The sequence below is a fragment of the Taudactylus pleione genome, unplaced genomic scaffold (assembly GCF_031769625.1).
Source record: "Taudactylus pleione unplaced genomic scaffold, aTauple2 ptg003602l, whole genome shotgun sequence".
In the NCBI taxonomy this organism is placed as follows: domain Eukaryota; kingdom Metazoa; phylum Chordata; class Amphibia; order Anura; family Myobatrachidae; genus Taudactylus; species Taudactylus pleione.
The window spans coordinates 103-72,191 of NW_028287941.1; the positions used below are offsets into that span (position 1 = coordinate 103).

The 72,089-nt window shown below is 44.5% G+C and overlaps 1 protein-coding gene across 1 annotated transcript; it reads left to right on the plus strand.

Annotated features, from left to right (window-relative positions):
- Positions 1-2,355: 2,355 nt before the first annotated feature.
- Positions 2,356-36,857, plus strand: LOC148430586 (mucolipin-2-like). Its single transcript, XM_088466580.1, has 12 exons — positions 2,356-2,526; positions 4,583-4,733; positions 8,130-8,223; positions 8,307-8,403; positions 9,681-9,780; positions 15,092-15,204; positions 19,492-19,641; positions 21,752-21,853; positions 22,759-22,881; positions 26,229-26,435; positions 31,723-31,853; positions 36,199-36,857. Exons 1-12 carry the CDS (start codon positions 2,410-2,412, stop codon positions 36,257-36,259), a joined length of 1,446 nt encoding a protein of 481 aa, XP_088322706.1. The 5' UTR covers positions 2,356-2,409; the 3' UTR covers positions 36,260-36,857.
- Positions 36,858-72,089: the final 35,232 nt, after the last annotated feature.

Here is a 72,089-nt window from a genome sequence, read left to right on the forward strand (position 1 = left end):
CTGTCGTCACCCAGTGCTGTTACCCAGTGCTGTCGCCCTCTCCCTGTCGTCACCCAGTGCTGTCGCCCTCTCCCTGTCGTCACCCAGTGCTGTCGCCCTCTCCCTGTCGTCACCCAGTGCTGTCGCCCTCTCCCTGTCGTCACCCAGTGCTGTCGCCCTCTCCCTGTCGTCACCCAGTGCTGTCGCCCTCTCCCTGTCGTCACCCAGTGCTGTCGCCCTCTCCCTGTCGTCACCCAGTGCTGTCGCCCTCTCCCTGTCGTCACCCAGTGCTGTCGCCCTCTCCCTGTCGTCACCCAGTGCTGTCGCCCTCTCCCTGTCGTCACCCAGTGCTGTCGCCCAGTGCTGTCGCCCTCTCCCTGTCATCACCCAGTGCTGTCGCCCTCTCCCTGTCGTCGCCCAGTGCTGTCGCCCTCTCCCTGTCGTCGCCCAGTGCTGTCGCCCTCTCCCTGTATATGTATCTTTGGGTATAATAGTAGCTTAGCACCCAGGGTGGTCCTGCTCTGCTATATAAGAACTTTATACATATTCATGTGGGGCCTATGTGTGTTTTTTTTTTTTTATGCGCAGCCTATGGAGGTTACTCAATTAGCCGCAGGGTTTCCCCCGTGACTAATCATGGTCAATAATCCCTGCTGCGCAGGGAAAGGCTGTACAGTGACACAGACTTTTCTTGCGCCGAAAAATGGGGATTATTTCACTAGTGGGCGCCAAAATCTATATCCGCTTACCAAAAAAATGAGGTTCGGGCCGGCCCTACATGTGCTATATACTCTAGACTCCTGCAAGGCAGCCTAGGCTCTTGCTCCGCTTCCAGCTTCACGGTACAGTGTATCCAAGCCAGCCCGTAGTGTCCGATACTACTGCTCTCCGGGCTGACCATGCAGGGAGATGCGGCTGTTAGGGGTAATGGGCCCTCACACATGGTGATGGACATCTCTAGTACCCGCTTGCCGTGGCCGCTATATGTGCTCGTTGTTTCCAGGCTCTGATGCTTTTGAGATAAAGGAGAAATAAATGACATTACAAATTCTCCTAATATGGGGGTTATTTTCTTTGTGTGTGTGTATATGTGTGTATATGTGTATATATGTGTATATATATATATATATATATATATATATATATACACATAAGGACACTGAAACATGGGTAACCTAACCACTGCTGTGCTTCTTTATTCAGCCATTTGCAAACTATAGACCTACTGTACACCAGACTACACCCACTTCCCAGCATTCCCTATGGTCCTAGGAAACGTCACTGAAGATTCAGGCTATCGCATACAAGTTAGGGAGTGTCTACACACATTAAGCATATCTAATGCCATAACATCACGGGGGGTAATGCTTTTGTATTGGGACAAGGCACTGTAATGGGAGTGGAGGAGCCTTAGCTGGATGTACAGTAGCGGTGCCCGGTGCTCCAGCTGGGGAAGAGGGGGGTGCATTGCCAGCTTTGCCATGGAGGTAGTGCAGCTTTAAGGCTAATCCCGCCATTACCACTGTGGGGGTCCCTCCTCTAGTTCCCCCTCCTTCTATTTTGCCGAGCTCCATGGTGCGATCTGACTTCTGATAATGCCGCTGTAGAGCTTTTTGTTGGGGCTTGTTCTCGCTGTGTCACCATACTGCCTTAGGCCACCAACATTCAGAGTCCCAGCACCATTAATTACATTACTCAGGGACTTTGAAGCATGTCTACAGGTCCACCAACATGACCTCTTCCACCAGGTGCAAAGGGCCCTGCTCCTGGGCTTCCCTCTTCATTTGTGACTGCAGAGACCTGGGTTGGACTAATTAATTGACAAGAAGGGTGTTTTTAACATCGGTAACTTATTCTAAATCATGAGGAAGGCCCAGGAGTCTGCATTACATACCTGACAGAAGGGGCCATGTTGGCGGGTCTGCAGCCACGAAGCTGGAGGTGGTGGTCCAACACAGTACCTAGGCTGCAGAAGAAACCTATTTGTACAATCCTTTGTGGTAGATCACTTCCATTAGGGAGCCCAGCAGTGCAGAGGAATGGGTTCTCAGGAGAGGAGCCACCACGTCTTGGCTTAGCTGGGCAGCAGACGACATTGTAAAGATATAAAACCATTGTGCATTAATGGGTCCAGTATCAGGATGTAAACTGCTAGCTTCCACCGAATGACATCCATCGTTAAGAGCATTATTAATGCCGACCTTCCCATCCCATGAGTCCCAGTGGTAAAAAGGTTTTTGCAGTACATTTACTCCCTATAGAGGTGTGCTTACTGGCCGATGGAGAAATCCCTCATCCTCCCGTCTCGTATCTGGGACATGTGACCTGTAACAGCTGCAATCATCTGATCTTACTGCAATTCCAATATTTCAGCTCGTCCTGTTTGGGTTAAACAACCAACTAGTGGTCTCCTTTAAAGAAGAGAACGCGATGGCCTTCAAGCACTTGTTCCTTAAAGGATATACTGGCGTCGATGAGGATGACTATAGCCGCACTGTCTACACTCAGAAAGATCTCTACGACAGCATATTCTATGTGATCCATCAGGTAAACACATTGTACCTTAATTCTGACACACAGGCCCTCAATCCAGGGCATCTGTAACCCATATGTCCCAAGTGAGCAACTCTGGCATAGTCCTTTTCTTTACGTATTATTGGTTGCTCCATTGGATAACCCCTACATTGTAACCACTTTCATATTTGGTGACCAGTTTGAGGTCTGTCCCTCATACTTATTACTTATGCCAGTGGTTCCCAAACTTTTTTGAATCACGGCACCCTAGAGTATCGGCATTGTTTTCACGGCACCCCCTAAGCCAAAAGTTTGTTATTGAGAAATTCAGAAAAATAGTAAAGAAGTAAAGTGAAGTAAATTGTGCATATATGTCATCCTTGGGCTCAGTTATGTGGTGGGGACAGGGATGTGCTGACCTGTCATCCTTGGGGTGAGTTATGTGGTGAGGACAGGGATGTGCTGAGCTGTCATCCTTAGGGTTAGTTATGTGATGGGGACAGGGATGTGCTGACCTGTCACCCTTAGGGTTAGTTATGTGGTGAGAACGGGGATGTGCTGACCTGTCATCCTTGGGGTGAGTTATGTGGTGAGGACAGGGATGTGCTGAGCTGTCATCCTTAGGGTCAGTTATGTGGTGGGGACAGGGATGTGCTGAGCTGTCATCCTTAGGGTTAGTTATGTGATGGGGACAGGGATGTGCTGACCTGTCACCCTTAGGGTCAGTTATGTGGTCGGGGATGTGCTGACCTGTCACCCTTAGGGTCAGTTATGTGGTGAGGACAGGAATGTGCTGACCTGTCACCCTTAGGGTCAGTTATGTGGTGGGGACAGGGATGTGCTGACCTTTCATCCTTAGGGTCAGTTATGTGGTGAGGACGGGGATGTGCTGACCTGTCACCCTTAGGGTCAGTTATGTGGTGAGGACGGGGATGTGATGAGCTGTCATCCTTAGGGTCAGTTATGTGATGGGGACAGGGATGTGCTGACCTGTCATCCTTAGGGTCAGTTATGTGGTGAGAACAGGGATGTGCTGACCTGTCACCCTTAGGGTCAGTTATGTGGTGGGGACAGGGATGTGCTGACCTGTCATCCTTAGGGTCAGTTATGTGGTGAGGACGGGGATGTGCTGACCTGTCACCCTTAGGGTCAGTTATGTGGTGAGGACGGGGATGTGATGAGCTGTCATCCTTAGGGTCAGTTATGTGGTGGGGACAGGGATGTGCTGAGCTGTCATCCTTAGGGTCAGTTATGTGGTGAGAACAGGGATGTGCTGACCTGTCACCCTTAGGGTCAGTTATGTGGTGGGGACAGGGATGTGCTGACCTGTCATCCTTAGGGTCAGTTATGTGGTGAGAACAGGGATGTGCTGACCTGTCACCCTTAGGGTCAGTTATGTGGTGAGGACAGGGATGTGCTGACCTGTCACCCTTAGGGTCAGTTATGTGGTGAGGACAGGGATGTGCTGACCTGTCACCCTTAGGGTCAGTTATGTGGTGGGGAACAGGGATGTGCTGACCTGTCACCCTTAGGGTCAGTTATGTGGTGGGGAACAGGGATGTGCTGACCTGTCACCCTTAGGGTCAGTTATGTAGTGGGGGACAGGTTTGCGCTTCTGTTTGTCCACATATTTACATTACATTGACCATAAATAATTTGATTTGGTGCTAGACCACCAACCTGAGGCACCCCTGCAAGTGTCCCGAGGCCCCCCAGGGTGCCACAGTGCACAGTTTGGAAACCACTGACTTATGCATTAATATTGATTGCAAATCTGTGTCCATCACCTAGTTGATAGATGGATGTATTGCTCCAGTCCTCGTGGATCTGTCACAGGACACTTATTTTATTTAGTCACTTATTTTATTTTCTTTCAGTTTATCAAGGTGTTCGGTTATGTGTCTTCAAGGTCCTAGTTCTAGAGTAGGCAACTTGTGGTTCTCCTGAGGTTACCAAGACACTTTCTCACTTGTGGTTAAGAGACCAGAGGGACTGATTTTAGATCTTGTTCACAAATTAATTTGTTGAACTTTTTAATTAGATGAAGATCTCCTTATATTTTTGGTCTCCACCTCTCTTGTCTCTGTAGTATCATCAGATGGGAAACCTCTCGCTCGGTACAGTTGGCTACGACAATGATAAGAACAGGAAAGGACTGAAGATCTGTAAGCAGCACTACCACAGAAGATCAGTCCTCCCATACAATGACACGTTCTATATAGACCCCACTGTGGAAACAGGTACAGTTACATGGAATTTACCGGTGATACGTTTTGTTCTGCAAAGTCCTCTCCTCATTTTCCTGTTATTGGGCGCAGCAGTAAATGGATTGGAGTGGCCCAGCTTGGTGGTCTTTGCTCAAGCAGTCAGTTCTCTATCACTTGTAAGATTATAGAGGGTCCCACGGTGCTGATCGGCTTATATAATTATACCACACTTTTTTTTTTTTTTTTTTCTTTTTTTAACCTGTATTTCTATTTATCCAGACAGAACAAGGGTAAGGTTGGGGCAATGGAGGGAGAATGGGAAAGGAGTGTGACCCGGGGCCTTGCCAGGCAGATGATGGGAGGTTGCTGCTGTTATCGGTGTCTCTTCATTGCTATAGCCTGAAAAGTTATTTGGGCCTCTTAATCTGTGTGTTGTATAAGCAAAACCGTATGTAACCAGTAAGCACCTGATGGCCCATGGTTACATCATGCCGTTGAAGAAAATGAGGATGTAAGCGTCTGCAGATTATCCTATACTTTATACAGATGGAGAACAGACTACAAATGCCCTCCAGTGCCGGAACTCCCGGAGACAGTGGAGTCATTTGCCACCGGGCGCCAGCCCTGAAGGGGGCACCTGGCTCCATTGTCACCCGGAGCTGCAGGGGCCTTACTACAGGGGGCCTTACTACAGGGGGCCTTACTACAGGGGGCCTTACTACAGGGGGCCTTACTACAGGGGGCCTTACTACAGGGGGCCTTACTACAGGGGGCCTTACTACAGGGGGCCTTACTACAGGGGGCATCGTATGGGGGCCTTACTACTGGGGGCATCGTATGGGGGCCTTACTACTGGGGGCATCGTATGGGGGCCTTACCACTGGGGGCATCGTATGGGGGCCTTACCACTGGGGGCATCGTATGGGGGCCTTATTACTGGTGCACTACAGGGGTCATTACTACTGGGGGCACTACAGGGGGCACTACAGGGACCTTACTATTGGGGCACTGCATAGGGGGACCTCTTCTGAGGGCAGTGCATAGGGGGACCATTACTGGGGGGCACTGCATAGGGGGACCATTACTGGGGGGGCACTGCATAGGGGGACCACTACTGGGTGCATTGTATAAAAGGAACTGCATAGGGGGGCGACGGCAGCTGGGGCTGGCATAGGTGCAGGGGGGGTGGTACATTTTAATTTGGGGGGGGGCACCAACATTTATCTTGCCTTTGGGCACTTGGGATGAAGTTACGCCACTGATGCCCTCTATTCCCTGTATACACATAAGAGCAGATTAATTTACATTGTTTAATGAACTAACACATCTATACTGAATGACCCTCCTCTAACAACGTCACTGGTAATAACGATTCTTGTTGTGCGCTGTAGATCTGCGCATCGTTCTCAGATGTGACCTCTGTAATATGAAGTGGTGCTGGGAGACATCTGGGAGTATGGGGACCCCACAAACTTTGCCCTTGAGCCCAATAAATTCTAGTTGCACTTTTTCCTCTCTTACATAAATGCTTCCCGCACAGCTGATGAACTGGCGAGCCGCGAGCGTGATAACATTGGAAACGTGTTTCTTTCAATACAATAACTAATGGCCAGATTATTCTGTTCTCGCCCGATTTGGCTACACATCGAACTTCTATGGAAATTGCTACGGCCCTACCAGTGGTGAGGTTTCCGCCTCTTGCCAGTAATGACCCCCCCCCCCCTCCTCCCATGTCCTTAGTTGCACCACTTCCATTCTTTAGATGGCAATAAAAGATGGCAATGATTGGAGAATACTATTTTTTTCAATAAACGGTTTTTATTTTTTTTATATATTTAATGGTTTTTACATTTATATCTGTTTTTATAATTTTTCTTTTCTTTTTTCCTCAACCCCTGATGACCATTCATTTGCATGACCTATTGCAGACTACATAGTCACCCGTCCATGACCGGGGATTAAGGCGCCACCTGGTGATTTTAGCTTTAAATTACCACTACATGCAATGTACTGTAACAATTACACTTCACTAATCCACTATTTATACTAAAACATCTCCCCCTTGTGGGAAACCTATTTTTACTTGTTACTAGTAAGTAAACAAAGGAACGTCGTGGATGGGTGTGGATTGCAACATCTACAGTATTTAGATAGGTCGACAGGGTCAAAGCTTGACTGTGAAATGGTCGACATGGAATAAGGTCATCAGGGTCAAATGGTCAAAAAGTTGACACACACACACACATGGTCGATGCCTTTTTATTTTTTTTCCTTTGCTATTTTAACCCTAACTATCTTCTTAACCCTAACCATCTTCCTAACCCTAACCCCCACCCTAACCATCTTCCTAACCCTAACCCCCACCCTAGCCCTAACCATCTTCCTAACCCTAACCCCCACCCTAACCCTAAAAATCATGAAAAAAAATATGCCAACCATTTCTGTCCAACTTTTGACCCTGTCGGCCTTTTAACCCTGTTGACCATTTACTTTACATGTCAACCATCTGGTATCGACCTTTTGACTGTCTATCTAGACACTGTAGATCGTCCATCCATGTACCATCATAGATTCCCCCATTATCTCTTGTTTCATTGATTCATTACAAGCAGAACACAGCGATGTATTTTGGACATTCTAGAAAGTGAGAAATGCGGCACAAATAAACTAAACGCACTATTTCCTAGTAAATTGTCTGACAGTAGTGATCTGTATGTAGCAGTATTGTCACATTGCGGCATATCATTATAGCGTATATAGGAAAGGACTATGTCTGTGCCAAATTGTGAGTTTAATTACTTTTGTTTGTGTTGAACTGAAACCCCACCGTATTTATTATTTTTTTTTAAAAATCACCTTCTATATTTTTCTTGCACGTTATTCTTTCCCAGTGAGAGCGCCCCTGTGCAAAGTACAGTATTTGAACTTTATTCATTAATCCCTTAAGTCCTGTTCATGCCTCTGCTATCCCTACCATGTCTGCTCCCTATGTGAGCCTGTCCCTTCCCTCTTGGTTGTAAGCACTAACGAGCAGGGCCCTCATCCCTTGAGTTCTCCTTACTTAAACTACACCCCTGTTTCCTGGGAGCTGGCCTCACTCTGTCACTGTTGTTTTTGACTGATCTTTGTATAAATGTATTTATTGTGGAACGATGTATTATTTGTTGTTATCTGTGAATATTTTTGTACAGGTACATGTGTTCTCTGGTCACCCCCCTATGTACAGCGCTGCGGGCCATTTGTGGTGCCCTTACAAATCTAAAATAACTTTAGACGACTTCATTATGGAGGCCTTGCTCTAAGTCACATTGTCCCTAACCAGGTCCTGATCAGATATTTCTAAATGTTGTTGATGCACATATGTAATTGCCAGTGGCCCGGGTTGCCCCGCAGCGCTAATGTCCTGAAGGCCTGAAACTTTGTTTATAGAGTGTTTGCACATGGATCAGGAGCTGCAAGTGAACAGAAATCCCCGTGACGTCCTACAGACAAACTCTTCATTCTTCAGCCTGGAGTTTTACAGGTACTGTCTGCCTCGTCCGCTCTTCCCCTGCAGTCTGGCGCTGTTGTGCTGGCTTCTAAAATGTCTGATTTGTATTGTTTTAGGCTCATTAAAGTGGAGATCTCCTTTAGGCTGAAAGGCATTGATCTGCAAACCATCCGAGTCCGTGAGCTTCCAGACTGCTACTTGTTTCACGTCAGGGCAAGTACTGACCATAGATCTAGGGTAGATCACTTAGCGTTTGCCCTTTGCGCCTCTGTGCGTTCTAGTCATTCCCCGCTGACCGCTCTTAGCTGCATCTCTTACTCTGTTCAGAGAGGTTCCTCCCAATACGGAATTTTCTCAGGGCTCTACATGGGAACTTATACAGTATGGTCTGTGTTAGTCTACGCTTGTGTACTGTACCTTGTACGGAACAACGGAGACATGAAATGATGATGATACAACACCATGGCGCAGATTGTTCAGTGGTTACCACCGAGGTTCCCAAGCTCTGTCCTCATGGCACCCGAACAGTCCAGGTCCAGGCTCGGGCACAGGTGACTTAATTAGTACTATAAAATAATGGTTGCTCAGATCTACCTAATGGTCATTCTTATGTTCATGAAAGGGAGGGTTTTAATCTAGACTAGAAACAAATAAATAAATGCCCCCCCAGCACACTGCAATAGACCAGCAATAGGTATGAATACTACATGGTGATAGATATTCAGAGATCTTTGTTTGATGTATTTGGAGAGATGTATATAAGCACCGGGCTGCGCCATGGCGTCTCTGTATCGGTGTTCCTAACAGATGTCTGGATTTCTGTTATCATGTAGTTTTGAAATCTTATTCTAGACTTAATTAGTACCTCAGACAATTTAATTTAACCATCAGTGCTTAGCCCTGGATATCCATAAAACCTGGACTGTTGGTTTGCCTTGAGGACTGAGATTGGGAACCACTGGGTTAATCTTGATATGACCAATCTAGTGATCATGTGCATTTATTAAATCGGTAAGAAGTGGGCATTGTGATTTTACATCGGAATTAATATCCTCTGTCCCCCACATCTGAAGATAGCATGGTTCCCTCAGGTTCGGAGTTTGCTGAACGCTAGGTGGCCCCTAATAATGAATTGGCCGGTTATTAAAACATGTGGACACTAGCATGTTTGCGTGTGTAACGGGCTCATTAAGGATGATGAATAGGCCCCTTTGACACTAATATACAAAAAATAAGAATTCCTGAAATAGAGGAAATGGCTCTAAACTGGAGGATGTGGTCAAACCCAAAATCGATGAGGGCATGTTCTGTTCTTTTGCCTCTGTTGGGTCAGTGATGATGTTTACAATGGCAATGTAATTGCACCTGGGGGTCTGGGGACACAACCCCCCCCCTCCCCCTCAGTTATTGAAACTGCTCCGTGTGGTCAGAGAGACTCCTCTAATAAATCTTAATAAAGTCACATACTCCTGTTTTCTGGCCTTTTTCAGATCACTTTTAACAACCAGGCTCATAGCGGAAAAATCAAAATCTTCTTCAACAGCGACGCTACAATTCAAGACTGCAAGGACTGGCACATATCTGGGTCCAGTACGTTATTTCTCCTTGTCTTTTACTGGTTTGCATGTGTGTGTATGTGTATATATGTATAGTGTGATACTTGGGGTTAATTAGCTCGGTAGACTGGGGTCGGTGGTGCAGTGAGTAGGTGCAGAATTAGAGTCCACACGTAGCATTCCAGTTAAATAAACCTAAGTGGTGCTTTACTTCCAGCATGTAAAATAATAAACAAACCTAGCCCTCGTTTAGGGCACTAGCTCACTTCTTGAATCCTCTATACAGAAGCAGCTAATCTGCATGACAGTCTCTCAGTCTCTGAGATTTGTGGTCCTCCCTGCCACATGCAGGACTGGACACTGGCCTCCTGGTCTGGTGTAGCTTTCTCAGCTTGTTGGCTGCCGCCTCTCACAAGGACAGTGTCAGAGGTATAGGGATCTCCCTGCCTCCTTACAGGTATAATCCTGACCACCTGGTCTGCTTCACTCACACTGCAGACCCACCTGCACTGTCTGGCTGTGTCCACCAGCAGCCTCATCTGGGCTCTGGTCATACGGCAGCCATTATACATCTTCCCACAATGCTTTTCTACTCTGTGTGGGCGGATCTGACCTGCCCCACACAGAATCTGCTGCTCACCAGCGCCACCTCTGGTGATACTGCCTATATATATATATCACCCCCCTTGACTTTTTAGCTTTTTTGTTACATTACATCCTGTAATTTATTATTTTATCTGAGTTTTATGTGATGGATCTGCACAAAATAGTCTAATTTGGAGAAGTGAAATGGAAAAAAATATATCTAACAAAATGTTATAAATAAAATTCAGAAAATTGGCATGTGTAATCACCCATTTGGTATGAAACCCCTCAAAAGTTCTGGTGCAACCAATTACCTTCAAAAGTCACGTAATTAGTGAAATTAAGTCCCCCTGTGTGAAATCTAAGTGTCACATGATCTGTCAGTATAAACACAACTTTCCTGAGAGGCCCCGGGGGCTGAAACACCACTAAGCAGGAGGCATCACACCACCATGAGGACCAAGGAGCTCTCCAAACAAGTCAGGGACAAAGTTGTTGAGAAGTAAAATTCTGGGTTATAAAAAAAATAAATAAAAAAAAATATCCAAATCTTTGATGATCCCTGGAGCACCATCCAATCCATCATCAAATGTAAAGAACATGGTACCACAACAAACCTGCCAAGAGAGGGCTGCCCACCAAAACTCACAGACCGGGCAAGGAGGGCATTAATCAGAGAGGCAGCACAGAGACCAAAGGTAACCCTGAAGGAGCTGCAGAGACTGGTGTATCTGTGCCTGTGACCACAATAAGCCGTACACTCCATAGAGCTGGGCTTTATGGGAGAGTGGCCAGAAAAAAGCCATTACTTACTGATAAAAATAAGAAGACACGATTTGAGTTTGCCAAAAGGCATGTGGGCGACTCCCCAAATGTATGGAGGAAGGTGCTCTGGTCAGATGAGACTAAAATTTAACTTTTCGGCCACCAAGGAAAACGCTATGTCTGGCGCAAACCCAACACATCCCATCACCCCAAGACCACCATCCCCACAGTGACACATGGAGGTGGCAGCATCATGCTGGGGGGATGTATTCAGCAGCAGGGACTGGGAAACTGATTTGAGTCGAGGGAAAGATGGCTGGTGCTAAATACAGGGATATTCTTGAGCAAAACCTGTGTCAGTCTGCCTGTGATATGAGACTGGGACGGAGGTTCACCTTCCAGCAGGACAATGACCTGAAGCTTACTGCTAAAGCAACACTCCAGTGGTGTAAGGGGAAACATTTAATGTGTTGGAATGGCCGAGTCACAGCCCAGATCTCAATCCAATTGAGAATCTGTGGTCAGACTTGAAGATTGCTGTTCACAAGCGGAAACCATCCACCATGAAGGAGCTGGAGCAGTTTTGCCTTGAGGAATGGGCAAACATCCTAGGGGCAAGATGTGGCAAGTTCATAGAGACTTATACAAAGTGACTTGCAGCTGTAATTGCCGCAAAAGGTGGCTCGACAAAGTACTGACTTTAGGGGGGTGAATAGTTATGCACGCTGAAGTTTTCTGTTATGTTGTCCTAAATGTTGTTTGATTCACAATATAAATAAAAACACAACGTCACAGTTGTAGGCATGTTCTGTGAATGAAATGATGCACACCTTCACACAATCCATTGTAATTCCTGGTTGTGAGGCAACAAAACATGAAAAATGTAAAGGGGGGGAATAATTTTGCAAGGCACTGTGTGTGTGTGTGTGTGTGTGTGTATATATGTGTGTATATGTGTATATATATATATATATATATATATATATATATATATATATATATATATATATTATATAAATTTCTGTTTGTGGAAACAAGCTGGATAATTGATGACTCGGACAAGTAGATTACTAAATGTTGTTATTAACAAAGATATTTTAGCAGCGCTGGAATTGACCACTCTGGGACTCCTTGTAGTGCCGTGGTGAAAACTCGCTCCTTCCCTCCATCACCGGCCGCCTAACACTGCTGGCGGAGGATCACAGTACAATACACATACGCAGTGCAGGGGCTGGTCCGGTCCCTGGAGGCGGCCTAGACCAGCCCCTGCACCTTGTCACACCGGAGAAGAAATTGCTGTCTGAGCGATCAATCAATGCTCGCGATGAATATGGGGACGGTGATTTAGGCTCCACTAAAGATAATTGCAGCTCTGTTCACACCAAAAGATCTATCCCAGAGATGGCAGAAAAGACGCATTGTATTGGGATATGGGGTGTGTGATGGCGTTATTATCCATGTCATCTAGCTCCTAATGTCTACAATCTGATGATAGATGTATATATAGACAAAGCAAGTGTATACTGGGCTTAAATAAAGGATTCTGATTCCTTTGCTTTTATACTGTTGGAATAGCATCACCATTGAGGATTCCAACAGAATAAAAGTAAAGGAATCAGAATCCTTTATTTAAGCCCAGTATACACTTGCTTTGTCTATATACACATACATCATCACGGTGTAGATATCAGCAGCTAGATGACCTAGCACTATTGCCCACACCATGTCTCAATACTGGTTATCGATCAATGTTGTTGTAGATGTGGTGTAAAATGACTGAAGTGACGACGGTCATGTACTTACTCCGCATGACCAACATAACTAGACTGAGCTCCAGAAGAAGGAATCTCCCAGCATGCATAGCCCAAAAGACCACCCATCCTGCTCGCCTCTGTCAGGTCCTACATTTACAGATATAGATGATGAGCAATGTACAGCGTGGCAGTGGGGTGAGAAGAGGCAAAAGGTTAGTGGGATAGAGAAAAAAAAAGCAAGAGAGGGGGCCATGGAAGAATTACCACCAAGTTACGTAGTCCTGGAATTTGGGGTTGGGCTTGGATCACCGAGTCGACCTCGTAACAATAGGTAGTGTGTGTGTTCGATGATTTGCTAGAAGCCCACCTAAGCTTTCGGGTAGGTTAAGTGATTGTCTTGAGTCTGAAGGTATGGGCATGGGTCTCTCAGATGGGCATGGGTCTCTCAGATGGGCGTTGGTCTCTCAGGTTGGGTACAGGAGGAGATTCCGCAGTCACCCTCAGCAGGTGGGGACAGTTTTGCTCCTAGGTGGCCCTACAGCTTTTATAACCTAACTGTTGGGATGAGCAGATTCTCAGAGGACAGTAGAAGGTCTATCATATGCACAAGGAGGTTGCATTTGGACAGCTTGACCTGGAACGTGGTGGAAACTATGTGCTGCTCGGTCATAACTTCTTTTGTTAGGCAGCCGCTTTGGAGGAAATACTGTTTGTACGGGATGCGGTCAAAATGTAGATGGCCGGGAAGCCGTCTGACTAAATTCCGGCGTAGAAATCCCGACGCAGGACTAAAGACAGGCGTCGAAATCCTCGCGCCCGTCTTGATCCTGATGCCGGAATCTAGACAGATGACTTCCCGAACGAAGGTAAGCCGGGCAGTGTTGGCACTTAGCCACTGGAGGTGACTTAGGGTTCGGGACCACCCCAGGAGGGTTAGGTTTAGGGTACAGGGAGGTGGTTAGGTTTAGGCATCACAAGGGGGAGGTTAGGGTTAGGCACCACGTGGGGAGGGTTAGGGGCAGGAGTGGGGAGGGTTAGGGTACTTACCAGCCCCAGTCGGAATCCTAACAGTTCGGGCTTCCAGCGTCAGTATATAGTCCGGGGCATTACATACCGATTACGTTTGTAGTCATGTATGTATTTACTAGTGTAATTGTTGCTCTGATGAATTGCTCCGGCATCCGCGACGAGTTAGAATGTTAATTACCCCGATAATTAACATCATGAATAGACCCCAGAGACTGGTAAAGATGTCTCCCTTTTCAGCTACCAGATCTGCGCACTCAGAACCATGTATAATCTGACCGTTCCCATTCTTAGCGCTGACACCCTCTTACCACAAACACCTTTTTTTTTTTTTACTTCTTAATATAAAAAATCAGTATTTTCCTATAATGGGTGGGATGTACTAAGGGAATGCAGTCAAACCATCAAATGGCTTTTTTGGGGGGAGTTTAGCTGCATTTTTTATATGTTCCAAGCTCTGGAATGCGATACATCCCCCGGTGCGTGGAGCCAGTGGGGCATTACCCAATAGCCCTTACCCAATTACCCAATTTGCCCTTCTGCTCCACGGGAGGTTTCTGTCCTCCCTGCGCTCGCCTTAGGACCCCTGCGTTACGGTGTGACCGGTGTTACCGCCCCAGTCACACTCCCCGTCCCTAGGGGATTCTTATAGGGTTTCTTTATAGAGGGATCCAATTGGTTCACTCCCAGTGTCTACCGTGGTGGCACGCACCTTTCTGCGCATGCTTAGAGGGACTCTTATCTAGGGGCAGCTCTTATCGGGAGAGCTTTCCTTTTTTGATTTTAATTCCATTTCTAAGTACATACCGGTGTAATTCACGCCAATATGTACTTGGTAAGAGGTGGGATGTACCGCACAGGTGCGATACTTAGTACATACCGCTCATAATGTGGATGTTTTTCAGATGGGGGTTGTACAAAAAACGACCTCACTCACTGAAGATATAAGCAGCGGTGGAAGTTTGCGCAATATGCCAAACCGCCACTTCTACTGTGCTGCTTTCTACGCATTTCCATTCATTCATCTTTTCCATACCTCCCGCCCCCGTATACATTTCTACTCCGGCCACTGTATATAACTGCAGGGAGGATGCGCTGATATAGAATCCATAGCAGGCTCTTATGTAGAGATGAGATGGGGGGGGGGCGTCCTGCACATTAGAGACTCGCAGTATGTACTTATTATTAATGGATAAACCTGTCTTTGACTTGCAGTACAGAAGAACACTCACTACACGCTGGTGTTTGATGGGTTTGTTATCCTCATCTGCCTGACGTCCCTCATCCTGTGCACGCGATCAATCGTTCTGGCTGTCCGGCTACAAAGGGTAACGATGGGGGGGGTGACCGGTCGTGTGTCTGGTGAAACGTGATTAGCGCAGAGTTACGTGATGATTCAGTCTGTCCTACACATGGCTTCCCCTATGTCAGCTATACGTCCCATTGTGCCTGGTTCTGAGTCACACACTATGCGATACGCATGCGAACGCCCAATGATTTTTTTTCTCTGCGCAATGCGTCGAAGTCACACGAGGCACGCGCCCTGACATAACCGATTTGGATGCAGGGTCTGTGGATGGGCGTTGCTCTGTTGTATAGGGGGTGTATAAGGAAACGCGGGCGTGTGACGCACAGCCGCTCGCATAGGAAGCCATACACAGACTGAGTCACTGCACCGCCTTTGGGCTGGTGCAAGAACCATCGCAATATGCTGCAAGGGGGCGTCTCCGTAATGACAATATCTGTTGCGTCATTAGTATAATACGCGGCTGCACCAAAATAAATGCGTCCGTGTCTGCATGTGACTCTGAATCGGGCCCTTGGTGTCCCGTGTCTATAACACGGTGACAAATATCTCCAGTGTAACCAGACTTTCCTTCCCATAGCTCTATTACATTGCGGCAGGTAACGGGATGACGTTTGTACATACTGTATACACAGTGCATGAAGTGGTCCGTGGATCAGCTACTAACCCGTGTAGTTTGCATGTTCTCCCCTTGTTGTCTGCATGGGGTTTCTCCAGGAATAAGCCGGCAATTTCATGGCTTGTTATCTAAATTGGCCCAATACAGGTTGTAAAGCTGAGACTGACGCCGTCTCCCGGTATAAGCGGCCAATCTACCCGCCCAAACCACGTTTCTGCACAGCAAGTGTGCCAGGCTGTCAGTCCTTGTACACTTGTTACAGAACCACAAGGTTTACTGCTATGGGCCGTATTCAATTAGAAGCGAAAAGCGATAATTTATCGCCGATTTAAGTCATTTTCGCCATTTGCGGCAGGTGTTTTTTTTAGAATGCACTTAGTTGCGGCAAGTGGATTTTTAATGATTTTTTAAAAATCACTTTACGGACTTAGAAATATGCTTGCACCAGGTTTCATTTACCCCAAATTTGATGGGACTAGTTATTTTATTTTAAAAAATGAAGCTAAATGCTGTTCTTCACCACTTCTTTAAAGACTCATTAAAGCACCTGTCGCGGCCATTTAAAAACCCCAAATACCTTTTAGCAGGCCAATTCGGGGGTACCCACAGTGATCCCCCCATGTCAGACCATCTTTTAGGGAGTGACAGGACTTTTCCATACTAAGCTTTCCGCCAGGTCCCGTTTTCGCCGATTCCTAATTTAATGCGGAGATACGCGGGCACGCGCCCGATACTTTATCCCCAGGAAAGACTGCGATGGCGGCGAAAAGTCTGAGGTCGGACTTTTCGCCTCTAATTGAATATGGCCCTATATTTAGGATTTCCTGGCGTATTTCTTGTTTAGTGTGACGGATTCCTGTTTGTGTTATAAGATGGTGCTTTAAGAAATGTGTATTTAATGTTGCATATATAACAAAATGAGAGCATATGCTGAGCAGTACATACGTAGCTGGTGCCTGTAACTAACTGTCTTTTGTCCCCCTCAAGTGGTCGTACCCTGTAATAATATCATAAAATTAATTGTATACAGCGGTTCTGGCATGTGCCTGATGTATCTATATGGGAAACGTTCCTGGCAATATAATGGTGACACTGTCATCTGTGGTAACTTCTGCTTTAATTGCACGTATATGATGTACTGTATCGCCTACTGCGCATAAGGGCCTTTATCACAATCCGCATCTCAGATGGGGATGTGATTAGTTCACCAGGATTCTCAATGAGATGTATGAATACATTACAAGAATGTATCAAAATATCGCTCGCGAGAAAGCTCTGTCCCTGCGCGTCCTCTCTGCACATTTCTTGCGTAAAATAACCCGATAGTGGTTCTCTGCTTGCACTGCTGCCGGCTCCCCAAATGCCCCGTACCTCTCCCCAAATAAGCTGACACTTACCTGCACAGTGATCAGTGATCTGGAGAACTCCTCTGTGCCTCCGGTCAGTTGATCACTGGGCTCCTGCATCTGACCTGTGCTTTAATGCCATGTGATCAGTGATCTGGAGAACTCCGCTGTGCATCCGGTCAGTGGATCACTGGGCTCCTGCATCTGACCTGTGCTGTAATGCCATGTGATCAGTGATCTGGAGAACTCCTCTGTGCCTCCAGTCAGTTGATCACCGGGTTCCTGCGTCTGACCTGTGCTGTAATGCCATGTGATCAGTGATCTGGTGCCTCCTCTGTGCATCCGGTCAGTTGATCACCGGGTTCCTGCGTCTGACCTGTGCTGTAATGCCATGTGATCAGTGATCTGGTGCCTCCTCTGTGCCTCCGGTCAGTTGATCACCGGCCTCCTGCGTCTGACCTGTGCTGTAATGCCATGTGATCAGTTGACTAAAGAAAAAAAAAAGATTAATAATATATTAATTTTTTTTTATTTGCAGTGATCAGCCTGTGGTCTATTTAGACACACACCGCTGATCACAGCCACTGGCTCGGCCTGTCGGAGCAGAGCAGGAGTCAGTGTAATGGGGAAGCCCTAATGACGCCATCTCCAGGTGGCGTTATCATCTCCGGGTTTCCCCCCAGGGGCGGATCTATAATGGCTGCACCCATTTATTAAATACTTACCTCTCCGGAGTCCCACGTGGGCCATTTTCCTGGCGTTTTGCACAGTAGGGAAATCACCGGGAAAATGGCTGCTGTGTCACTCTCCTGGTGACCTGCACATGCACAGTAGACTCTGGCGTAGCACTAGCTGGAGTCTACTCTAGTGCCCGGAATCTGCTGCGCTCAGTGTGCTGCCTGCCGCCGGGTAGAGAGGAGGGGGCCCTGGTTGGAGACTGCACACGGGCCCCCTCCTCTCTCAATATGCCCCTGCTTCCCCCGGTATTTCTTTTACAATTGAGCTTTGGTAAATCTGAGCAGATCACATTTCCCATTACTGTATCTGCTTACATAAACTATGCAAATGTAAGAGCTTGGAGTAGTTTTTCACAAAAACTGCTCCAAAAGCCCTTTAATACATTTACATGATACCACAATAATGTGAAAAGGGTGTGACCGCACCTGTATTCACATTGTCTTAGTAAAAATTATATTGATAAATAGTGCTCCTGTGGCTTACTTGCTGACATTCTGCCCGCCCCCTCGCCAAATCAGTGCAGCAGGGGGTGTGGTATTGGCTTAAGTGGGCGGTGCAGGAGCTTGCCGGAGTGATCACGTCATCACGGCCTCGCCCCCTGCTTTATAATGCTGATATTACCGGCATTGTAAACCAGGGGGTGGGGCTATGTAGATGTACGCGCAAGTGGCCGGTCTGGGGGGGCTGCACCCATTCTGGTAGACTTGCCTACTCTTGCGATTTGCGGGGGGGCTCCCGGCAGTCCTGGGAGAATAGGTAAGTATGTCCTGTGGGTGCTAAAAAGTTACAGATATGGATAATATAAAGGAAGGAGCAGATCATTACTTACTTGTGACATACTGTAATACCGGTCACCACAGACGTCTATGTACGAGTTTATGATACCGTCCTTTATGTCATAGTAATCCCGCAATGCTACATATCTGTATTTTATAATAACATTCATTATATTACTATATAAACTTTGGGATATCTGGGCGGGATGTATGACGCATTGCATTCTGGATGTGATGTATCCCGCCACTCGCCGCATGCACGCCAGCAGTAATTACGCCGGTATGCATGTAGACAATCACAAAGTACAGCGCTCTCGGTAAGAGTTGTCCTTTGCGAATGAGAGACAGAAATTCTGCGCATGCCGCAGGGGTGCTGGGAGGGATCACATCACTCTATACCCATAGGCTTCTATAGAGTAACGCCATCTGTATATGGTGTTGCCTACCGCGTGCAAGCCCCAGAATGCATCGCACGCATTCTGGGGCTTGGCGCATATGATAACTACGGTCAAACCACCGAAAATGTCATTTTCTGGGTTCTGACCGTATCCCGCTGCATCCCGCCCCTTGTGAGGCGATTAGAGACGCCTTTGACACGGTCACATATTCCGCTATCATTGTGTATAGAATTATGGGAAACATAAAATAATATTGAGACACTGTTGGAGATTTTCAATGTAATAATGGCCCCTGTTCCCCATGTGATATGGTTCTATAATGGCAAAATTAGATTTAATCTTTTGCTAACTCCTGACACTAGGGGGCAGCAAACGCCTTGTATTATATAATTGCCTTATTACATTATTACATGACTACTTTTATAATTACAGAGGTTTGTGCGTTTTTTCTTGAACAATTACAATCACCACGTCTGCTCTACTGACCGCTGGGAGTTCATCAATGGCTGGTACGTCATGGTCATTATCAGCGATTTGATGACCATTATCGGATCTGTAATGAAAATGGAAATAAAGACCAAGGTACGGCCTGTAGTGAATCGGTACTTTTTATATTGAATTCCCATTAAACAAATAACTACTACTTTTCTGTCTGTAGATCGTGCGGTGGACGGGTTTGTAATTAGAGGTTAAAGGGCCCAAACAAAATATAACATTAGTGTGACAGAAGTAAAAAACTATAAAGGCAAAACTACATGTACGCACTGAGACTACATACAGTATGTTACACAATATAGCTACTAGTGGGTATATTTACTAAAGTCCCAGTTTTAAAGTGTGAGGGGATATTATTGTTATCCATTTATTTATATGGCTCCATAAGGAGTCTGCAGTACGTAAACAGAGACCGTATAAGCGCACATGCTTGGTAACCATTCCTAAGGAGCGCTTCCTAGGCTGTATTATAGCCATTTACACTGTGTAATATTTATTTATCTGCAAAGTGTAATTCAGTGTTATACCTGAATTAAACAGGAGGTAAACTTAACAGAATTACCTGTACCCAATCAGATCCTCTGTTCACAGCAGCACATAGCATTTCAGGAGATGCGTATCACAAGAGCTAGCCGAAGAAATAATAGTAATTGTCACCTGGAGGAATACGTTTATATTAATAGGCTCTACTTTATCAACCCTATAGATAACAAGTATATTCGTGTTTGCTAATTGCTGAACCTTCAACAAGTCCACAGCAGGGACCGTATGTGATAACGCAGCACTTTAGTTGGTAGTGTGAACTCAAAGTTTTCACTGACTGGGCATTAAGCTGGGCAGCCTCACTTCTTCATGCCAGTCATTAGGTGGCACCGTACTTCATATAATGTTCTAGCTGGTGCAGCAGTGTCCATAGAAGATGGCATCATTGTATGTTCCCCAGGAGTCCTGCCTGGTACGGTCAGGCAAGGGTTACCCATCAGTTCACACAACAGCCCTTTAATTAGGAAAGTAGCAGTTATTGGGTAACACTGGGCACATGCTGCTTATAAAGTGACTTGGTAAAATGCCCACTGGGACATTCTAGGAGCCATGTGTGGTCAGTCACGCTGTAATGGCAGGGACACAACGTGTAACACCTGCAAATGCTGATCCTGGGGAGGCCCTGGTCTTAGTGAGGCCAGAGTTGCACTTAGCAGGGGCAGTATCAGGGGAGGCTTATTACAGAAACAGACACATGGAGGAGATGTGTTAAATCTTCTAGAGAGCACAGGTGGAGGTGTTACCTATAGCAACCAATCAGCTTATGGCTATCATTTTATAGTATAGTATCTGATTGGTTGCTATGGCAAACTTCTAGACTTGTCGTCCTTTGCCCAGAGAGTTACTAGATTAATGTGCAGGGTCCTCCAGCAGCACAGTAGTGTGTGGGGTACTTGCTGGTGATCTGGCAGCCCCATAAGGGCAGGTGGTGTCGCTATTGCAGTCGTTGTTGCCCCAGCTTGCTGTACAAAGTCGCTACTTGCTTCATTATAAAGCCGGGGTACAATAGGCCAATTCACCATGAAACGCGCCATTAAGCCCTCGGAACGCCCACTACACTGGGGAAAGTGGACGGAATCCGGGATGCTGGTCTGTTCCTCCTGGAATGCGGGAAATCCAGCCCTGGTGCTTGGTGATGTGCGGCTCCTGTCAGACTGATGCAGGAACATCGCGGTGTAAAACGTTCCTCCATGTATATAGCCAACATGTTAGAATTAGAGGCGCAATATCCGGGATCTGTTAGGACTCGGGAATCCATAAGAGCTTCACTTATGTCAATGGGTTGAGTTAAGCATTTTGTGCCATGTGTCGTGGTCCCAGAGGGGCCGGGAAACGCTTCTATTAGATTTACAGCTACCACTATATAGTATTGGAGAAAATACCATCCGATGGCTACTCCTGGCCTGTGTATGGTCCTCTTCTGTCAGACCATGGTACATCGGACTTCGTGTGATTAGGGCCACCCGTGGGTGCCCAACGAGAGCCCTTCATGTTTCTGGGGTATAGGAAGCTTATTGGCAGGTTGCCCTCCTGCTAGGACCAGGGTGAAATCTATTAGTGACCCTTCCCCAGTACTGGCTACAGACACCCAGATGGTCACTTGGTGAATTGTGGTGAATAATACAGTATATATCTCATATCCTTCTCACTCTAGAACCTGACCTCGTATGATGTGTGCAGTCTCCTCCTCGGAACGTCCACCTTACTGGTTTGGGTTGGCGTTATTCGATACCTGGGCTACTTCCAAAAATACAATGTGAGTGTTCTTAGATCCTTCATCTAGATCTTTGTCCCTCAGTAACGCTGCAGGGCGCTCTGCCCCCTTTCTGCCGGGCTGTTCTGCGTTACACAGCGCTGCACACGCTATTTCTTGCTTTGCCAAGGAGCAGATGAGTTTTACTACATATAGACCACGAAGGATACATTGTACCTGGGACAGTCGTTATTCGTCTCCATGTGCAGATATATTGTTGTGCGCATTTTAGTTTTTGTTTCCCCGAGTGCTCATATTTCGCTTCCAACTCCGCACAAAGTACCTAGAGATGGCGAGATCAGGGTGGATGCAAAGTAAACGCAAATTAGTCCAACTGAGATGGCCGATGGTAGATAACGCACCAGGAGACTGATTCGCAGACGGGCGCTAATGCTGCCCGCGGCTGCGGATATGTACGCGGTGGCTGTACGAAAATATGCAAATGTTGCCGCCGCCAGGATTTGTATGGAGACGCGCTCCGGCTGCCTCTCAATCACATTGCAAATAAATCTTTACAGCGAGCGACAATGGTACTGAACCGTGACGCATACGCACAGCCGATAATCGCTGTACTGCATTAATCACCGACATCGCGTCTGTGAATCAGGACCTGATTAATATTTCATTTGTACGCGCTGCCCAGACAAACGGACTTGTCACTATAAAATCGATAATGAAGCCGGTAGATGACCCCTTCCATTTATATCCCCTACTGCCGGAACCAGTGCCCGATCCCAGGGCTGGGGCACCGTCTATTTACTGACAGTGGTTACATGGACCCCGGCCGTCAGTGACCGGACCCCAGAATTATGCGGCATTTCCCTGACCATTGTATGTACCATGACGTCTTGTGTGCTGAGCATGGAAGTGTACGTTCTGACCCTTTGCAATATATTCCTTCTTTTTAGGTTCTGATATTAACCATGCAAGCGTCACTACCCAAAGTGCTACGGTTCTGCTGCTGCGCAGGAATGATCTACCTCGGATATACCTTCTGTGGCTGGATCGTCCTCGGACCATACCATGAAAAAGTAGGATGTAGACTTTTTGCTGCATATTTGCACAGGTCTTTATGTTATAAGAGGAAAAGCCTCTTATAACAGACGGTAATATCCAATACAACCGCTTTACAAATAGTATTATTATTCCATAGTACCAGAGAATGGGCGTTTATCGAACCCAGGTATAAACATGCAGAATGATTGGTGTTTACTTGCTCCCATTGGCCAGCAGTGCGTCCAGAAGTTTGTGATACATTGCGCACGGTGACATTATCTTATCCTAATCTCATTCACTTCCACTTTAAATTTAAAAAGACCTGAAAGGGTTAAATCTTCCATAATAAACGGCAAGAAATTCGTTTAATAAAAAATTCTCTAGAATACGGCTGTAAATATTGTACAAAATCTAATCTGATGTCCATTAGGGCTGTAAGTAGATGTCTATCTGCACGAAGCGTGTCTTCTGCAATCCTATACCCTGACCATTAGTGATCTATACATTTCCCCCACACATCTCTGGTGTATAGGGTACAGCTAAGCGCTCTCTATGACATTATAAGGGCTGATGACATCATTGTACACACACAGAAGGGATCTATCTCATTCCCTGACCATTAGTGATCTATACATTTCCCCCACACATCTCTGGTGTATAGGGTACAGCTAAGCGCTCTCTATGACATTATAAGGGCTGATGACATCATTGTACACACACAGAAGGGATCTATCTCATTCCCTGACATTACTGATCTATACATTTCCCCCACACATCTCTGGTGTATAGGGTACAGCTAAGCGCTCTCTATGACATTATAAGGGCTGATGACATCATTGTACACACACAGAAGGGATCTATCTCATTCCCTGACCATTAGTGATCTATACATTTCCCCCACACATCTCTGGTGTATAGAGTACAGCTAAGCGCTCTCTATGACATTATAAGGGCTGATGACATCATTGTACACACACAGAAGGGATCTATCTCATTCCCTGACCATTAGTGATCTATACATTTCCCCCACACATCTCTGGTGTATAGGGTACAGCTAAGCGCTCTCTATGACATTATAAGGGCTGATGACATCATTGTACACACACAGAAGGGATCTATCTCATTCCCTGACCATTAGTGATCTATACATTTCCCCCACACATCTCTGGTGTATAGGGTACAGCTAAGCGCTCTCTATGACATTATAAGGGCTGATGACATCATTGTACACACACAGAAGGGATCTATCTCATTCCCTGACATTACTGATCTATACATTTCCCCCACACATCTCTGGTGTATAGGGTACAGCTAAGCGCTCTCTATGACATTATAAGGGCTGATGACATCATTGTACACACACAGAAGGGATCTATCTCATTCCCTGACCATTAGTGATCTATACATTTCCCCAACACATCTCTGGTGTATAGGGTACAGCTAAGCGCTCTCTATGACATTATAAGGGCTGATGACATCATTGTACACACACAGAAGGGATCTATCTCATTCCCTGACCATTAGTGATCTATACATTTCCCCAACACATCTCTGGTGTATAGGGTACAGCTAAGCGCTCTCTATGACATTATAAGGGCTGATGACATCATTGTACACACACAGAAGGGATCTATCTCATTCCCTGACATTACTGATCTATACATTTCCCCCACACATCTCTGGTGTATAGAGTACAGCTAAGCGCTCTCTATGACATTATAAGGGCTGATGACATCATAGTACACACACAGAAGGGGATCTATCTCATTCCCTGACCATTAGTGATGTATACATTTCCCCCACACATCTCTGGTGTATAGGGTACAGCTAAGCGCTCTCTATGACATTATAAGGGCTGATGACATCATTGTACACACACAGAAGGGATCTATCTCATTCCCTGACATTAGTGATCTATACATTTCCCCCACACATCTCTGGTGTATAGAGTACAGCTAAGCGCTCTCTATGACATTATAAGGGCTGATGACATCATTGTACACACACAGAAGGGATCTATCTCATTCCCTGACCATTAGTGATCTATACATTTCCCCCACACATCTCTGGTGTATAGGGTACAGCTAAACGCTCTCTATGACATTATAAGGGCTGATGACATCATTGTACACACACAGAAGGGATCTATCTCATTCCCTGACATTAGTGATCTATACATTTCCCCCACACATCTCTGGTGTATAGGGTACAGCTAAGCGCTCTCTATGACATTATAAGGGCTGATGACATCATTGTACACACACAGAAGGGATCTATCTCATTCCCTGACATTAGTGATCTATACATTTCCCCCACACATCTCTGGTGTATAGAGTACAGCTAAGCGCTCTCTATGACATTATAAGGGCTGATGACATCATTGTACACACACAGAAGGGATCTATCTCATTCCCTGACCATTAGTGATCTATACATTTCCCCCACACATCTCTGGTGTATAGAGTACAGCTAAGCGCTCTCTATGACATTATTTATAAGGGACTTATTTCTGTAAGATATCCGAGCGGAACATGACGTCCAAAGCCTCACGTTCTAGTAAGGAGATGACCTGATACCGAATAGTCACAAATGATGTGTATGGGCCCAGTAAGCTTACGTATTCCTATCTCATGGCGAGCCAGTGTTCCCCGACACGGAACACCATTTAAATCTACCTGCTATCTATATACAGTGACAGCAGCCAGAGATCTCCGTGAGGCATGAGGCACACACTGATTAGAGGAGACACATTATCTGCGTGCACTGTATGTGGGTGACTGGTACCCTCCGTCTGTGCCTTGCGGTGCATCCGTATGATATTTGGAGATGGCAGGGGGGGTGTATCATAGTGGTACCCTAACGCTCCAGGATTAAAGGTAACCCTGCTTGTGCACAGATGACATAATCACGCTGACTGAGGAACAAATTAAATCATCTGTGCTAAAGCATGGATATCTTCAAAACCTGGACTGCTGGCGCTAGGGTGTCTTGAGGTCCGGGTTTGGGAAGCCCTGGTGTATCCTGGTGCACAGCGCCATATGGTGTATCGTGTTGCACTGCGCCGTATGGTGTATCGTGTTGCACTGCGCCGTATGGTGTATCGTGTTGCACTGCGCCGTATGGTGTATCGTGTTGCACAGCGCCGTATGGTGTATCGTGTTGCACAGCGCCGTATGGTGTTGCACAGCGCCGTATGGTGTATCGTGTTGCACAGCGCCGTATCGTGTTGCACAGTGCCGTATGGTGTATCGTGTTGCACTGCGCCGTATGGTGTATCGTGTTGCACAGCGCCGTATGGTGTATCGTGTTGCACAGCGCCGTATGGTGTATCGTGTTGCACAGCGCCGTATGGTGTACTGACAATCAGAACGTTTTGTTGCAGTTCGAGGATCTGAACACCGTGGCCGAATGTCTCTTTTCCTTGGTGAATGGCGACGACATGTTCGCCACGTTCGCGCAAATCCAGCAGAAGAGCACCCTGGTGTGGCTGTTCAGCCGACTGTACCTGTACTCCTTCATTAGCCTCTTCATCTACATGATCCTCAGCCTATTTATAGCACTGATCACTGACTCCTATGAGACCATTAAGGTGAGGGTGTGTGTGTGTGTGTATACAGTATATGTGGTGTGTGGGTGTGTGTGTATACAGTATATGTGGTGTGTGTGTATACAGTGTGTTTGTGTGCAGTATATGTGGTGTGTGTGTATACAGTGTGTGTGTTTGTGTGTAAATGTTTGTATATATATGTGTGCGTGTTAGGGGTGAGCGGGTTCGGATTACTGAAATCCGAACCCCCCCGAGCCCCCCCGATCTGAGTCCGATCCGAGTCAGGCTCGACTTTTCCCGCCTGACTCGGATCTGAAATCGAGGCAAAACGTCATCATCCCGCCTTCCGAGTCTCGCGGGTTTTGGATCCTATATAAGGTACCCGCGTCGGCGCCATTTTCTCACTCGGCTGTGGACAGTGAAGAGGGAGGGTGGGAGTTAGGGCTGTGTAGTGTAGTGTAGTGTAGTGTAGTGTAGTGCTGCTGTTGTCCACTACTTCAAAGTCCATAGGGGCTGGCTGTGTTGTGCTGTGCTGCTGTTGTTAATAGGGGCTGTGTCCACTACTTCAAAGTCCATAGGGGCTGGCTGGACTGTGTTGTGCAGTCAGTTCTCCATAGGGGCTGTGTCCACTCCAAAGTCCTGTGCAGTGTCCCAGTCCTAAAGGAGTGCTGTAGTGTTGTCCAGGGGGTGCTCTGTCCATCAGGGGTGCTCCCCCCAAGTGCTAAAAAAATAATATATTTTCTGTGTTTGTGAATTGTGTGCGCAGTAGCCGCACGTGCATCAACAAAGTAGTGCCAAGCGTGCGCCTGTGTCATAAGTAAAGGGCCGGCTGGCTTGACCGTTAAGGGTGCTGTAACCCCCGAAAGTACACTCCAGTCCAAACCAAAAAAAAAATTATTTTCTGTGTTTGTGAATTGTGTGCGCAGTAGCCGCACGTGCATCAACAAAGTAGTGCCAAGCGTGCGCCTGTGTCATAAGTAAAGGGCCGGCTGGCTTGACCGTTAAGGGTGCTGTAACCCCCGAAAGTACACTCCAGTCCAAACCAAAAAAAAAATTATTTTCTGTGTTTGTGAATTGTGTGCGCAGTAGCCGCACGTGCATCAACAAAGTAGTGCCAAGCGTGCGCCTGTGTCATAAGTAAAGGGCCGGCTGGCTTGACCGTTAAGGGTGCTGTAACCCCCGAAAGTACACTCCAGTCCAAACCAAAAAAAAAATTATTTTCTGTGTTTGTGAATTGTGTGCGCAGTAGCCGCACGTGCATCAACAAAGTAGTGCCAAGCGTGCGCCTGTGTCATAAGTAAAGGGCCGGCTGGCTTGACCGTTAAAGGGTGCTGTAACCCCCGAAAGTACACTCCAGTCCAAACCAAAAAAAAAATTATTTTCTGTGTTTGTGAATTGTGTGCGCAGTAGCCGCACGTGCATCAACAAAGTAGTGCCAAGCGTGCGCCTGTGTCATAAGTAAAGGGCCGGCTGGCTTGACCGTTAAAGGGTTCTGTAACCCCCAAAGTACACTCCAAACCAAGAAAATATATATTTTCTGTGTTTGTGACTTGTGTGCACTGTGGCTGCACGTGCATCAACAAAGGAGCAGCGCCAAGCGTGCGCCTGTGTCCCATAAGTAAAGAGCCGGCTGGCTCATTTCTTAAAGGGTGGTGTAACCCACAAAGTGCACTACTCTCCAGCAAAAATAAAAAAATATTTTCTGTGTTTGTGTGCGCTTTAGCCGCACGTGTATATATATCAATATAACATAAATGGAGGACCAAACTTTCTCTGATAAAAATAAAATAGGGAAAGATCAAGAACCACTTCCTACTAGTGCTGTTGCTGCTGCTGGGAGTTGTTCATCATCCCAGAGAGGAAGTAGGAACATCACTACTTTTACTAAACAATTGACCCTCCAACAGTCCCTAGCGATGAGGATGAAGTACGACAGCAGTCATCCTGAAGCAAAACGTATAACTGAGGCCTTGACTGCTATGTTGGTGTTAGACGTGCGTCCGGTATCCGACATTAGTGCAGTGGGATTTAGACAATTGATGGAGGTAGTGTGTCCTCGGTTCCAAATCCCGTCTAGATTCCACCTGCATCCTCAAAGCAGCAGCGACAAGCGTGCGTCTGTCTGTTAAAGGGTGGTGACACCCTCAAAGTGTGCTACACAAACAATTAAAATATTGTTCTTTTTTTTTCTGTCTTTGTGAAATGTGTGGGCTGTAGCCGCACCTGCATCCTTAAAGCAGCAGCGACAAGCGTGCGTCTGTCTGTTAAAGGGTGGTGACACCCTCAAAGTGTGCTACACAAACAATTAAAATATTGTTCTTTTTTTTTCTGTCTTTGTGAATTGTGTGGGCTGTAGCCGCACTTGCATCCTCAAAGCAGCAGCGACAAGCGTGCGTCTGTCTGTTAAAGGGTGTTGTAACTCTCACAGTGCTCCAAAAAATCAAAAAATTTTTTTTAATGTGTTTGTGACTTGTGTGCGATGTAGCCACACTTGCATCCTCAAAGCAGCAGCGACAAGCGTGCGTCTGTCTGTTAAAGGGTGGTGACACCCTCAAAGTGTGCTACACAAACAATAAAAATATTCTTCTTCTTTTTTCTGTCTTTGTGAATTGTGTGGGCTGTAGCCGCACCTGCATCCTTAAAGCAGCAGCGACAAGCGTGCGTCTGTCTGTTAAAGGGTGGTGTAACTCACGAAGTGCTCCAAAAAATAAAAAACTATTTTTTTAATGTGTTTGTGACTTGTGTGGGCTGTAGCCGCACCTGCATCCTTAAAGCAGCTGCGACAAGCGTGCGTCTGTCTGTTAAAGGGTGGTGACACCCTCAAAGTGTGCTACACAAAGAATAAAAATATTCTTCTTCTTTTTTCTGTCTTTGTGAATTGTGTGGGCTGTAGCCGCACTTGCATCCTCAAAGCAGCAGCGACAAGCGTGCGTCTGTCTGTTAAAGGATTACATCGGTGACAGCATCCAAGTAGGCATGTCAGACAGTCCGTACCTGTACTGGCAGGAAAAAGAAGCAATTTGGAGGTCCCTGTACAAACTGGCTCTATTTTACCTGAGTTGCCCCCCCTCCAGTGTGTACTCCGAAAGAGTGTTTAGTGCAGCCGGGAACCTTGTTAGCGAAAGGCGTAGGAGGTTGCTTCCACAAAATGTGGAGAAGATGATGTTCATAAAATGAATGATCAACTCTTCCAGGGAGACCAGCCTCCAGAACGTACAGAGGGACCTGTGGTTCCAGCAGGGACGAATTAATACTCTGTGAGGATGAGGATGTACATAACACTGAAGAGGGTGAGGAATCTGTGGATGAGGAGGATGAGGACGACTTCTTGCCTCCGTAGAGCCAGTTTGTGCAGGGACAGATTAATTGCCAGCTTGTTTTGTGGGGGCCCAAACGAACCAATCATTTCAGCCACAGTTGTGTGGCAGACCCTGGCGCTGAAATGATTGGTTTGTTAAAGTGTGCATGTCCTGTTTATACAACATAAGGGTGGGTTGCAGGGCCCAAGGACAATTCCATCTTGCACCTCTTTTTTTTCTTTGCATTATGTACAGTTTGGGGCCTAGTTTTTCAATGCCATCCTGTCTGCCACTGCAGTTTCACGCCTAGATGGGTCACGTGTTTGTGCCGCCCACTCGTGTCGCTTAGCATAGTCATCCAGCTACCTCGGTGCAACCTTTTGGACATAAAAACACTATTGTGAGGTGTGAGGTATTCAGAATAGACTGGAAATGAGTGGAAATTAAGGTTATTGAGGTTAATAATAGCATAGGAGCAGAAAAACCTACAAATTCTGTGATTTTAGCTGTTTTTATGCTTTTTTTCAAAAAAATACAGATCCAAAACACAAAACCCAGAACCCAAAACACGGAAGGGTGGTTTTGGCAAAACCAATCCAGATCCAAAACACGAAGAAAGATCCAGATCCAAAACCAAAACTCAAAACACGAAAAGTGGCCGGTGCACACCCCTAGTGCGTGTGTGCGTGTGTGTATACAGTATATGTGGTGTGTGTGTATACAGTGTGTTTGTATACACACACACCACATATACTGCACACAGTGTGTGTGTTTGTGTGTAAATGTTTGTATATATGTGTGCGTGTGTGTTTGTGTGTATACAGTATATGTGGTGTGTGTGTATACAGTGTGTTTGTATACACACACACCACATATACTGCACACAGTGTGTGTGTTTGTGTGTAAATGTTTGTATATATATGTGTGCGTGTGTGTTTGTGTGTATACAGTATATGTGGTGTGGGTGTGTGTGTATACAGTGTGTGTGTTTGTGTGTAAGTAAATGTTTGTGTGTATACATGTACTGTGTTTCAGTGGACCTGTCACCAGCATTTGTTTTTGATTTGTACCATTCTATACATAACATAAGGAAGGAATACTCACTCGTCATTCCATACATAACATAAGGAAGGAATACTCACTCGTCATTCCATACATAACATAAGGAAGGAATACTCACTCGTCATTCTATACATAACATAAGGAAGGAATACTCACTCGTCATTCTATACATAACATAAGGAAGGAATACTCACTCGTCATTCTATACATAACATAAGGAAGGGATACTCACTCGTCATTCTATACATAACATAAGGAATACTCACTCGTCATTCTATACATAACATAAGGAAGGGATACTCACTCGTCATTCTATACATAACATAAGGAAGGAATACTCACTCGTCATCCTATACATAACATAAGGAAGGAATACTCACTCGTCATTCTATACATAACATAAGGAAGGGATACTCACTCGTCATTCTATACATAACATAAGGAAGGGATACTCACTCGTCATTCTATACATAACATAAGGAAGGAATACTCACTCGTCATTCTATACATAACATAAGGAAGGAATACTCACTCGTCATTCTATACATAACATAAGGAAGGAATACTCACTCGTCATTCTAATTAGGCCGGTTCAGGTTCTATATTGGCCACATAACTGGGAGACATTGGGTTAGTTGCATAAATCTGGGTAACCAGAGCTGAATTAAGGTATGTGTGGGCCCCTACAAATGAGATATACTCGTAATGTAATTAAAAAGTTTAATGTGTAAATACTCCCTGCTCCACAAATGTGTTAAACTCACTTTAGGGCCCCCAGTACAAGTTATGCCACACCGACCCCAGTTCACATGTGTCCCAGTGGCCCCCTACACAGGTGACGTAGCTATATGTGGGTGCCCCAGTGCGTGGTTGCCCCTGAGTGACTGCGCCAGCTGCCCTGTTGTTAATCCGGACCTGGGGGTGACTAATCGTTACCCTACATCTATTTGTTTTGCATCTTATATTAGAATTACCAACAAAATGGTTTCCCAACGACAGATCTGCACAAGTTTTTACACGGTGGTGACGTCCTATTTGATGCGCACAATTGTGAAAAACAGGGAGTGAATATTGTCAGCCTGGTCTGCTGCTGCCAAAGGTGGGTTTATATTTTATAATGTACCTGTTATATTAATGCACCAATGTCTGGATATATTATTTGTTTACATTTTCTGACACAGTGAGGTGCAGTATATATACTAAAGTGAGAGTATTTAAAAGTGGAGATGTTGCCCATAGCAACCAATCAGATTCTACTTAACATTTATCTAGTACCTTCTAGAAGATTTTAGCTAGAATCTGACTGGTTGCTATAGGCAACATCTTCACTTCTAAAAACCCTGCACTTTAGTAAATATACCCCCATTGTGTCTAATCTAACCAGAGGTTATCACTGCACTGGATTATAATCCATTTTTAACAGGTGTCTATAAATACAACAGGATATATTGATGGTAATTGACTTATAAGACATTTTGGATGTTGCTGCTGTTATTAATTTTATATTTATTTTGTATTGTATTTTTCATTTTTCATATATATGCATTTATCTAAAAGTAATGTGTGCAATTACTATTATTATATATTGAGCTTCGCTGTTTCACTTAACAATAAGTAAACTATATGTATAATCTAATTTGTACATAACTTTATCAGAATACCGGTGAAGTCGTCGTCCCTTCTTTTTTTTTCTGGATTTATAACGTACAGTACCTGTTATATTGCTGCACCAATATCTAACCTGTGCGCCAGGACTCAATAATGCTTCTCAAGACCTCTGTCAGGGATCCATGTCATAGGATTGCTTATGGGACTGTACTTTTAAGGGGACTTGCAGTAACCCCAGTGTTCATCAAGCTTCATCTTACTGTGTCTCGGCATAAATCAAGGCCGTCGCCTGTCGCAGCCTCAGGAGAGTTGGGTATTTTGTCTATTGGCCACATAATAATAATAATAATAATAATAATATAGAGGAGCTGCAGCCTAAGGTGCCCATGGACACATAATAATAATATAGAGGGAGCTGCAGCCTGAGGTGCCCATGGCCACATAATAATAATATAGAGGAGCTGCAGCCTGAGGTGCCCATGGCCACATAATAATAATATAGAGGAGCTGCAGCCTGAGGTGCCCATGGCCACATAAAAATAATATAGAGGAGCTGCAGCCTGAGGTGCCCATGGCCACATAATAATAATATAGAGGAGCTGCAGCCTGAGGTGCCCATGGCCACATAAAAATAATATAGAGGAGCTGCAGCCTGAGGTGCCCATGGCCACATAATAATAATATAGAGGAGCTGCAGCCTGAGGTGCCCATGGCCACATAATAATATAGAGGAGCTGCAGCCTGAGGTGCCCCTGGCCACATAATAATAATATAGAGGGAGCTGCAGCTTGAGGTGCCCATGGCCACATAATAATAATATAGAGGAGCTGCAGCGTGAGGTGCCCATGGCCACATAATAATAATAATATAGAGGAGCTGCAGCCTGAGGTGCCCATGGCCACATAATAATAATATAGAGGAGCTGCAGCCTGAGGTGCCCATGGCCACATAATAATAATATAGAGGAGCTGCAGCCTGAGGTGCCCATGGCCACATAATAATAATAATAATAATATAGAGGAGCTGCAGCCTGAGGTGCCCATGGCCACATAATAATAATAATAATAATAACAATATAGAGGCAGCTGCAGCCTGAGGTGCCCATGGCCACATAATAATAATATAGAGGGAGCTGCAGCCTGAGGTGCCCATGGCCACATAATAATAATATAGAGGAGCTGCAGCCTGAGGTGCCCATGGCCACATTATATTATTATTATTATTATTATTATTGTTATTATTATTATTATTATTATGTGGCCATGGGCACCTCAGGCTGCAGCTCCTCTATATTATTATTATGTGGCCATGGGCACCTCAGGCTGCAGCTCCTCTATATTATTATTATGTGGCCATGGGCACCTCAGGCTGCAGCTCCTCTATATTATTATTATTATTATTATTGAGGAGCTGCAGCCTGAGGTGCCCATGGCCACATAATAATAATATAGAGGAGCTGCAGCCTGAGGTGCCCATGGCCACATAATAATAACAACATAGAGGGAGCTGCAGCCTGAGGTGCCCATGGCCACATAATAATAATATAGAGGGAGCTGCAGCCTGAGGTGCCCATGGCCACATAATAATAATATAGAGGAGCTGCAGCCTGAGGTGCCCATGGCCACATAATAATAATAATATAGAGGAGCTGCAGCCTGAGGTGCCCATGGCCACATAATAATAATATAGAGGAGCTGCAGCGTGAGGTGCCCAAGGCCACATAATAATAATAATAATATAGAGGAGCTGCAGCCTGAGGTGCCCATGACCACATAATAATAATATAGAGGAGCTGCAGCCTGAGGTGCCCATGGCCACATAATAATAATATAGAGGAGCTGCAGCCTGAGGTGCCCATGGCCACATAATAATAATATAGAGGAGCTGCAGCCTGAGGTGCCCATGGCCACATAATAATAATATAGTGGAGCTGCAGCCTGAGGTGCCCATGGCCACATAATAATAATAATATAGAGGAGCTGCAGCCTGAGGTGCCCATGGCCACATAATAATAATAATAATATAGAGGAGCTGCAGCTTGAGGTGCCCATGGCCACATAATAATAATATAGAGGGAGCTGCAGACTGAGGTGCCCATGGCCACATAATAATAATATAGAGGAGCTGCAGCCTGAGGTGCCCATGGCCACATAATAATAATAATAATAATATAGAGGAGCTGCAGCGTGAGGTGCCCATGGCCACATAATAATAATAATAATAATAATATAGAGGAGCTGCAGCCTGAGGTGGCCATGGCCACATAATAATAATAATATAGAGGAGCTGCAGCCTGAGGTGCCCATGGCCACATAATAATAATATAGAGGAGCTGCAGCCTGAGGTGCCCATGGCCACATAATAATAATAATATAGAGGAGCTGCAGCCTGAGGTGCCCATGGCCACATAATAATAATAATATAGAGGAGCTGCAGCCTGAGGTGCCCATGGCCACATAATAATAATAATAATAATATAGAGGAGCTGCAGCCTGAGGTGCCCATGGCCACATAATAATAATATAGAAGAGCTGCAGCCTGAGGTGCCCATGGCCACATAATAATAATATAGAAGAGCTGCAGCCTGAGGTGCCCATGGCCACATAATAATAATATAGAGGAGCTGCAGCCTGAGGTGCCTATGGCCACATAATAATAATAATAATAATAATAATAATATAGAGGAGCTGCAGCCTGAGGTGCCCATGGCCACATAATAATAATATAGAGAAGCTGCAGCCTGAGGTGCCCATGGCCACATAATAATAATAATATAGAGGAGCTGCAGCCTGAGGTGCCCATGGCCACATAATAATAATAATAATAATAATAATAATATAGAGGAGCTGCAGCTTGAGGTGCCCATGGCCACATAATAATAATAATAATAATAATAATAATAATAATAATATAGAGGGAGCTGCAGCCTGAGGTGCCCATGTCCACATAATAATAATAATTAATATAGAGGAGCTGCAGCCTGAGGTGCCCATGGCCACATAATAATAATAATAATATAGAGGAGCTGCAGCTTGAGGTGCCCATGGCCACATAATAATAATAATAATAATAATATAGAGGGAGCTGCAGCCTGAGGTGCCCATGTCCACATAATAATAATAATTAATATAGAGGAGCTGCAGCCTGAGGTGCCCATGGCCACATAATAATAATAATATCGACGAGCTGCAGCCTGAGGTGCCCATGGCCACATAATAATAATAATAATAATAATAATATAGAGGAGCTGCAGCCTGAGGTGCCCATGGCCACATAATAATAATAATAATAATAATAATAATAATATAGAGGAGCTGCAGCCTGAGGTGCCCATGGCCACATAATAATAATATAGAGGAGCTGCAGCCTGAGGTGCCCATGGCCACATAATAATAATATAGAGGAGCTGCAGCCTGAGGTGCCCATGGCCACATAATAATAATATAGAGGAGCTGCAGCGTGAGGTGCCCATTGTTACGTGAGGCTGTATCGGATAGCAGGGTGTATTGCAAGGAACTGGCGAAGAGGTCAAAGCTTTTTTGGGATAGTTTCTTTACCTAATTTATTACTTTATTCATTTGCCTGCCCTCCCTGGGGCTTGTTCAGAGTCGTTTTTTTGTAGCTGCTTGAAAACTTTCGGTCAAAGCTGCCAATAATCTGTGTGTCTGTGACAAGCGGCCATTCGTAAATACGCCCCAATGTACAGATCTGTCGGTCATGTTTCTTTTGCACTGGGCACAATCCAGCAAAGAACAGAGTTGAATTCTGCATTAATCTTCCCACCATGGTCTCAGTCCTTATACGGTCACTAGAGAGTGTGATTTCTGTCTTTACAGACCCCGGGAAGACGACGACTTGATCCTTATAAGCACCGCTCCGGCGCTGACGCGTAACTAAGCTTACGGAGGACACTGCTGGGGTCTCGTTATGTATCATCAGACAGGGTGTGAGACCTATATGGGCCGCTTGTTTGGTCTATGGCGCCTGACTCCTGGGATCTTGCGTTACGTGTCTCCAGCAATACATTTGTAGTTTGTTTACCGACGAGGCGACAGCGTTATCCGTTACTGGTGGAGAACGTTTTATATGTGAGGAAAACGCACCACAATGTAATAAATTAATTCACTGAGACGAAATGTCTTCTCCGCAGAAATGGATTGTCGCAGTCACGCTATACGCTAGTAATGTAATTATCAGGTTTCCCAACACTCCCTCCAGCTGGGAATAGAAGTTCCGGTAATGTAGCCCCATCATTTACAGAGAAATGTTTTATTTTTTATTTTTATGACACTGAATAATTAATGAAGGTGATTTATTTTTGTTAAATGTGTTTATGAGAGGAAGTTTATAATAATAAAACGGAAAATGCTTTATAGTGAAACCGCCTAACACTCGCATGTGGTTTTTTTCTTTGTAATTTGGAAACATTTCATGTTTATAACTTTTCTACTTTTCCAATTCAGGATAACAAACTAAATAAATGTAATTTCAGTGACTGTTGTTCCAGATTCTCACCTGCCGATTGTTATGCTCTTAGCAGGGCTCATCACTGAAGGATCGGGTGGTCTGCTCAGCATGTTCCTAGATAGACCATGTAGACAAGTGATTGGATACCCCCCACGCAAGCGAAATGCAGACCATTGCACACAACTTCCAAATGGCCAGTGTGACGGTTTTGCCGTGAACACTTGGTAGGGGGGCCCATGCCCTTGGTAGGGGGGCCCATGCCCTTGGTAGGGGGGCCCATGCCCTTGGTAGGGGGGCCCATGCCCTTGGTGGGGAGGCCCATGCACTTACAGTTCTACGGAAACAACAAATGTTTTTATCAGGACGACAATGACACCTGTTATGTTTCCAGGGTGACGCTGGACTGGTATACAGGACATTCGGTAACCTGGATGTATGGCCAGCTCAGAGTCCAGATCTTGACCCAACTGAGGAATTCTGGGAGGAATTGGAGTGACTGGTATGTTCCAGGCCAACTCGCCCTTCCTCAGTGTCACAGTTGGTCACTGTACGTAAGGCGAAATGGCAGAACATACCACCTGCTGGTGTCCAAGAAGGGTGTCTGCAGTAATCACTGCACGTGGTGACCTACACAGTACTTATGTCACTATAACATCTCACTGCACGTGCTGACCTACACAGTACTGACATCACTATAACATCTCACTGCACGTGGTGACCTACACAGTACTGACGTCACTATAACATCTCACTGCACGTGGTGACCTACACAGTACTGACGTCACTATAACATCTCACTGCACGTGGTGACCTACACAGTACTGACCTCACTGTAACATCTCACTGCACGTGGTGACCTACACAGTACTGACGTCACTATAACATCTCACTGCACGTGGTGACCTACACAGTACTGACGTCACTATAACATCTCACTGCACGTGGTGACCTACACAGTACTGACCTCACTATAACATCTCACTGCACGTGGTGACCTACACAGTACTGACCTCACTATAACATCTCACTGCACGTGGTGACCTACACAGTACTGACCTCACTATAACATCTCATTGCACGTGGTGACCTACACAGTACTGACCTCACTATAACATCTCACTGCACGTGGTGACCTACACAGTACTGACCTCACTATAACATCTCACTGCACGTGGTGACCTACACAGTACTGACATCACTATAACATCTCACTGCACGTGGTGACCTACACAGTACTGACCTCACTATAACATCTCACTGCACGTGGTGACCTACACAGTACTGACCTCACTATAACATCTCACTGCACGTGGTGACCTACACAGTACTGACGTCACTATAATATCTCACTGCACGTGGTGACCTACACAGTACTGACGTCACTATAACATCTCACTGCACGTGGTGACCTACACAGTACTGACGTCACTATAACATCTCACAGCACGTGGTGACCTACACAGTACTGACCTCACTATAACATCTCACTGCACGTGGTGACCTACACAGTACTGACGTCACTATAACATCTCACTGCACGTGGTGACCTACACAGTACTGACGTCACTATAACATCTCACTGCACGTGGTGACCTACACAGCACTGACGTCACTATAACATCTCACTGCACGTGGTGACCTACACAGCACTGACGTCACTATAACATCTCACTGCACGTGGTGACCTACACAGTGCTGATGTCACTATAACATCTCACTGCACGTGGTGACCTACACAGTACTGACCTCACTATAACATCTCACTGCACGTGGTGACCTACACAGTACTGACCTCACTATAACATCTCACTGCACGTGGTGACCTACACAGTACTGACCTCACTATAACATCTCACTGCACGTGGTGACCTACACAGTACTGACCTCACTATAACATCTCACTGCACGTGGTGACCTACACAGTACTGACCTCACTATAACATCTCACTGCACGTGGTGACCTACACAGTACTGACCTCACTATAACATCTCACTGCACGTGGTGACCTACACAGTACTGACCTCACTATAACATCTCACTGCACGTGGTGACCTACACAGTACTGACCTCACTATAACATCTCACTGCACGTGGTGACCTACACAGTACTGACCTCACTATAACATCTCACTGCACGGGGTGACCTACACAGTACTGACCTCACTATAACATCTCACTGCACGGGGTGACCTACACAGTACTGACCTCACTATAACATCTCACTGCACGGGGTGACCTACACAGTACTGACCTCACTATAACATCTCACTGCACGGGGTGACCTACACAGTACTGACCTCACTATAACATCTCACTGCACGTGGTGACCTACACAGTACTGACCTCACTATAACATCTCACTGCACGTGGTGACCTACACAGTACTGACCTCACTATAACATCTCACTGCACGTGGTGACCTACACAGTACTGACCTCACTATAACATCTCACTGCACGTGGTGACCTACACAGTACTGACCTCACTATAACATCTCACTGCACGTGGTGACCTACACAGTACTGACCTCACTATAACATCTCACTGCACATGGTGACCTACACAGTACTGACCTCACTATAACATCTCACTGATCTATCTGCTGTCAGTGTCCAATCACTTTTGTCTACATAGTGTAGAAAAGGAAACCCTCATTTGATAAGGCATACAGTACCAGGCAGAGCAGGATTAAGACCCTATTCGGCCCTAGACCAGATACCTGTTTGGGGCGCTCTGCTCTTCCACCCCATCCATGTAAAAAAATGCATATCCCATGGCGGTCCCCAGCCCTTTCCCTATACTACTTTATTCCCAGTACTTGGCCTTAGGGACTTGCAGTCAGGGGAGGCAGAGTATCCATGTGTCTAATAGACGGCCGGCAATCCTTATATCGCCACATAGAGAACTCGTAACGCCGGCTTCTGAAACTCACATGACGAATGCGCTGTAGATGCACCAGTACACCGGGGTCTGTCAGTGGGGTCTCCAAGTAATGATGAATATTTAATGGTTTCTCTGTATTTTCAGCAAAGTCTGTGTCTCCATTACAGCCCATCAATACCCGATGGGGAGGGGGACACAGAGGAGCCTATTATAAACTTGCAGATGATCGCAGGTTCTTATTGCATCTTACACATGTGCTGTACATTAGGGAACGCTGCAATATGTATTTACTGATGAACAGGGTTTAAATACCAAAGCTTTTAGTGCTCTGCTCCTGTTTCTGCCGTTGGTTACAGATTTGTTGCTTAGCTGGGGGGAATTTACTTGAAAAATCATTATGCTGTGAAAAATCGCTGTATAGCAAATCCTAGACATTTAGGGGCCTATTCATCAACACTAAAATAAAGTTTTTTAAGAACCTTAGTTTACGTTATTTTAGTATTCATGAAGACACTTAGCACAGGATATATCACTGATATCATTATATATACTGTATATAACACTGATATCTCCTGGCTAAGTCCCCCTGCATTAATTTCCGCACTCCCCATATATTAGTACATTAGTATGGGGATGTTAGTACATTAGTATGGGGATGTTAGTACATTAGTATGGGGATATGGAAATTATGCTATTCATCAAATTCCAAAAATTATGTATTTTCAGAATTTGATGGTGTTAGTATACGCCACTCTCAGGTGGCGTATAGCGGGTTACACTTACCTGCTGTCAGCTGGCAGGTCCTCTGCCGGCTCCCTCCCTCACTCTGGTCGCTTCTATATGGTCCTGCTATCTCAGCTGTCACTAACTACCTTCTATATGGTCCTGCTATCTCAGCTGTCACTAACTACCTTCTATATGGTCCTGCTATCTCAGCTGTCACTAACAACCTATATGGTCCTGCTATCTCAGCTGTCACTAACAACCTTCTATATGGTCCTGCTATCTCAGCTGTCACTTATAACCTTCTATATGGTCCTGCTATCTCAGCTGTCACTAACAGCCTTCTATATGGTCCTGCTATCTCAGCTGTCACTAACAACCTATATGGTCCTGCTATCTCAGCTGTCACTAACAACCTTCTATATGGTCTTGCTATCTCAGCTGTCATTTACAACCTTCTATATGGTCCTGCTATCTCAGCTGTCACTAACAACCTATATGGTCCTGCTATCTCAACTGTAACCTACAGCCTTCTACTGTATGTGGTCCTGCTATCTCAGCTGTCACTAACAACCTTCTATATGGTCCTGCTATCTCAGCTGTCACTAACAACCTTCTATATGGTCCTGCTATCTCAGCTGTCACTAATAACCTTCTATATGGTCCTGCTATCTCAACTGTAACCTACAGCCTTCTACTGTATGTGGTCCTGCTATCTCAGCTGTCACTAACAACCTTCTATATGGTCTTGCTATCTCAGCTGTCACTAACAACCTTCTATATGGTCTTGCTATCTCAGCTGTCACTAACAACCTTCTATATGGTCTTGCTATCTCAGCTGTCACTAACAACCTTCTATATGGTCTTGCTATCTCAGCTGTCACTAACAACCTTCTGTATGGTCCTGCTATCTCAGCTGTCACTAACAACCTTCTGTATGGTCCTGCTATCTCAGCTGTCACTAACAACCTTCTGTATGGTCCTGCTATCTCAGCTGTCACTAACAACCTTCTATATGGTCCTGCTATCTCAGCTGTCACTAATAACCTTCTATATGGTCTTGCTATCTCAGCTGTCATTTACAACCTTCTATATGGTCCTGCTATCTCAGCTGTCACTAACAACCTATATGGTCCTGCTATCTCAACTGTAACCTACAGCCTTCTACTGTATGTGGTCCTGCTATCTCAGCTGTCACTAACAACCTTCTATATGGTCCTGCTATCTCAGCTGTCACTAACAACCTTCTATATGGTCTTGCTATCTCAGCTGTCACTAACAACCTTCTATATGGTCTTGCTATCTCAGCTGTCACTAACAACCTTCTATATGGTCTTGCTATCTCAGCTGTCACTAACAACCTTCTATATGGTCTTGCTATCTCAGCTGTCACTAACAACCTTCTATATGGTCTTGCTATCTCAGCTGTCACTAACAACCTTCTATATGGTCTTGCTATCTCAGCTGTCACTAACAACCTTCTATATGGTCCTGCTATCTCAGCTGTCACTAACAACCTTCTATATGGTCCTGCTATCTCAGCTGTCACTAACAACCTTCTATATGGTCCTGCTATCTCAGCTGTCACTAACAACCTTCTATATGGTCCTGCTATCTCAGCTGTCACTAACAACCTTCTATATGGTCCTGCTATCTCAGCTGTCACTAACAACCTTCTATATGGTCTTGCTATCTCAGCTGTCATTTACAACCTTCTATATGGTCCTGCTATCTCAGCTGTCACTAACAACCTATATGGTCCTGCTATCTCAACTGTAACCTACAGCCTTCTACTGTATGTGGTCCTGCTATCTCAGCTGTCACTAACAACCTTCTATATGGTCCTGCTATCTCAGCTGTCACTAACAACCTTCTATATGGTCCTGCTATCTCAGCTGTCACTAATAACCTTCTATATGGTCCTGCTATCTCAACTGTAACCTACAGCCTTCTACTGTATGTGGTCCTGCTATCTCAGCTGTCACTAACAACCTTCTATATGGTCTTGCTATCTCAGCTGTCACTAACAACCTTCTATATGGTCTTGCTATCTCAGCTGTCACTAACAACCTTCTATATGGTCTTGCTATCTCAGCTGTCACTAACAACCTTCTATATGGTCTTGCTATCTCAGCTGTCACTAACAACCTTCTGTATGGTCCTGCTATCTCAGCTGTCACTAACAACCTTCTATATGGTCCTGCTATCTCAGCTGTCACTAACAACCTTCTATATGGTCCTGCTATCTCAGCTGTCACTAATAACCTTCTATATGGTCCTGCTATCTCAGCTGTCACTAATAACCTTCTATATGGTCCTGCTATCTCAACTGTAACCTACAGCCTTCTACTGTATGTGGTCCTGCTATCTCAGCTGTCACTAACTACCTTCTATATGGTCCTGCTATCTCAGCTGTCACTAACTACCTTCTATATGGTCCTGCTATCTCAGCTGTCATTTACAACCTTCTATATGGTCCTGCTATCTCAGCTGTCACTAACAACCTATATGGTCCTGCTATCTCAACTGTAACCTACAGCCTTCTACTGTATGTGGTCCTGCTATCTCAGCTGTCACTAACAACCTTCTATATGGTCTTGCTATCTCAGCTGTCACTAACAACCTTCTATATGGTCTTGCTATCTCAGCTGTCACTAACAACCTTCTATATGGTCTTGCTATCTCAGCTGTCACTAACAACCTTCTGTATGGTCTTGCTATCTCAGTTGTCACTAACAACCTTCTATATGGTCTTGCTATCTCAGCTGTCATTTACAACCTTCTATATGGTCCTGCTATCTCAGCTGTCACTAACAACCTATATGGTCCTGCTATCTCAACTGTAACCTACAGCCTTCTACTGTATGTGGTCCTGCTATCTCAGCTGTCACTAACAACCTTCTATATGGTCCTGCTATCTCAGCTGTCACTAACAACCTTCTATATGGTCCTGCTATCTCAGCTGTCACTAATAACCTTCTATATGGTCCTGCTATCTCAACTGTAACCTACAGCCTTCTACTGTATATGGTCTTGCTATCTCAGTTGTCACTAACAACCTTCTATATGGTCCTGCTATCTCAGCTGTCACTAACAACCTTCTATATGGTCCTGCTATCTCAGCTGTCACTAACAACCTTCTATATGGTCCTGCTATCTCAGCTGTCACTAATAACCTTCTATATGGTCCTGCTATCTCAACTGTAACCTACAGCCTTCTACTGTATGTGGTCCTGCTATCTCAGCTGTCACTAACAACCTTCTATATGGTCTTGCTATCTCAGCTGTCACTAACAACCTTCTATATGGTCTTGCTATCTCAGCTGTCACTAACAACCTTCTATATGGTCTTGCTATCTCAGCTGTCACTAACAACCTTCTGTATGGTCTTGCTATCTTAGCTGTCACTAATAACCTTCTATATGGTCCTGCTATCTCAACTGTAACCAACAGCCTTCTACTGTATGTGATTCTGTTATGTCAGCTGTCACTAACAACCTTCTATATGGTCCTGCTATCTCAGCTGTCACTAATAACCTTCTATATGGTCCTGCTATCTCAGCTGTCACTAATAACCTTCTATATGGTCCTGCTACCTCAGCTGTCACTCGGATGATGCTGGGCTGCCCCCAGAGTAATGTTTTTGGGATCCCAGCGAGTCCACGCCCCTTTTAATCCGGGCACACCTATGGCGTGCGGGGGATATCCAGAATGCGTACCGGGTGTCACCAGACCTGGTAATGCCTCTGGTATAGACCCCTATATGTACTGGTCCTGAGTACAGTCTTCTGTCCCTATCACTGCAGACACAGGCACCGTACAACATTGGTATCACCCTGATGTTACCCCAGAACTAATTCCCCTTCTCAGTGCTGATCGTCCCTCTGTATAAAAGTGACGTCAGCTGTTACTTATCATTCTCCTTGATCATATTCTATTGTCCCTCCTACTGCAGATACTAAGGGAGCTAGGGGCGGTTTAAGAGAGGAAAGGGCCTGTTTGCAGACTCCATGTGGGCCCCCTCCTCTCTGGCAGTGCAGTAGATTATAGCATGGTGCCAGAATTTACTGATCATGCGCAGGTCTCCGGGAAAATGGCACCTTATCCCCTGAGACATCTCTACTGAGCATTCCAAATCACAGGAAAAATAGCACCTTATTCCCAGAAACATCTCTACTGAGCGTTCCAAATCACAGGGAAAATGGCACCTTATTCCCAGAAACATCTCTACTGAGCGTTCCAAATCACAGGGAAAATGGCACCTTATTCCAGGGGACATCTCTACTGAGCGTTCCAAATCACAGGGAAAATGGCACCTTATTCCCGGAGACATCTCTACTGAGCGTTCCAAATCACAGGGAAAATGGCACCTTATTCTCAGAGACATCTCTACTGAGCATTCCAAATCACAGGGAAAATGGTCACCATTTTCCCTGTGATTTTTGCTGCTCTGCAGTGCTGGGCAGATGCAGGCTCCAGAGGCTGCGGAGGGATAAGTATAACTATATATGGGTACAAGGTATGCGGTATTGGCCCCCCTGCATCCATTATAGATACCCCATCGAAGGGAACCCACAGTCTTGCTCAGATTTTCTTGTGTCCTTTCCTCTGCGCCTCCCTCTGCTGTCTGATTTTCTGCCTGAAGCAGAGTCTAACGCTATTGGCATCACTGCTAATGGCGCATGAGGTGTTTGTAGGCTAAAGACGCCCAGTGATGGCATCGCAGATCCGAGTGCTGCATCTGAAGATGAAGCATCGGATCACCATCTGACTAAGCCCTACTCATAATGGCCTCCATAATTCTTCCCCGGGGCCAGGAAATCTGCATCAGAAGAAGCCGACCCTGGTCTTGACAAGCCTACAAAATGGGGCTGGCATTCCTATTTTGTCAAATGGTCACTGTCGCTGCTCCTGCCCCACCCCCAAATGGCCGCAGCACATCAATCATGCTGTGGCTTAGGGGACATGATTGGCAGGGCAGTGGTGAGCCAGGCCTGGTTCTGGTAAAGACACTGGTAAGTCCATGGTTTTCCACTTTAGACCACCAAGGATTGGGTATTAGGCACGTGGGACATTGTCAGGGCTTCAGAAGGCCCAGATGGCATAGGGGGGGCAGAAGGCCCAGATGGCATAGGAGGATGCTAGGCCTAGGTCCTATAGCGCTACATATCATGTGTGCTTGGCAGGAAATAGGCACAGTCCAGAGGAGGGCACTAGGCCCTATAGAATAGCATATTTTGCCGTGTGCAAGGCGGGCACTAGACCCTATAGAGTATAACCATCCACCTTCAGCTGTGTCATCTGCATTGTGTTGTAATTGCGTTGTTATGCCAGTGTCAGGGTTGCCTACCTTTAACATTCTCTTCCCGGGAGAAGCCCCGGTAAGAGATGCAGCAGGGGGCAGACGGGGGCGGGGCTTGACGATTCGCGTCATTAAGCCCCACCCCCTCGCGGTAAAATTGCCGCGATTGGGCACAATTTACATAGGGGGCGGGGCCAAATGCTGTGATTCATGCAGAATCACAGCTTAAGCCCCACCCCCTTCACGGAGACCCCTAGGGTGGGCAGAATGCAGGAGAAATGCCTACCCTTCCGGGGGTGCGGGAGGTTACCCAAAAAATCGGGAGCCTCCCGCGAAAACGGGGAGGGTAGGCATGTATGGCCAGTGTATTGTTGGTGAGTCTAGGGCAGTACTAGGAAGTACCCTACTGCCAGTCTGTTTCTGTCCACCAGGCTGAGGTGTGAAGGAGTAACCAGGTTGTGGGTGGTTCATGCCAGGGAAGCCAGGTCAGCGTAGTACAGCTGTGTGGATGGCACTTTCATAGTGTTATTGCCAATGCAGAGACTAGGACCATTTGTCTATCAAGAGGACCAGTGTAGATTTGGTAAACGTAATCTGGGTTGTGCACGTTATACCCATCCCCCTTCCCTTTGGGCGTTTTCATTCGGGTTACGCCCTGGTGCTTAGCCAATGATGACATTTACTGGTCCGAGTGGAGGTCATCCTGGTACAGCGCATTTCCTTCCTTTGCAGAAGTCAGCAGGGGGTCTACGTCTGCGTCCATCCTGCATTCCAGGACCATCGGCCAGCGCAGTCTGAAGGTGAGAAAGGAGTGGCATGAGGGTAAGTGCACTGCAGCAGGACACCTATAGCCACCCATCACATTCCTATGCGTTGCCTGCTATCCCGCTACTGCTTTGCCATCACTAGGGTCACCCCATTGGTATTTTTCATCTATTGTTCCTGTCTGTCTCTCACTCTCTCTGCCCACTGTCACTGTAACTCATCTCCCCTGTAAGCAGGGGCTGGCTGGCAACTTTTAGCCTGGGGGGCAAATGCATGCAGGCGGCCCTGGCAGAGGAGTAGCGTGTAGCCAGGGTGCCCGAAGAACGTGCGTGCTACGGTGCCGCCCCCCCTCAAGTGTTTCAGGGAGGAGGCGGGTCCATATGGGATTAATGTAAGGTAAAAATAAAGATTAGGGGCAGCCCCCTGTCGAAGTGCCCATATGCAGTGCCCCTGTGTGCCACAGGAGATAACACCCTTATGCAGGCCTCCAGTAGTGCCCCCAGTAGTGATCCCCCCCTGTGCAGTGCCCCTTGTGCCCCCAGTAGTGGTCTCCCCTGTTCAGTGCCCCTTGTGCCCCCAGTAGTAAGCCCCTTATATAGTGCCCCCAATAGTGGTAACCCTTATGCAATGCCCCTTAAATAGTGGCCCCAGTTGTAGTCTCCCCCCTATGCAGTACCCCCAGTATTGCCCTTTATATAGAGCCCCCAGCAGTGGTCCCTCACAGTGCCCCCAGTGGTAGCCCCCTCCCCCTATGTAGTGCCCCTAGTAGTAGTCCCCTCCCCCCTATGCAGTGCCCCTAGTAGTAGTCCCCTCCCCTTGTAGTGCCCCCAGTAGTAGCCCCCCCTTGTAGTGCCCCCAGTAGTAATCCCCCCCCTGGTAGTGCCCCCAGTAGTAATCCCCCCCCCTGGTAGTGCCACCATAGAAATACCCCCCTGGTAGTGCCCCCATAGTAATCCCCCCCTGGTAGTGCCCCCAGTAGCCCCCCCCCCCAGTAGAGAGAGACTTAATAAAATAAAATAAAAAAATAAAACCCACTTACCTGAAAACCCCGCTCCTGGTCCCGACGCCTCCACCGGCTCCTCTGGCCGCTTTGCATTATGGGAGAAACGTGAGAATCCGACATCAGGCGGCCGCCGTTCGGCCCCGAACAGGGATCCGAGTCAGGCGGTGAACACCCGAACAGGGTTCGGGTGGACTCGGATCCCCAATGTTCGGAGCGGTTCGGATTCCACAGATTCCGAACCGCTCATCTCTAATATGAAGCACAACGGAACGTGGAAGGAAAAAAGCTGCGGATCCCTTTCGGATCCCTCCACCCCTGTCCGGCACCTTCCGCTAGATGCCGGGGCTCTTGTATACTTGCGTGATCTGTAGGTCGCGCATGCGCACTCCTATCACTTCTCCGAATGGTAGCAGTGAAGCCGCACGCGAAGACAGCTGATTTCGCATCAGCTGTGACCACGCCGGAGAAATGATGATTTGCTCTAGATTCCGCGCTTTGTTAGAATGTTAATTATCGGGGTCTGAACCCCGATGATTATCATGAATAGGCCCCTCTACCTTATGGTTATGATGGATGAGAGCAGATTTTACACCTATAATAATTATGAATAAATGAGTCGTACTGAAGTCATTTTAACAAACCATTTCTACCTTACTGTAAAGGGGCTCATCCATTATACCAAGAGGTTTTGGTCGGATCGTTCAGAAAGTTGTCTAATGGATCAGTGGCAATCGCAGGATTTCTAGAGGGGGGGGTTTCCAAATGCCTGATTTTAGAGTGTGGCCAGTCCATGAAGAGGGCATAATTAGCACTTATCCAGCTTTAATATGTTACTTATTGTGTCATAATTCCAGCATATACAGGACCAACGATCACAGTAACCCATTATATGTGTCATACATAGTGTATTGTGTGTCATAATTCCAGCATACACAGGACCAGTGATCACAGTAACCCATTATATGTGTCATACATAGTGTATTGTGTGTCATAATTCCAGCATATACAGGACCAGTGATCACAGTAACCCATTATATGTGTCATACATAGTGTATTGTGTGTCATCATTCCAGCATATACAGGACCAGCGATCACAGTAACCATTATATGTGTCATACATAGTGTATTGTGTGTCATAATCCCAGCATATACAGGACCAGTGATCACAGTAACCCATTATATGTGTCATACATAGTGTATTGTGTGTCATAATTCCAGCATATACAGGACCAGTGATCACAGTAACCCATTATATGTGTCATACATAGTGTATTGTGTGTCATCATTCCAGCATATACAGGACCAGCGATCACAGTAACCATTATATGTGTCATACATAGTGTATTGTGTGTCATCATTCCAGCATATACCAGGACCAGCGATCACAGTAAGCCATTATATGTGTCATACATAGTGTATTGTGTGTCATAATTCCAGCATATACAGGACCAGTGATCACAGTAAGCCATTATATGTGTCATACATAGTGTATTGTGTGTCATAATTCCAGCATATACAGGACCAGTGATCACAGTAAGCCATTATATGTGTCATACATAGTGTATTGTGTGTCATAATTCCAGCATATACAGGACCAGTGATCACAGTAACCCATTATATGTGTCATACATAGTGTATTGTGTGTCATAATTCCAGCATATAGAGGACCAGTGATCACAGTAACCCATTATATGTGTCATACATAGTGTATTGTGTGTCATAATTCCAGCATATACAGGATCACAGTAACCCATTATATGTGTCATACATAGTGTATTGTGTGTCATAATTCCAGCATATAGAGGACCAGCGATCACAGTAACCCATTATATGTGTCATACATAGTGTATTGTGTGTCATAATTCCAGCATATACTGGACCAGTGATCACAGTAACCCATTATATGTGTCATATATAGTGTATTGCGTGTCATAATTCCAGCATATACAGGACCAGTGATCACAGTAACCCATTGTATGTGTCATACATAGTGTATTGTGTGTCATAATTCCAGCATATACAGGACCAGTGATCACAGTAACCCATTATATGTGTCATATATAGTGTATTGTGTGTCATAATTCCAGCATATACAGGACCAGTGATCACAGTAACCCATTATATGTGTCATATATAGTGTATTGTGTGTCATAATTCCAGCATATACAGGACCTGTGATCACAGTAACCCATTATATCTGTCATACATAGTGTATTGTGTGTCATAATTCCAGCATATACAGGACCAGTGATCACAGTAACCCATTATATGTGTCATATATAGTGTATTGTGTGTCATAATTCCAGCATATACCGGACCAGTGATCACAGTAACCCATTATATCTGTCATACATAGTGTATTGTGTGTCATAATTCCAGCATATACAGGACCAGTGATCACAGTAACCCATTATATGTGTCATATATAGTGTATTGTGTGTCATAATTCCAGCATATACAGGACCAGTGATCACAGTAACCCATTATATGTGTCATACATAGTGTATTGTGTGTCATCATTCCAGCATATACAGGACCAGTGATCACAGTAAGCCATTATATGTGTCATACATAGTGTATTGTGTGTCATCATTCCAGCATATACCGGACCAGTGATCACAGTAACCCATTATATGTGTCATACATAGTGTATTGTGTGTCATAATTCCAGCATATACAGGACCAGTGATCACAGTAACCCATTATATGTGTCATACATAGTGTATTGTGTGTCATAATTCCAGCATATACTGGACCAGTGATCACAGTAACCCATTATATGTGTCATACATAGTGTATTGTGTGTCATAATTCCAGCATATACAGGACCAGTGATCACAGTAACCCATTATATGTGTCATACATAGTGTATTGTGTGTCATAATTCCAGCATATACAGGACCAGTGATCACAGTAACCCATTATATGTGTCATACATAGTGTATTGTGTGTCATAATTCCAGCATATACTGGACCAGTGATCACAGTAACCCATTATATGTGTCATACATAGTGTATTGTGTGTCATAATTCCAGCATATACAGGACCAGTGATCACAGTAACCCATTATATGTGTCATACATAGTGTATTGTGTGTCATAATTCCAGCATATACAGGACCAGTGATCACCGTAACCCATTATATGTGTCATACATAGTGTATTGTGTGTCATAATTCCAGCATATACAGGACCAGTGATCACAGTAACCCATTATATGTGTCATACATAGTGTATTGTGTGTCATAATTCCAGCATATACAGGACCAGTGATCACAGTAACCCATTATATGTGTCATACATAGTGTATTGTGTGTCATAATTCCAGCATATACAGGACCAGTGATCACAGTAACCCATTATATGTGTCATACATAGTGTATTGTGTGTCATAATTCCAGCATATACAGGACCAGTGATCACAGTAACCCATTATATGCTGGAATTATGACACACAATACACTATGTATGACACATATAATGGGTTACTGTGATCACTGGTCCTGTATATGCTGGAATTATGACACACAATACACTATGTATGACACATATAATGGGTTACTGTGATCACTGGTCCTGTATATGCTGGAATTATGACACACAATACACTATGTATGACACATATAATGGGTTACTGTGATCACTGGTCCTGTATATGCTGGAATTATGACACACAATACACTATGTATGACACATATAATGGGTTACTGTGATCACTGGTCCTGTATATGCTGGAATTATGACACACAATACACTATGTATGACACATATAATGGGTTACGGTGATCACTGGTCCTGTATATGCTGGAATTATGACACACAATACACTATGTATGACACATATAATGGGTTACTGTGATCACTGGTCCTGTATATGCTGGAATTATGACACACAATACACTATGTATGACACATATAATGGGTTACTGTGATCACTGGTCCAGTATATGCTGGAATTATGACACACAATACACTATGTATGACACATATAATGGGTTACTGTGATCACTGGTCCTGTATATGCTGGAATTATGACACACAATACACTATGTATGACACATATAATGGGTTACTGTGATCACTGGTCCGGTATATGCTGGAATTATGACACACAATACACTATGTATGACACATGTAATGGGTTACTGTGATCACTGGTCCTGTATATGCTGGAATTATGACACACAATACACTATGTATGACACATGTAATGGGTTACTGTGATCACTGGTCCTGTATATGCTGGAATTATGACACACAATACACTATGTATGACACATATAATGGGTTACTGTGATCACTGGTCCTGTATATGCTGGAATTATGACACACAATACACTATGTATGACACATATAATGGGTTACTGTGATCACTGGTCCTGTATATGCTGGAATTATGACACACAATACACTATGTATGACACATATAATGGGTTACTGTGATCACTGGTCCTGTATATGCTGGAATTATGACACACAATACACTATGTATGACACATATAATGGGTTACTGTGATCACTGGTCCTGTATATGCTGGAATTATGACACACAATACACTATGTATGACACATATAATGGGTTACTGTGATCACTGGTCCTGTATATGCTGGAATTATGACACACAATACACTATGTATGACACATATAATGGGTTACTGTGATCACTGGTCCTGTATATGCTGGAATTATGACACACAATACACTATGTATGACACATATAATGGGTTACTGTGATCACTGGTCCTGTATATGCTGGAATTATGACACACAATACACTATGTATGACACATATACAGGACCAGTGATCACAGTAACCCATTATATGTGTCATACATAGTGTATTGTGTGTCATAATTCCAGCATATACAGGACCAGTGATCACAGTAACCCATTATATGTGTCATACATAGTGTATTGTGTGTCATAATTCCAGCATATACAGGACCAGTGATCACAGTAACCCATTATATGTGTCATACATAGTGTATTGTGTGTCATAATTCCAGCATATACAGGACCAGTGATCACAGTAACCCATTATATGTGTCATACATAGTGTATTGTGTGTCATAATTCCAGCATATACAGGACCAGTGATCACAGTAACCCATTATATGTGTCATACATAGTGTATTGTGTGTCATAATTCCAGCATATACAGGACCAGTGATCACAGTAAGCCATTAGATGCGGCAGTAGGTCCATCCTGCCTGAGCTGAATGTTGTTATGTCAGATGTGGGCACAATTCCAGAGCATTGGTACAAGTCCGGGAGTCTGGGGAAGAAGCAGAAGGACCTAGCACTGCCCTATACATATATGTACATATCGGTCTCCTTATGTACTGGATAGTGTATTATTATACAGTATTAATAATTAGCCCTATACATGGTCTATAGCAGTGCACTCCTAGTTCGTGTACAGGTATATTTATTACTGGCTGACACATTTTAAAAGATCCACAGGTGATGCCAATTATTTCATTTATGATAGTGAGAAAAAACATGCAGCACTAGTAACATTCTGTTATATTACTATTTCTATTGTGGCCATGGTGTTGGCTGGGGAGGGGGGTTTCCAGGCAGACTGAAACCCCCCCTGCGTTTGCCTATGTGGATAGCCGGCAAGGACCTGCAAAGCACGTGCACGCTGGGTCCTTGCTGATGCCGACTATCTGTGAAACATGCTCGTCAACCTGAAGACGATCGTCAGGTTCCACATGTTTGTACATAGGAGGTCGGTCTCCTGCACTGAATGACGTGCAGTGAACGCTGTTCAGTGCGGGCACCGCACCTAGGCGACCTGAAGGACTGAACGCTAGTCGTTCAGCTTTTCAGGTCGCCTAATGGATAGGCCCCTTCATTCTTTTGCACTTTTTTTTTTATTATGTTTGCACGGTTTCGGTTTCTGTTCTCTGGTTCATGGTGCCATATAAATGAAGGGTGACTAATCTGCACTAAATCCTTCCCCAGCAGTTAGTTGTCACTTATCTGGTGGAAGTTTGACAATGTAAGAAAATGTCTGATACAGTAGGTGCAAATCTGCACTAAAACTATATGAACCAATGAGCAAAGTTTTTGTAAATAAGCCTCATTATCATTTCATTGTTCCATTTTATATTTCTTTTGTCTCAATTACTTTCCTGAAGTGAGAAAGAAACTGGAGAATCTCGTTATACGGGTGACAAGCACAGACCTGCAATATCCTCTCACTCTATGTATGGCTGCTCCCCGCGGCTGATTGTGTAACGCCTCATACAGTATCTTTTGCGCTGACTGGTGTCATGTCTCCTGTATACTGTATATTATAGCTGTACCACAATGTGCAGTAACCACACGTCACTCTATGTATGGCTGCTCCCCGCGGCTGTGTAACGCCTCATACAGTATCTTATGCGCTGACTGGTGTCATGTCTCCTGTATACTGTATATTATAGCTGTACAACAATGTGCAGTAACCACACGTCACTCTATGTATGGCTGCTCCCCGCGGCTGATTGTGTAACTCCTCATACAGTATCTTATGCGCTGACTGGTGTCATGTCTCCTGTATACTGTATATTACAGCTGTACCACAATGTGCAGTAACCACACGTCACTCTATGCTATATGGAGCAGGTTTCCGGAGGGGATCTAAATCCTCTGTAACAAATGATCAGTGACTCAGCGCTGTGATATTCATGTAATGAGAACTATTCAGTTCTGATCTCTATAACTTTCTATGTGATCTCCCTGCCCCCGGCTCCGAGCGCTCTGTCTGACCCAGGGGTGTATGACTACAGTATGCTACTAGGAAGGAAGGTTAGATGGTCATAAATATATTTTATTCTGCAGTACTGACCCAAAATAGTATCCAGTGCTGCCGGCGTGGACATGTAGCTATCGTCCGCATTAGTCTGGCCACTATCGGCCACGGTGCAGGCTGTAACAGGCGATTGTCATTGTGGGTAGAAGGGCCAAGGAGCAGGAAGAAGGTCCCGAGGGGGTACGTCAGCGGCATCGGAAACGGTGGTTTAAAGATCCTGCTGCAGGTTCCAAGATTTAAGGATATAGGGATGGGAATAGCAGCTGCAATGTATATCGTGGACAGGCAGCACTGTGTGGCGTGGAATGGATTGGGACCACTGTGTGGCGTGGATTGGGACCATCGTGAGGCGTGGATTGGGACCACTGTGTGGCGTGGATTGGGGCCACCGTGAGGCGTGGCGTGGATTGGGGCCATCGTGAGGCGTGGATATCCATACGTATTATACACATACCTTCAGTGCTGGGGACAGGGGTCAGGGTAAAAACAAAGAGACACAGGCAGTACAATAATATAAATGTGACCTAATTGCAGAGGAGAGGGGAAGAGGAGGGGGCGGTAGGGTTACCAACTTTTATTTTCTTATTTCTGGACAGGGGGTTGTGACCAGGAGGGTGTGACCAGGGAGGAGTGACCAGGGAGGAGTGACCAGGGAGGAGTGACCAGGAGGGTGTGACCAGGGAGGAGTGACTAGGGAGGGTGTGACCAGGGGGGGAGTGACCAGTGGGTGTGACCAGGGGCGGAGTGACCAATGGGTGTGACCAGGGGGGGAGTGACCAGGGCAGTGTGACCAAGGGAGTGTGACTAGGAAGGATGTGACCAGGAAGGGTGTGACCAGGGAGGGTGTGCCCAGGGAGGAGTGACCAGGAAGGAAGTGACGAGGGGGGTTGTGACCAGGGGGGTTGTGACCAGGGAGGAGTGACCAGGAACGATGTGACCAGGGAGGGTGTGACCATGGAGGGTGTGACCAGGGGGGGAGTGACCAGGGGGGGAGTGACCAGGGGGGGAGTGACCAGGGGTGTGTGACCAGGGGTGTGTGACCAGTGGGTGTGACCAGGGGCGGAGTGACCAGGGCAGTGTGACCAAGGGAGTGTGACCAGGGAGGGTGTGACCAGGGAGGATGTGACCAGGGGGAGAGTGACCAGGGAGGATGTGACCAGGGAGGGTGTGACCAGGGGGGGAGTGACCAGTGGGTATGACCAGGGGTGTGTGACCAGGGGGGGACTGACCAGGGGTGTGCGACCAGTGGGTGTGACCAGGGGCGGAGTGACCAATGGGTGTGACCAGGGGGGGAGTGACCAGGGCAGTGTGACCAGAGGGTGTGAATAATAATGAAATAAATAAAAATTGAGAAAACTAATATAGTGTAGGAGGAAGGAGGAGACGAGCTGCTCACACACACGGAGGGATCTAAAAAGATCTCTATCCAGTTCCGTCCCCATAAAAGTGGCTGCTGTCACCATTTGTAGACGGCCTTGGCTGCAGACTTCAATCTCCGAAAACAATTTAGAAATTTGATGAATTATAAATCATGCCAATTCCCCAAGAGGGCACGTAAATGGCGGTGTTCTGGCAATCCTTATGTAGCACAGGAGAAGTCTGCCATAACTGCTGTTACACCATTCATAGATGGCACCGATCAATGTGACTTGTCCTGGGACACATGTGGAAGGTGGAGACTGGGAAGTGACCGCATGTGTTACTTGGGGAGGCTTAATATCACCTAATCCAAGTACAAGGCAGGAGATCAGACAATCAGTCCCAGAATCTATATCTGGGACTAAAAAATGAATCTATATTTGTGACCAAGGTGCAGATTATACTCCTGAATAGGCCCCATTTTGCTGCACATTTGGTTCAGAACAAATAATACCCGCAAACAGCGAGTAGATAACATGAAAATGAGGTGACACCAACAACTAAGACTAGAATATCAACTTATCTTATTTATGCTATATTGGGACATTGAAACAGAACCTATGGTAATTATTTTATTTTTTTACACATAACTTAGGCAACTGCCGCAAGAAACATGGAACCAATAACATCAAAAATGAAATAACAAAAAAGAAAAGAAGAATATCAGTATATGTAGATAAAAACCAACATGGCATAGATCATAAATCAATATATATTATCATGAACTACTACATGACACTATACGGCTTGATTGAAAAAACAATTTAATATGATGTCCACAATCTGGACAGAGAAATAGCGATCAATAAAACCGATACAATGACAATAATCAAAAAAATAATAGTAATAAAAAATAAATAAATAATAAACAGTGTAAATAAATAATAACAGTACATAAAAACTGATAATAATACAAAATAAATAAATTAGTGTCCAAATCAAAAAGAAAGAAAAATGTCCATAGAATGAATGGTGTAAACCAATCTCAAATAATAACTGAGTATAAAATAAATATATATTTCATTCACATTGTAGTGAGAGATGTAGGGGAATGTTGTAACAGTCACTGGCCTACACAGGTGGATCCAGAATAATATCCAGCTGATATATTACCAGACTTGATTAGATGTCCACAGCCTATAAACAGTATAGAAATCCTCGCACTGGCATTCTGACGTATTGTGAATGGTTGGAGCTGGAAAACGATGATATATTTACCAGGCTTAGTAAGATGTCCACAGCCTATAGGTGGTGCAGAATTTCTTGCACTGGCATGCTGACGGTTGTAAATGGCTGGAGCTGGAAAATGATAAATACCGCTGGTCCGGAGAGTATAATCCACATAGGAATCCAAGTGCTGTATAATAAAGGGGTGCCAAACACGTTTCGCTGTGGTAGATCCCACAGCTTCCTCAGTAGCATGATCCCCATGATACAATGATAGGGCTTTATATACCCATATCTAAATTAAAATGACAATCAGCTGTAGCTAACAGCTGGAATAAATCAATCAAGCCGTATAGAAAATCTAAACAAATTCCCATTGTCAGTGACATAGTATAAATGAAACCGCTAAGTTCTCTCATAGCTGGCATAAAATAATACAAATATACATTTTAAAAACATTAAAAGTTACCCGATCTAGACGGGTATAGAGATTGGCATCTGGTCACATGTTGTCCGTACTGGCACACGTGACTTCGTGCGACCTATAGAAACTTCTATTTCATTCCCACGTCAGATCGGGATGCTTAATCACGTGATGTAAACATACATCACGTGGTCAAATTACGTCACCATCACTAGCGTCTGTTGCTAGGTATACAGAGTTTAAACATGGTGATTAGTTACAGAAGGTCTCCATTAACCTCCAGCGTTAAAGTCGTAATAGCAAGTTACGTGATGTAAACAAACACCACGTGACTCGTATCCATGACGCTCAAAGAGGATTGTTTATTTAAAAACACACAGTAATCGTATAATAAGTACATATTTTATAACAATATTTATTATCCTGGATTTTATATAATCCCTTATCATATATTATATTGTGATTCATCTGTTATGTGGAATTCCCGATCCACTCTTAATATACGTAAAGACCATACGTCTGAATGGTTATGATTCTAGTTCATCTAAGATAATGAGTCGAGATACAAATCAATCCTAAGAGAACTGGAATATCTATTATACTAAGGGATACATCCTTCACGTTATTCTTATAAACCGTTTAGTAAAGCTCCCAAATATTATCTTAAAGGCATATCATGAATCATCTAATTTGCTTCAATCACTTATTCCTAGTGATAAAAGCCCATAGATATAATTTAAATAGTTCATGGGACACTGTTTATTATTTATTTATTTTTTATTACTATTATTTTTTTGATTATTGTCATTGTATCGGTTTTATTGATTGCTATTTCTCTGTCCAGATTGTGGACATCATATTAAATTATTTTTTCAATCAAGCCGTATAGAGTCATGTAGTAGTTCATGATAATATATATTGATTTATGATCTATGCCATGTTGGTTTTTATCTACATATACTGATAGATTTTCTAGCACTGTTCATACCTATCTTTTTCCTATATTATATTATCAGGAGCTGACACCTCCATCTGAACCAGCTGCTTTTTGATAAGCGCCAACTGATATTCTTCTTTTCTTTTTTGTTATTACATTTAGTCTTTTTTATCAGTGGCAGCTGTCATGACAAGTTATAAAAATAGAGAGACAAGACAACGCTCCTATATAACACAATGGGATACTAACTTAGAAACTCCCGAGGAACCGGACAATATAGGTCTCCATAAAATGCTCTATAAATTAGAGGATCTGCTTAAAGCAGAATCCAAACATTGGTTGGATAGTGTACACTTAGAAAAATGCTTAGATAAGGGCATTATTCCCCGTGGTCTTAGATTAACTAAACCTTCGATTTTTAATGAGAACACTGATTTCCAAATGGAATGGGATAAAATCCTAGACACCTGTTCCTTGTCACTCATGAAATTGGTAGTTAAATATAGATCCACTAAAGTTCAAGAGCGTGAGAAAGAAATAGAGGAACTTAAAAAGAGCTTGGTTCCCTTTGAGAAATCACCAGAATTTATAGAGAAGGACCATATCATTTGTGAAAGAATTGAGAGATACGAGAAACAACTTTTTGAAAATAAACAAAAGAAATTTAAGAGAGATTTAACAGATTATAATGAGAATAGGATTAGATCATATAAAAACTTCAAAAAGGACTCCAGAAATAATTCTACAAATAACATCAGAACACATGATTATCGGAATCATGATAGAAAACCCCATAACAGATTTGATTCTAATTCTATTACCAAATATCCTAGAGAGCAGAGATTTAGAACCACAGAGATCTCCACTGGAATAGGATCTCCCAGATATTCGGATGGGGGAGCTAGGCCTAAAATTAGACCTCAAAATAAAGAATATCCCCCGAGACAAAGATTTGTCTCGGAGGATTTTCAAGAAGCACGACCCCCACCCAATCATTGGGGAGGGGACCCTCAGCTTCGTCACTATATTTCAAATCAAAAACGATTAAGAGACAGAAGCCCAGAGGTAGAAGAGGAGGTCTACGTACCTACAAGAAAAAATCTAAAAAGAACCTAGTTCCCCTTACGAATTATCAGAACGAGACAAATAATCAGAGGGATGATATACCCTGTAATGTTTTCAATCTTTCCTCGAAACAATTAGATCAAGATCAGATTTCATTATTAAATAAGGGATTAAAATTCTCTCCCACAACAGATCCAAACATTTTCGATCTATTTGTAGACCTTAACAAATTTGTACGTAACTTATGTAGACAAAGATATTTCGCCAACAAAAATTTGAAGAAAAATGAGGATGATTCAATACCTATTCTTCTGGATCATGACGATCTTTCAGCTATTTCGACTCTTGAAGATCTTTGGGAAGAAGGTAGAACCTCTCCCACTGAATCTAATACTATAATTAAAACCTATGATATTAATGCACGAGTATCACTAAATAGATTGAAACAGAGATCTGAATTTTATCCCCTGAGTGCGAGAAGCAATACAGTTGAATCTTTCTATAAAATCACATTGGAAGATTTCAAGTCTCTGTGTCAACAAATAGAAAAAGAAAAACCCATCTCCAATCTTACGAGAAAGGAGAAAAGAGCTTTGAAATTATTAACCAAAGATACATCCATAATCATTAAAGAGGCGGATAAAGGGGGGGACTTGTAGTTCAAGACAAAGCTGATTATTTAAAAGAAGCTTCCAAACAACTTAATGATCAGCTATTCTACCGTGCATTACTGTCACATCCAACAGATATTTTTCTTTCTGAATTAAAGCTTCTATTAGATGATGCCCTTGCCTCTGGAGTCATAACGATGGAAATCTGGCGATTTTTATACGATCCACATCCAGTCACACCCATTTATTACCATCTCCCCAAAATCCACAAATCTCTCACTTCACCACCTGGGCGTCCCATCATCTCTGGTATCAATTCCCTCACTTCCAATCTTTCTCATTATATCGACACGTTCCTTCAACCCTATGTTCCTGAGTTGAGATCACATTTGAAGGATACTACTCATTTTTTACAAAAAATAGAGACAATAGTGTGGAAGCCTTCATATGCCTTCCTCACTATGGATGTTTCAGCACTCTATACTAACATCCCCCACCAATTGGGTGTGCAGTGTATCGCTTCCCGATTAATTCGAGATGGGGGTCTCACTCAGGAACATAGACGATTTATTTTGGATTGTATAACTTTCATTCTCACTCATAATTATTTTTTGTTTCTGAACACTTTTTATCTTCAAATCATGGGGACGGCCATGGGGACCAGGTTTGCGCCGAGCTACATGTAGAGCGAACCTCTACATGGGAGAGTTCGAGGACCTCCGGGTGTGGGGTGGGGGGTTCGGCGCGAACCTGGTCTTCTATGGCCGTTACATAGATTACCTATTTTTCATTTGGGATGGGGATCTATCCTCTGCTTCACATTTTGTTTCTTCACTGAATCAGAATTCCTTTAATCTCACTTTTACATATCAATATAACACTACTCGCATTGACTTTCTCGATGTGACTCTGGAGGCTAGGGACTGCACCATACATTCTTCTAATTATAAGAAGAATGTGGATACTCAGTCATATCTACACTTTAAAAGTGCTCATCACTATCCTTGGAAAGCTAACATCCCTAAAGGACAGTTGATGAGACTACGCAGAAACTGCTCATGTTTGGATAGTTTCAGTGTTCAAGCGAATGATATGCTTTCCTCCTTTAGAAGGAGAGGATATCCTGAATATATTCTCCAAAAAGCTTTTCTAGAAGTTCATAATATGGATAGATCACTTCTTTTCAAAACTAAAAAATCAGCACAAGATTCCAATTTGACTACAGATGTTAATATAGCATTTATTTGCAAATATAATTCTTGTCATAGACAAATTAGGGATATAATTCATAAGAACTATCGTATTCTTCAACAGGACAATATCCTAAGAAATATTCTACCCTCCAAACCATGTGTTATTTACAGGAAAAATAAATCTTTTAAATCAATCCTGGCGCCCAGTCATTTAAAACCACATACAAGTGTTGGTAACACAACTACCATTTCAGAACAGTGGTTACCATATAGACCACCGGGCTTCCACCGATGTGGTAAGACCAGGTGTACCATGTGCTCTTATACCAATAAAAAAACAACCACTTTAATGATCAAAGACACGAGAGATCCATATATAATCACCAACTTCATGAATTGCGATTCTACATATGTCATTTACTTGCTTACCTGTGGCTGTGGACTACTCTATGTGGGTCGTACTACGAGACCATTAAAAAGATGCTTCTTGGAGCATCGCCGAAATATTATTAATAAAGTCACCACACATAGCTTATCTTCACATTATGTGAGAGAGCATAATAGTGATCCACAGACACTTAGAATTATAGGACTTGAACACATTCAGAAAACCCAAAGAGGCGGAGACAGGTTTAAAACCCTTTGTCGTCAGGAGGTCTTCTGGATGTTCAAATTGAACTCTCTACTTCCAGAGGTCCTCAATGAATCTATAGAACTTAATTCATTCATATAACTGGGGTGGAGGAGAATAGATAGATAGGGTCCCCTTCATCTGTTTCCTGCCACAACAAGGATGAATAGATAATATTTATACCTCCTCAGGTTTTTATCTTCATGTCTTCTCTACATATAATGTTAGTCATTTAGATTTGTAGGTCTCTTGGTATCTGTATAAGTGGTATAATTTTCCACTAATTATTGTACTATTTGTTTACTACTAAATATTATATTATGTAGGAACCTCGGCAGATATAGAGACCCATTGATGTGATCTATTGTGATGATACATACTGCCTTTCTGAGTGAACATGCCCCATGCCCATGAGCTATTTAAATTATATCTATGGGCTTTTATCACTAGGAATAAGTGATTGAAGCAAATTAGATGATTCATGATATGCCTTTAAGATAATATTTGGGAGCTTTACTAAACGGTTTATAAGAATAACGTGAAGGATGTATCCCTTAGTATAATAGATATTCCAGTTCTCTTAGGATTGATTTGTATCTCGACTCATTATCTTAGATGAACTAGAATCATAACCATTCAGACGTATGGTCTTTACGTATATTAAGAGTGGATCGGGAATTCCACATAACAGATGAATCACAATATAATATATGATAAGGGATTATATAAAATCCAGGATAATAAATATTGTTATAAAATATGTACTTATTATACGATTACTGTGTGTTATTAAATAAACAATCCTCTTTGAGCGTCATGGATACGAGTCACGTGGTGTTTGTTTACATCACGTGACTTGCTATTACGACTTTAACGCTGGAGGTTAATGGAGACCTTCTGTAACTAATCACCATGTTTAAACTCTGTATACCTAGCAACAGACGCTAGTGATGGTGACGTAATTTGACCACGTGATGTATGTTTACATCACGTGATTAAGCATCCCGATCTGACGTGGGAATGAAATAGAAGTTTCTATAGGTCGCACGAAGTCACGTGTGCCAGTACGGACAACATGTGACCAGATGCCGATCTCTATACCCGTCTAGATCGGGTAACTTTTAATGTTTTTAAAATGTATATTTGTATTATTTTATGCCAGCTATGAGAGAACTTAGCGGTTTCATTTATACTATGTCACTGACAATGGGAATTTGTTTAGATTTTCTATATGGCTTGATTGATTTATTCCAGCTGTTAGCTACAGCTGATTGTCATTTTAATTTAGATATGGGTATATAAAGCCCTATCATTGTATCATGGGGATCATGCTACTGAGGAAGCTGTGGGATCTACCACAGCGAAACGCGTTTGGCACCCCTTTATTATACAGCACTTGGATTCCTATGTGGATTATACTCTCCGGACCAGCGGTATTTATCATTTTCCAGCTCCAGCCATTTACAACCGTCAGCATGCCAGTGCAAGAAATTCTGCACCACCTATAGGCTGTGGACATCTTACTAAGCCTGGTAAATATATCATCGTTTTCCAGCTCCAACCATTCACAATACGTCAGCATGCCAGTGCGAGGATTTCTATACTGTTTATAGGCTGTGGACATCTAATCAAGTCTGGTAATATATCAGCTGGATATTATTCCGGATCCACCTGTGTAGGCCAGTGACTGTTACAACATTCCCCTATATCTCTCACTACAATGTGAATGAAATATATATTTATTTTATACTCAGTTATTATTTGAGATTGGTTTACACCATTCATTCTATGGACATTTTTCTTTCTTTTTGATTTGGACACTAATTTATTTATTTTTATTATTATCGGTTTTTATGTACTGTTATTATTTATTTACACTGTTTATTATTTATTTATTTTTTATTACTATTATTTTTTTGATTATTGTCATTGTATCGGTTTTATTGATTGCTATTTCTCTGTCCAAATTGTGGACATCATATTAAATTATTTTTTCAATCAAGCCGTATAGAGTCATGTAGTAGTTCATGATAATATATATTGATTTATGATCTATGCCATGTTGGTTTTTATCTACATATACTGATAGATTTTCTAGCGCTGTTCATACCTATCTTTTTCCAACATCAAAAATGACCCTACAACCATAATAACCTCTGAGTCTAAAATATCTATAACACCTGAATCTACAACAGCAACAACTGACTCTAGAACATCTTAACAAAAAAATCAATAATAATTGAGTCTATAACACCAATAATGACTGAGACAACAACAGCAGAGTCTAGACAATCCACAACTGAACTTACACAATCACCAATAAGTGAGCCTATGACATCAACAATTCAATTTATAACATGAACTACAACAACAGTCTACAATATATAAACAGTTAACAGCAACAACTGAATAAACAATATTTGACAATACATGACAATACATAAGTCAACAGCATCAACAACTAACTCAAAAGCAATATTTGAACCAATAATATTAATAAGTGATTCTATAGCAACTGTCTACTGTACATCTGCAACAAAGACAGTCTATATCAACAAGTGTCTACTATACATATGCAACACTAACTGAGTCTACAGCAACAGCTGTGTCTTCTGTACATCTGCAACAATAACCAAGTCTATAGCAACAGAACGTCTGCAACAATAACTGTCTATAGCAACAACTGTCTACTGTACATCTGCAACATTAACTGAGTCTATAGCAATAACTGTGTCTACTATACATCTGCATCAATAACCAAGTCTATAGCAATAGAACATTTGCAACAATAACTAAGTCTATAGCAACAACTGACTACTGTACATTTGCAACAGATACAGTTTATAGCAACAACTGTCTACTGTATATCTGCAACAATAACAGTCTACAGCAACATCTGTGTCTTCTGTACATCTGCAACAATAACCAAGTCTATAGCAACAACAGAACATCTGCAACAATAACTAAGCCTACAACAACAATTGTCTTCTGTACATATGCAACAATAACCAAGTTTATAGCAACAGAACATCTGCAACAATAACCAAGTCTTTAGCAACAACTGTGTCTACTGTACATCTGCAACAATGGCAGTCTATATCAACAAGTGTCTACTGTACATCTGCAACAATAACTGATTCTACAGCCACAACTGTCTTCTGTAAATATGCCACAATAACCAAGTCTATAGCAACAGAACGTCTGCAACAATAACTGTCTATAGCAACAACTGTCTACTGTACATCTGCAACATTAACTGAGTCTATAGCAATAACTGTGTCTACTATACATCTGCAACAATAACTAAGTCTATAGCAACATCTGACTACTGTACATCTGCAACAGATAGTCTATAGCAACAATTGTCTACTGTATATCTGCAACAATAACAGTCTACAGCAACATCTGTGTCTTCTGTACATCTGCAACAATAACCAAGTCTATAGCAACAACAGAACATCTGCAACAATAACCAAGTCTATAGCAACAACAGAACATCTGCAACAATAACTAAGTCTATAGCAACAACTGTGTCTTCTGTACGTCTGCAACAATAACCAAGTTTATAGCAACAGAACATCTGCAACAATAACCAAGTCTATAGCAACAACTGTGTCTTCTGTACATCTGCAACAAATACCAAGTTTATAGCAGCAGAACTTCTGCAACAATAACTAAGTATATAGCAACAACTGTGTATTCTGTACATCTGCAGCAATAACCAAGTCTATAGCAACAACTGTGTCTACTGTACATCTGCAACAATAACTGAACCAACATCTCATCTACAAAACCAACTGGGTTAAAAAGAGCTGAAACAACATAAAAAGTAGTATTTACAATTTTAACTGAGTTAACATCAACAACAGCAGAATCTAGAAAATCCACAACTAAACTAATAACTTCTACAACAACTAAATCTACATCTTTAACATCTATATTACTCCAACAACTGGGACCATTCTTCAATCTACTCCGCCCAAAACTTCTGAGATCAAATTGTCATCTACTATTCCAACAACTGGAGCACTATAATTACCAGCAAATTCTCTGTCACCATAGTGACTCCTAACTATAGGTATGTATCCCGAATTCTTGTCTTGTTTCACCAATCAATAACACAGAATCTGTCACAGAGCACTGACATTCTTATTTAACAAATAATATGTGTATTGTCTATATTAGTATTGTGTGATGAGACTAAAGTTGCACTTATTTATCAGAGATGAATTACCCCCATAATAATGGGTGTTGTAGGCTCAGCCCTGCTCCTACAGTGACATGACCACGTCTGTATAGCCTGCATTGCCCCATACGCTTCAGTTATCTTCTGTATAAGTTGCGCTTTCACATGAACAGATACAGTTTGAATGGAATTTAAAAAAAGATCCCTATGTTACTCACAATGGCCGCTCAGAGGGTGACTAGCGGCAATGCAGGATCCATAAATACATTAATCCTATCTTATCCCAATTCTATTGCTGATCAGAGTGGGGGGGAAACAGAAGTGGAACGCTCATATGCACACACAGCAAAGGGACTTTTAGGGGATGACACAGACTCCGGTGGATCTCTCATGGGTGGAGGGTGTCTGGCATGGGGTCCCCTGTGACCCATGGACCCCTGTGCACTGCACCCCCTGTACCCATTATAGATACGCCACTGACTTCAACAACAAGTCATGTTCCGCTCTCATGTGTAACTTCATACTGTGACGTAGGATCCATCTTACATAATAATTAGTGTCATTTATTAATCATTCCATCACCTCATCTATTGGGAGTTCTCGGTCTCCCTGGTCAGTAACCTGAACCCCGACATCTCCAAGGTACTTAGTTACCTGAATTACATGGAGATTACAGTCATCCTATGGGAGAGCTGGTGACGGACATAAGACTCCATGTTTCTCTCTCTGAGTCTCTCCGTGTATCTCATGTTTATCTCTCCGTGTAACTCGTGTTTATCTCACCGTGATTCTCTCTCTCTCCGTGTATCTCGTGTTTATCTCTCCGTGTATCTCATGTTTATCTCTCCGTGTATCTCGTGTTTATCTCTCCGTGTATCTCGTGTTTATCCCTCTGTGTTTCTCTCTCTCTCTGTGTATCTCATGTTTATCTCACCGTGTTTCTCTCTCTCTCCGTGTATCTCATGTTTCTCTCTCTCTCTGTGTATCTCGTGTTTATCTCGCCGTGATTCTCTCTCTCTCTGTGTATCTCATGTTTATCTCACCGTGTTTCTCTCTCTCTCTGTGTATCTCGTGTTTATCTCACCGTGATTCTCTCTCTCTCTGTGTATCTCGTGTTTATCTCACCGTGTTTCTCTCTCTCTCTGTGTATCTCGTGTTTATCTCACCGTGTTTCTCTCTCTCTCTGTGTATCTCGTGTTTATCTCACCGTGTTTCTCTCTCTCTCTGTGTATCTCATGTTTATCTCACCGTGATTCTCTCTCTCTCTGTGTATCTCGTGTTTATCTCACCGTGTTTCTCTCTCTCTCTGTGTATCTCGTGTTTATCTCACTGTGTTTCTCTCTCTCTCCGTGTATCTCATGTTTATCTCACCGTGTTTCTCTCTCTCTCTGTGTATCTCGTGTTTATCTCACCGTGTTTTTCTCTCTCTCTCTCTGTGTATCTCGTGTTTATCTCACCGTGTTTCTCTCTCTCTCTCTGTGTATCTCGTGTTTATCTCGCTGTACTTCTCTCTCTCTCTGTGTATCTCGTGTTTATCTCGCTGTGCTTCTCTCTCTCTGTGTATCTCATGTTTATCTCACCATGTTTCGCTCTCTCTCTGTGTATCTCGTGTTTATCTCGCCGTGTTTCGCTCTCTCTCTGTGTATCTCGTGTTTATCTCGCCGTGTTTCGCTCTCTCTCTGTGTATCTCGTGTTTATCTCGCCGTGTTTCGCTCTCTCTCTGTGTATCTCGTGTTTATCTCGCTGTGCTTCTCTCTCTCTCTCTCTCTCCGTGTATCTCGTGTTTCTCTCCGTGTTTCTCTCTCTCTCCGTGTATCTCGTGTTTCTCTCCGTGTTTCTCCCTCCGTGTTTCCCTTGGTCATGTAACAGTGACAGTTGACCACTGAGAAGGAGCATTACTTAATGTTACATAAAACAATCAGACGGATTAGGGAAGCAGTTTATTTTTGTAAATCCCATTTCTGTATCTGTAGTCGCCTCAACAAAGCTTTTTAAACACGCGGGGTGGTATGCACCAAGCATCGCTTTTCCCACCAATGATTGCCTGCATACGGCGTTACTAAATGGCGGTGTGCATGTACATTTTAGCAAATGACAACTGTGCCAATAAAGCCGGAAGTCCCCACACCGCAAAGGACAGCGCAGAAGTCCCCCAGGAGTACATCTGGGGACTTATGCAGCCATTGGCCAGCGCATTCCTGAGCCGCAGGGTCCCTGGGAGGCATCCAATAAGATAGGCTTCTATTAGGCTACGCCATCTCCGGAAAGCACTTGGCGCATGCGGTATTGTGGTCAAGTCTCCGAAAACATCATTTTCGGAGGTCTGACAGCATTTGACAGCATATTGCATCCCACCCACAAAGTGACGTCTCTAACAACTGCTTAATGTCTCCTCATTCTGATTATTCTGGTAATAAATACATGAGATGTAAATGAACAGTAAAAGCACCAGTGTCACTATGAGACCGGCTCAGGCTCTTATATAACCTTCAGGGTTTATGGTTTTCCTTTTCTTGTTCTTTTACCCAGCAGATATGTTTAATTCTCCTCACAGAGATCCACAGCAGAGATATCACACTGACATATGGAGAAAAGGAGGACGTCAGTGCAATATGTGTCAGCTCTTGGGATCAGACCATACGCTGGACTCTTAAACCCCTCAGGAGCACATGGAATGTAAAATCTGTTGGACTTTAATATTGAATTATGGAATGTATACAGAATATTAAATGTTTATGTGCTTGTATGATCACCAATAAACTATATACAAAACATGATATTGCCTGTGGTCTAGATACTGGTCTGTGACGTCACCAGCATGAAAGCTTTCATCACACAACAACCTCAGGGCCTGTTACAGTAACCTTCATACTGGTGATAGGGAGCAAGTGGTAATCTGCCGACATACAGGAGCTGCCGGGAGTAACCGGAGATAATGTTGGACAGAGATCATATAAATATATCTGTAGTCAGTCACTGCCTCGTAATAATTACATGTAATCACTTTGTATAGACAGCAAACACAACAGTGACACCTGGATGCTAAATGATCCCAGAAGGATTTCCTGTGGACCTGTTACTCAGGAATCCTCTTTTTTTATATTTCTTTGCTTTTTATTTCTTAATTTTAAAATTTGTGGAAGGAGATAATTCAATGAATGGACTTTCCTCCAAGGCAGTGTTACCTCCCATGCAAGGTGGATACAATACAATATAAATATATATATATATATATATATATATATATATATATATGTACAAATGCAAAAAATCTGTCACTCTGAATAAAATAAGCCAACATCTTGCCGCTGGTGCCCTCCTAGGGCATTGTGCCCTCCATATCCCCCACAAAATGAGGCAGCGCTCAGACTGTAAAGGTGCGTACACATTAGACGATGCGCTCACGATGCGATATTGTGAGCGATTTCCCTTGACCTCTCCCCGGCTCTCCAGGACACGATATGGTGCTAAAAAGTGTCCATTCTGACTAACGATTTGTTGTGCACAAAATCTATCTATTGCACAACATTGTGTATTAAGGCAAGATCTGAAGATGCGATGTACGACCAGCGGGTACGCGCATCGGCATCGCGATCGTTAGTGGACACATGATTTGGACATAATTTATACTATTTGTCGTTCCGATGTGTCAAAATCGGGCGAATCGTGTAAAATATCATCTCGTGTGTGTACGCACCTTAAGATTAGTGAAAATCCTGATGAAGGGGAGTCCGTCCCCGAAACATAGATGTCCACAAAGCACAGAATTATCACTAATCATACAGTCCGAGCGTCGCCTCATATAGTATATAATATAATAAATCAATATATGGTTAGAGAAGTGTTGCAGAAGATGAATCAGGAGACATACCTGACAATCAGTGACTGACGGGGCTGACAAGCCAGCGGCAGGAGACATACCTGACAATCAGTGACTGACGGGGCTGACAAGCCAGCGGCAGGAGACATACCTGACAATCAGTGACTGACGGGGCTGACAAGCCAGCGGCAGGAGACATACCTGACAATCAGTGACTGACGGGGCTGACAAGCCAGCGGCAGGAGACATACCTGACAATCAGTGACTGACGGGGCTGACAAGCCAGCGGCAGGAGGCATGCCTGACAATCAGTGACTGACTGCGCTGACAAGCCAGCGGCAGGAGACATACCTGACAATCAGTGACTGACGGGGCTGACAAGCCAGCGGCAGGAGACATACCTGACAATCAGTGACTGACGGGGCTGACAAGCCAGCGGCAGGAGACATACCTGACAATCAGTGACTGACGGGGCTGACAAGCCAGCGGCAGGAGACATACCTGACAATCAGTGACTGACGGGGCTGACAAGCCAGCGGCAGGAGACATACCTGACAATCAGTGACTGACGGGGCTGACAAGCCAGCGGCAGGAGACATACCTGACAATCAGTGACTGACGGGGCTGACAAGCCAGCGGCAGGAGACATACCTGACAATCAGTGACTGACGGGGCTGACAAGCCAGCGGCAGGAGACATACCTGACAATCAGAGACTGACGGGGCTGACAAGCCAGCGGCAGGAGACATACCTGACAATCAGTGACTGACGGGGCTGACAAGCCAGCGGCAGGAGACATACCTGACAATCAGTGACTGAGCTGACAAGCCAGCGGCAGGAGACATACCTGACAATCAGTGACTGACGGGGCTGACAAGCCAGCGGCAGGAGACATACCTGACAATCAGTGACTGAGCTGACAAGCCAGCGGCAGGAGACATACCTGACAATCAGTGACTGACGGGGCTGACAAGCCAGCGGCAGGAGACATACCTGACAATCAGTGACTGAGCTGACAAGCCAGCGGCAGGAGACATACCTGACAATCAGTGACTGACGGGGCTGACAAGCCAGCGGCAGGAGACATACCTGACAATCAGTGACTGACGGGGCTGACAAGCCAGCGGCAGGAGACATACCTGACAATCAGTGACTGACGGGGCTGACAAGCCAGCGGCAGGAGACATACCTGACAATCAGTGACTGACGGGGCTGACAAGCCAGCGGCAGGAGAGAGAGGAGATAGGTAGTGCGGGGCGGGAGAGGGTTTGGGAGGGGCGGGAGACGGAAGGGGAGGGGCGGGCATGAAAAAGAATGCAGCTCATTGGCGGCTGGTCCCGCAGGAGGGGCCAAACACTGGTAAACAAAGCAATAGCTGCCCAGGAAGATCGCGCGTCATTCGCTATAACAGTGCTAGTTGCTATGGTAGTATGTAGTCTGGAAGCCGATGGTCTAAATGCCGACCGCCGGCTTCCAGGCTCTCTAATCCCGGTGTGGTACTAATGACAGGCATCGACAACTCGACGTCTGTCATTAACCATATGCCGGAAGACCAACGCCCGGCATACCGAATGAAGGTAAGCCGGGGGCCGGGCGCGGACAGCCGCAGGGGGTGGAGGGCTAGGTTTAGGGCTCCCGGGGTGGACTTAGGGTTAGGCACCCCAGGGGGTAGGTTAGGCACCCCACCGTGGGGATTAGGGTTAGGCACTTGGGGGGGACGTTAGGGTTAGGCACCCCTAAGGGAGGGTTAGGGGGGGAAATTAGGTTAGCGACAGTTACCTTAGGGACGATTGTGATCTTCACACTTGCTGGGCTGCCGCTGTCGGGCATTTGAACCGCCTGCCATGTAATAGCTACTACACCCACTATGGTGAATGACCAGGGCCGGATTAAGGGCCTGATTCAGACCCGCTCGCGAGTGCTGAGCGCTCGCAAGCGGGTCGATGTTGCCCTAGTACGCATCCGCACGACAAAGGCTGCTCCGTCGTGCGCATGCGTGAGACCCGAATAACGACGGCCAAGCCGTCGTTATGGGTCTCGCACCAAAGGGGGCGTGCTGTCGATGGTGATTGACAGCACGCCCCCTTTGGTGGGCGTGCCGGGGGCGTGGCTGCCCAGATGAGGCGTTCCTATGGGAGCGCTTACCGTCTGGGGCCGGCCCCACTGACATCACTAGTGATGTCAGTGGGAGTGCTTTTGACTCTGATAGAGCCAAAAGCACTCCAGGGCTTGCAGCAGCGAGACCCTACCGCAGGGTCACGTCACAAGCCCGATGGTCGCGATGGTCTTGACCATTGCGACCATCATTTTGGCCGCTTGCTATAGCT

Bases quoted from the DNA above. Each gene is read 5' to 3' on its own strand.
- LOC148430586 (XM_088466580.1), top strand. From the start codon at position 2,410: ATGGCCTTCAAGCACTTGTTCCTTAAAGGATATACTGGCGTCGATGAG. The intron at 8,404-9,680 runs GCAAGTACTGAC...GGCCTTTTTCAG, and splicing joins GCTACTTGTTTCACGTCAGG to ATCACTTTTAACAACCAGGC. The intron at 22,882-26,228 runs GTAGGATGTAGA...GTTTTGTTGCAG, and splicing joins TCGGACCATACCATGAAAAA to TTCGAGGATCTGAACACCGT.